General features: G+C 37.9%; 4 protein-coding genes, 1 long non-coding RNA gene and 1 pseudogene across 5 annotated transcripts in view; 5 read left to right on the top strand and 1 right to left on the bottom strand.

Annotated features, from left to right (window-relative positions):
• Positions 1 to 1,929, top strand: part of LOC147856586 (uncharacterized) — a 2,310-nt gene extending 381 nt beyond the window's left edge. The window contains exons 2-3 of the mRNA XM_087329575.1: positions 695 to 951; positions 1,127 to 1,929. Of these exons, the coding sequence (XP_087185701.1) occupies positions 695 to 951; positions 1,127 to 1,501 (632 nt within the window). The 3' untranslated portion in view covers positions 1,502 to 1,929. The remainder of the gene's footprint in view (positions 1 to 694; positions 952 to 1,126) is intronic.
• A 9,930-nt stretch (positions 1,930 to 11,859) lies between these two features.
• On the top strand, positions 11,860 to 20,352 carry LOC147856587 (uncharacterized). Its single transcript, XR_015530699.1, has 8 exons — positions 11,860 to 12,478; positions 12,959 to 13,734; positions 15,387 to 15,589; positions 16,137 to 16,216; positions 16,509 to 17,668; positions 17,734 to 18,537; positions 18,623 to 18,690; positions 18,797 to 20,352. It is a non-coding gene; the product is annotated as an uncharacterized LOC147856587 (long non-coding RNA).
• A 1,932-nt stretch (positions 20,353 to 22,284) lies between these two features.
• On the top strand, positions 22,285 to 23,347 carry LOC147856588 (uncharacterized). Its single transcript, XM_087329644.1, has 2 exons — positions 22,285 to 22,430; positions 22,552 to 23,347. Exon 2 carries the CDS (start codon positions 22,572 to 22,574, stop codon positions 23,052 to 23,054), a length of 483 nt encoding a protein of 160 aa, XP_087185770.1. The 5' UTR covers positions 22,285 to 22,430; positions 22,552 to 22,571; the 3' UTR covers positions 23,055 to 23,347.
• A 3,762-nt stretch (positions 23,348 to 27,109) lies between these two features.
• On the top strand, positions 27,110 to 31,965 carry LOC147856589 ((R)-mandelonitrile beta-glucosyltransferase-like). The gene is made up of 2 exons (XM_087329056.1): positions 27,110 to 27,755; positions 30,931 to 31,965. The coding sequence occupies exons 1-2, from the start codon at positions 27,165 to 27,167 to the stop codon at positions 31,948 to 31,950; spliced, it is 1,611 nt and encodes a 536-aa protein (XP_087185182.1). The 5' UTR covers positions 27,110 to 27,164; the 3' UTR covers positions 31,951 to 31,965.
• Positions 31,966 to 34,592: 2,627 nt separating this feature from the next.
• Positions 34,593 to 36,173, top strand: LOC147856590 (7-deoxyloganetin glucosyltransferase-like; annotated as a pseudogene).
• A 5,766-nt stretch (positions 36,174 to 41,939) lies between these two features.
• On the bottom strand, positions 41,940 to 46,383 carry LOC147856591 (early nodulin-like protein). The gene is made up of 4 exons (XM_087329679.1): positions 46,145 to 46,383; positions 42,594 to 42,655; positions 42,379 to 42,454; positions 41,940 to 42,272 (listed from the first exon to the last, which is right to left on the bottom strand). The coding sequence occupies exons 1-4, from the start codon at positions 46,251 to 46,253 to the stop codon at positions 42,160 to 42,162; spliced, it is 360 nt and encodes a 119-aa protein (XP_087185805.1). The 5' UTR covers positions 46,254 to 46,383; the 3' UTR covers positions 41,940 to 42,159.
• Positions 46,384 to 60,948: the final 14,565 nt, after the last annotated feature.

Below are 60,948 nucleotides of genomic sequence, written 5' to 3' on the forward strand. Positions count from 1 at the left end.
TTACTCGTGCAAGGCTCTTCCACTAGTTTAAGGGATATTAGGAAGAAAGGTAATTACTAATAATGTTGGTTTATACAAGAACCTAAGTGGTAGTATGCCTATGGGTGTATGTACACCCTATGTATGTTCTGATGTTTGTCTGTATTACGATATAATCATATATGTATGTATGTATGTATGTATGTGTATTACGATATGAATCAAATTGCTGGATGTCCACACGTATGTATGCATGCGTATATGTGTGAATTTTAAGTATCTATATAGTGTGTATGTATGCATCATGCATGTTTGTTCCGGTGTGTGGAGGAATGTATGTATGTGTATACGCATATTATGTGAGTATATGTTTGTTTGAGTTCGTAGACATACACATATCTACAAAGACAAACATATACACACGCACACAACACACATATATGTTTATGCATGGATACATACATACAAACACAAACATATACACACGCACACAACACACATATATGTTCATACATACATACATACATACATACATACATACATACATACATACATACATACATACATACATACATACATACTTACATACATACATACATACTTACATACATACATACATACATACATACATACATACATACATACATACATACATACATACATACATACATACATACATACATACATACATGATGACGATGACAATATCAATGACAATATGAACCCATTATAGTTGTATGGTGGCTTGCAGGTGTGCCGTGGAGTGAGGATGAGCATAGGATGTTCTTGATTGGGCTTGAGAAGCTTGGTAAAGGAGACTGGCGTGGTATCTCACGCAATTTTGTAATTACTCGGACTCCCACCCAAGTGGCAAGCCATGCTCAGAAGTATTTTCTCAGACAATCCAACCTCAATAAAAAGAAGAGGAGGTCTAGCCTTTTCGACATAATCTCATCGCCGTTGCCCCATATGGTAAACACAATAACTGACACACAAAGCTCATTTGGCTATTAAACACTTTGAAGCAAACATGAGGGAAAGTGTCGAGGGAAGGGGGGATGCTCTTGTGTGTGTATATATCTATGGATGCCTTTTTAACTATTTGACTTCGAAACTTCTAACATTCCATGATGTTTGTTTGTTGAAGGACCATTGTCATCGAAGAGATTTCGACCTACCCACATCAACCAACCTTGCCAGGGACCTTCTCATTCCCCATCATCACAATGACCTACCACCCATTAAAGCCACAAATAAAAATGCTACTCCTACCTCCCCAGATCTACTCACGAGACAACCAAGCAAGACACTTAACCATGCACACCACTTCCTATTTACTGGTCTTGGTGCAAAAACGACTTTGGAGAGGAGACAAATTGTGGCTTCCTCTTCACTCTGTTCTTCGCCTTCATCTTCAACATCGTCAGTTAGTCGAACTGATGAGATGGTGGAGCTTTCAAGCCTCAATCTAAGCATCGGCCCTCCTAATAGGCCCTCTTATGTTCCACTCTTTGGGAGCTAGCCAACTATGGAAGTAATAACACTATGCTTGTAGTGAATCCCATAAGTGTGGGATAAGTAAAAAACCATGATCTCATACAAAGTACAAGCTCTTCCTTAACATGGTAATGCTTGGGGTAGTAGCCCCTTGAGAATGAATTGGGTTGCTCCACCTCACTACACTTTCTAAGAGCCATTGTAAATAGGCCTCCATCATTCATATACCTTTTGACAATGGCTTCATGGACGAATGATCATCTCATGAGTGCCAATTTTACACCCAAGAGACATTAGAGCTAGAGAAGAAACATCATGGCATCAAGAACTTAAGAGGCTTTTACTCCGTTATTGGATACTAGGAAGCTTTGTTATACACCTCCTAGTTTCCTTTAAAAAATGAGTGGGTGTAATCTTAACACTTGAACTGTGAATGCAAGTTTTCTCTTTCTACTTGGTATGTTCCATTTCTTTACGATACAATGACAAGCCATAAATGCACCTTTTGCTGAGCACCCGATTTTGTAAAATTATTACTGATTTATGGTATCACAACAATAATTGTTTGTGAAAACCACATACCTTTTATTAAATTAGATTGCAAGTAGTTAAATAATCCATGTGAATTCAAGATATCATGAATGTACACAAAATGGTTGGCATAGAAACCCGTCGTAAAAGCAAAATTTGATCTAACCTAAAGATGGGTTGCAACAAAGTGAAACAAAGCTTCACTGTTTACATGGAAGAAGAGAGTGGGTAAACATGCAAAGAAATCTTCAAAGAAAGTTTTGCTAAGGGCTAAAATAGTTAACAATGGCCTTTTAAAATAGGAAGGTTCGTCCAATGATTTCTCTCTAGTAAGCCTATACAACATGTACATAATACATATGAATAAATCTTGAATAACTAGATGATGTTCATGAATGAAAGATATATTAACATCCCCTATGGGGAAGATAATTGGTAAAAGAAGCATATGCATATCTTCCACTTAATATCCATATAGAAACAAAAAATATTGGCTCTTTTCTTAAAATTTAATATTTGCAATCCTTGGAATACATGAACACATTACACTCCTTGCCATGAAGATATTATCACAAAGCCCATGTTTACCTCTACTAAATTCACAAGCAATGGCATTTGATGAAAACATTTTTTATGCATTTGGGGGTTTTGCAATTGTTAGTGATGTTTGGGATAGTTTTACAAGTATGAAACACTCTAGTATTGGGTTATGTGGATATTCACAACTTGTCTCTTTGCCTTTCTTCAGAGTCATGGACCTAGCGAAAGGTAGTGAAAAGTGGCATGCATGACTTGGCATCGTATGTAGAAGAATTGAACTTTGACTTCAAGAAATTGAGTGACCATATCAATATGGATGTACTTAGTTCAATCCATACCACATGCAAAAATGGTCAATAGTTGCCCAGTCTTCTTCAATGACATGATAGTAAGCAATGTGAAGATTTCTTTGATGCTCAATGTAAAAGTGAAGACAAAAAAAGATGGACCATAAGCTTGTGAGGTTCTCGAGGAGTTGTATGCGGCTATCATGTTGACACATCCATGGGGGAGGTGTAGAAATTGTTATGAAGGCGCTACGGCTCTTCTGTGTGCATAACGGATCGCGGCGTGCTGGATCGTTCAATGCTCAAGATAGAAAGGGGAAGGGGAAGGAGACTTACCTTTGCACAATCCAAAACGCTTCTACTTCATTACACGCAGAGCTCAACTTGCTCTCGTTTGTTTTTTGTTTTTCTGTTCTTACTCTCTCTCTGCACTACTCTCACTCTTCTCTTTCTACTTACCACACTTTTTACCTAAGTACATAAGTGACTTATATATGCAGCTAATTAGCTGTCAGTCGCTAAATAGATGTCAGTAGCTAAATAGTTGTGCATAGCTAAATAGTTGTTTCACCTTTATGTCCACTAGTAGCTAATTAGCTAATAACTACTATAACTTATTTCTGAATAAGCATCACATACGTTTGTTGAGCTTGCTTCTCAACACTCCCCCTCAAGCTCAACTTATGCTTTCTTGAGGTCATCTTCAATCTTCTTTTCTTCATGCTTTTCAGCTACCATGCCGATGGTTATAACTCCCATCATGTCTCTAAACTGTGTATGTTTTTCCATGCTCAATCCCTTCGTAAGAATATCAGCCACTTGCTGATTTGTACTTACATACAACAGATCCACTTCTCCATCAATCACTTTTTCTCTAACAAAGTGATAATGCACTTCAATGTTCTTTGTTCTTGCATGAAACATTGGGTTTTTTGCCAGCTGAATGCTGCTCATATTGTCACACCAAATTGTCACAACACCATCTATATACTCTCCCAAATCAGAAAGCAATCTTTTGATCCATACCTCTTCACAGGTAGCTATTGCAACTCCTCTATATTCAGCTTCAGTACTTGATAATGCAACAATAGCTTGTTTCTTGCTACTCCATGAAATAGTTGCACTTCCCAATGTAAACATATATCCACTTGTGGATCTTCTGTCGGTTTGGCTTCCAACCCAATCAACATCTGTATATCCTTCCAGCTTTATGTCCAAATCAGCCCTGTAAAATAGTCCATAATTTTGAGTAGCTTTTACATACCTCAAAATTCTTCTTATGTAGTCCAAATGTGGCTTTGTTGGCTGCTGCATAAACTGGCTGACTAATCCAACAACATAACTCAAATAAAGTCTTGTTATGGTCAAATATATGAGGCTACCCACCATAGACTTGTACATGTTTACATCTTCAATTTTGGCTCCCAAATCAGCCCTCAATTTGCAGTTCTTATCTAGTGGTATACCAATAGGTTTGCATCCAAGCATACCATACTTCTTCGACATAGTTGTTGCATACTATTTTTGCAACATATATATACCACTCTTAGATCTTATCATCTCAATGCCAAGAAAGTATCTCAGCTCTCCCAAATCCTTCATCTGAATTGCATTTCCAGATTTTTCTTCAACTTACTTATCTCTTCCATAGAGTCACCTCCAATGATTAGATCATCAACATATATCAAGATCACAACAATGCAATCATTTATATTCTTTACATATAATGATGGATCAACCTTTGACATTTTGAAAGCAATTTTTTTCCAGAGAATCTGAATGTTCCTTGTGCCATGCTCTTGGGGCTTGTTTCAGTCCATAAAGAGCCTTTTTCAGCCTACATACATATTCTTGATGCTTCTTGTCTTCAAAACCTAGTGGTTGACACATATACACTTCTTCTTCCAAGTTACCATGTAAAAAAGCATTTTTTACATCCATATGGTGCAAAACCCAACTTCTGGCTGCACTCACAGCAAGTAATGTTCTCAAGGTTGCCATCTTTGCAACTGGTGCAAATGTTTCATCATAATCAATTCCTTGCATTTGGGCATATCCCTTTGCCACAAGTCTTGCTTTATGTCTACTAACATTTCCATTGGAATCATGCTTTGTCTTGTAGACCCATTTGCACCCTACCGCATTTTTTCCTTTTGGTAACTTTACCAAATCCCATGTTTTGTTTTCAACCAATGCATCTATTTCTTCTTGCATTGCATTCACCCATTTTTTCTTAGCTTTTGCTTCATCAAAGCTATTTGGATCAGGGATTTGTACCACTTTAGACATGTATGCATAATGCATAGCCATATATGTGTCATAACCAAATCTTTCAACAATCTTTTTCTCTCTATTTGATCTTCTCAGTTTTTGATTTGCATCCTTCATTGCCCTTTCCATACTAGGGATTTTCAGGGATCCTATACCAAGCTCATCATCCAATGATGTATCTGAATCTACATCTTCCATGTTTCTAGGTCCATCATCAAACATTTCATACTCTGGCATTTTCTGTTTCCCTTTTTATCATCATATTCTGTCTTGCATTTTTTCCACTCCATGCATTTGATTCAGATTTACTACCTGAGCTTCCATGTGGTCCAGTACATTCCATTGATGTTGAACTTTGTTGTCCAACATTGCTTCCATCTCTGTGGTTATCTCTTACATTTTTAGATTTTTCTCTGTCTTCATTTTCACAGCCTTCATCAGTTTCTACATTTTGTTTTGGGTTGTACCAGTTGCCCAACTCATCAAATATTACATCCCGACTTACTGCAATCTTTTTTGTCAAAGGGTTATAGCATCTATACCCTTTTTGCTCCTTTGAATATCCAAGAAAAATACATTTTTCAGCTTTTGGATCAAGCTTACTTCTCACTTCAGCATGTACATGTACATATGCAAGGCATCCAAACACTTTCAAGTGTCCTAAGCTAGGTTTCCTTCCATAGAAACATTCTTCAAGAGTTACCTCATGTACTCCAGATGTTATACATCTATTTAGAATGTAGTTTGTTGTGTTTACAACTTTTGCCCAATAATACAATGGCATATTTTTCTCTGTCATTAATGCCCTTGCTATGTTCACCAAAGTTCTGTTTTTTCACTCAGCAACTCCATTTTGCTGTGGAGTATATCTACATGTGAACTGTGTTGGGAGACAGGTCCCTCCGGATGGGAAGGGAGAAGAACAGTGCTGATGGGAACCGGATGAGGAGTACCCGGCTACGGAGAGCCGGATGGTGAAGATCCGATGAGGAGTGCTCTCCGGATGAAGAGAATATGTCTCTAAGAGTCCATCGTGGCTATATTTGTAAATAGCCGAAAAGTCATATTAGTATAAATATGACTTAGGGCAAACTTTTAATTTTTTTTTGGTTGTCATTCTTGTTGGTGCAAGAAAAAGTGAGAGCGCGTAACTGTGTACAGAGAGAGAGAGAGAGAGATAGAGAAAGAGGTCGTTGCCTCTGTTGTAACCGCCGCCTGTGGCGAAGATCGTGAGCACAAGGTCGTTGCCTCTGTGAACTCACTGTTGTACATTCTAACATAGTGATAGTTTGCAGCCTGTGGGCTGCCGTGGTTTTTTTTCCCCTTAGTTTGGGTTTTTTCCACGTAAACATCTTGTGTCCTCTTCTCTCCATTGTGTCGTGCTTGCATTTCCCGTTTTCTGTGTATGATTCTAAGCTCGGTTGTGGCCGAGCGTTGCGCATAAGGAGCATCTAGTTCCCGTCAAACTGTCTCCTTATTCCTTGATTACATAGAAAATCAGAAAATTCATTTGAGAAGTACTCTCCTCCATCAGATCTTAAGCATTTTATTCTAGTTCCAGCCTGTTTTTCTACCATACATTTGAACTTACGGAAGCAATCAAATACTTCACTTTTTTCTTTCATGAAGTACACCCATGTTTTCCTTGAGCAATCATCAATGAAAGTTACATAAAACTTACATCCACTAATTGATGCATTTTTTGTTGGTCCCCATACATCTGTATGTACCAAATCCAACAAATTTTTGCTTACATGTCTTTCATGAGGGAAAGGCAACCTGTTTTGCTTTGCATATTGACATGCTTCACATATTTTTCCCATCTCACAGTCTTTAAGCTTAGGCAGTCCAGCCACTGCATCTTTCCTCAACATATTTTTCAATGTTTGCATACTTATGTGACCGATTCTTTTATGCCACATTTCCACTTCTGAGATTACACTCATACCTTCTGTAAACATGGCTGTAATCTTCCTAGGCATATCCACATCTAACACAAACATCCTTCCTTGTCGTTTTCCTTTTGCAATGAGCTTTCCATTTTTCTCTATGAAGCATCCACTTTGCTTAAACTTAACCTGCATTCCATGCTCTACTATCTGTCCAACAGAAATCAGATTTTTTGCAAGGTTTGGAACATGCATAACATTCAACATATACTTTGTTTTTTGCAAGGTTTGGAACATTGTTGTTGTTTCATGTTGCACCACAAATGCACCATCTTTATCACAATCTTCACTAGTTGAGGCATAATTATTTTGCTATCTCTTCTCTCTTTTATCATCATTTTGCTTTTTGTAGCATTCAGCCTGTTTATGGCCTGGTTTTCCACAATACCAGCAACCATCATCATTCAAATAGGTTTGTTTACCTCTTCCTCGATTGCTCCCCTTGCCTCTGATGTTGTTTCTTCCATTAATGGCTTTTTGTCCTCTTCCTTGATAACTGTTGTTGTTGGTTCTAGCTGAACCAAATCGTCCATGGCCTCTTCCTCGGCCTCTTCCAGCACTATTGTAGAGGGCTTGCCCCTCATTCTCTAAGTTTCCTTTGTTTACATCATCCATTTGATTTCTTTCTTCTACTACAAGCATTGAAACCAAATCTGGAAAACTTGGGATACTATCCCTTGTGAGAATAGATGTTTTGAAACTCTTGTATTGAGGTCCCAAGCCTCTTAAGAATATTTCCACCTTGTCATCATCTTCTATCTTCACATTAACAGAAGCAAGTGATTAACATATGCTCTTTATTTTAAAAGCATACTCATTCACTAACATCTTACCTTTTTCCAAGGTATTTAGCTTAGTCTTCAACTGAAGCTTTCTTGCCTTTGTATTCACTGCAAACAGTTGTACTAAACTGTCCCAAGCTTCTTTTGGAAGCATAGCATCCTGTGTGTGTCCAAGCATCGAATCTGAGATGCTAAGTGACAACCAATGCAATACCTTTCTTGCCCCTTGGTTCCATTCCTTAAATGCCTTAATCTGTGCAGCAGATGCATTTTCTTCAAGGATCTCTGGAGCCTCTTCTAGGTCTCCTTCAATATAATCCCAGTATCCTTTCCCCATAAGGAAGTTTGTCATTTTGAATTTCCACGCAGGGAATTTGTTTTTATCCAGTTTTTCTGTGACTATTTGGCTTGCATTCTCTGTAGCCATTTTCTCTTTCAACTAGGGTTAACTTCACAAACAACGTCTCCGATTCAGATCAGCAAGCAGAGAAACAACCTTTCTCAGATCTATACTGTTCTAATCTTCTTTATGAGCAACTCTGCTCTGATACCATGTTACGAAGGCGCCATGGCTCTTCTGTGTGCACAACGGATCGTGGTGTGCTGGATCGTTCAGTGCTCAAGACAGAAAGGGGAAGGGGAAGGAGACTTACCTTTGCACAGTCCAAAAAGCTTCTACTTCATTACACGCAGAGCTCAACTTGCTCTTGTTTGTTTTTTGTTTTTCTGTTCTTACTCTCTCTCTGCACTACTCTCACTCTTCTCTTTCTACTTACTACACTTTTTACCTAAGTACATAAGTGACTTATATATGCAGCTAACTAGCTGCCAGTAGCTAATTAGTTGTCAGTAGCTAAATAACTGTATATAGCTAAATAGCTGTTTCACCTTTATGTCCACTAGTATCTAATTAGCTAATAGCTACTATAGCTTATTTCTGAATAAGCATCACATACGTTTGTTGAGCTTGCTTCTCAACAGAAATGGTGTCCATGATAAGACTATCAATTTCCCTACATTTGAGGGAGAAGATAGGGATCATAACAAGAATATGATGAATATGTTTCGCAGTAAATAACATTATTTACAGATGTTGCATCACATATAGCACATTATCACCATTATCAAAGTGGGTCTCTCTTTGGTGGAGAAAGATTATATATTACGGATTGAACTAATGTTGCACAAAAGAATAAGGGATTAAGGAAAAGAAAGGATTAAATGTGCTTAACCACCTACCTCAATTGTGTGATGAACATATGCGAAACAGGAAATATCATCATCGTCTCATGCCACCAAATATTATTGTATGCTATACCTTGGATGTTGAATAGTGCATTGAAAGAAGAGAGCTTATCCTCATCAAGTATATTCTTGATAGTGTCTCAAGATGTTGTATTTAGGGGGATAGCTAGTCCCTTTAAAGCTCAAGACCTAATAGTCTTAGACCACCAGATGTTCCCACGTGTATAGGTCCTTATGTCTTTGTCCCAATTCCTAAAGAAAACTGATTTCTTGAATATCCAACCCATTAACCCATTGAAACTAGCTATAGAATTGCTCCACAAGGTTATGCTTGTAACATTATATGTAGTGGTTGACTCGTAATTGAGCAACACGACATCAATAGATTATGGTTGGTTTGTTGTTGAATGGTTATCTCACCATATTGCACTAACCTTGGAAGATTGAGATTGCACATAACTTCGAAGGTCTTGATTGCTAGTTATGTTTTAATAGTTGATAAAGGAAATATGTGTAGACAAGTACTATCAATCATATATAAGTGTCTTGTTATATCTCACAATTATATGTTTTAAGTGATAAGGAAGATTGAGACTATTGGTAGATGAATACATATATTGTAGGATTGTGAAAGTTACAGAATAGCTCAGGGTTAATTTAACTCACTTACTCGTAGATAAAGTTTTGGAATTTGGAAGTTCATTTTGACTTTAATAATGTACTCGCCAACTTTTTGATGCCCGTGAGCTCAATCAGAAGAGATATGGTTTCAAGAAGTAAGAGCATGCACATTGTTTATATATTTGAAATGAAGAAACTTCACAAGGAAAGTATATTCGAACATTTTCAAACTCTTTCCAATTGCATTTAGGTATGCCATTGCCCCATACTTCAACCCTATAAAGAAGCACAAGTGCATCGAAGTGCCAATTTGGTATTTTTGAGAGCGAGAGGAAAGAGCTTACCGAGTAATTGGTTTCAATGCATGTGCTATTTGAAGATCGTAAGGTCGTTGCCTTTGTACACTGATGTTGCATGTAGTTTAAGAGAAGTAACAAAAAAAAGGGTTAACAAAAATGTGTGAAAGTAAAAGAACTCCAAACTCATGGCCTACAATGTTGATACATGCATGGTATTGGGCTTGTGCCATTGCAACAACAATATTACGATAAAAATCAAGAGTGGTACAAATAAGGAAAACATGAGGGGCATCAAGTAATGTGGAAAATAAATAGAATAAGAGTCTAAGGCCTTTTGTGCATGGTATTGGGCTTGTGCCATTGCAACAACAATATTACGATAAAAATCAAGAGTGGTACGAATAAGGAAAACATGAGGGGTATCAAGTAATGTGGGAAATAAATAGAATAACAGTCTAAGGCCTTGGGTTCAAGGCTCGACTAACGACAATCTACATTAGAAGTGGCTCCTAGAGAGAGAATTAGATATAAAAAAGGGAAAAGTACTAGGATACCCCTGGAAGTTCTTCTATTTATTAGAGTGCCCCTGGAAATTCCAAATTTACCAAACTACCCCTATGTCCAAAAAATTACACTTTATAAAGTAATTATACACTCAAATCTACAAGCCCTATTTATCAAAGATGGAAGAAATGGACCCGAACTAGCCCTATTTACCAAAGATTTGAGTGTATACTTTATAAAGTGTATTTTTTTGGATATAGGGGTAGTTTGGTAAATTTGGAAATTCCAGGGGCATTCTGATAAATAGACGAACTTCGAGGGGTATCCTGGTACTTTTACCTATAAATAAAATCCCTCCCTCTCTCTCTCTGGCATATACTTCTGCATGTTACGCTTTTTTGATCAAAACATGGTCCCCTTCATAAAATCGTCATCGCTCTTCCTCTTTGCAATCGCGCTTCTACTCATTTCCCGCACTGTTCACGCCGATTTATTCGAATGTTCTTCAACACTTATCAAATCCACTGCAACTAGGTATGCAAAATTTACCACATCTTTTCCACCAAATTTCTGCTCCTTTTTCAATGTAGATCAGTTTCTTATGATTCAATCTGCTGGACATTGGCTACCTTTATTGTTTATCTCACTTAAAGAGAAGTTTCTATGAAAAGAACTGGTTTCAGTCTGTGGTATCTCAAAATACCACTGCTTGCTATGATGTGGGACCATTTTGTAGCCTTTTTCTTCTTCACTGATGCGAGGAGGATAATAAGTCCAAGTTCTTCTAATAAATTTCACTTTCTACATCCAATGGACATATAATTTTTGAATGATGCTTTTCATTACGTTTCACCTAATCAAAAGGCCCATAATTGATGACTGAGGATATTTCTCACGTGAAAGCTTGAAACTGTCTAAATGATGTGGATGGATATAATAAAAATATATTAGTCGAATGATGAAGCTCAAATGGCTATTTCTTGCCAGTTTGATGTGAATTGTTATATTAACAATATATTATTTGAATGGTGAACCTTAAATGGCTATTTCTTTCCAGTTTGATGTGAATCGATATCTTAACATTAGATTATTTGCATGATGAAACTCAAATGACTGGTTCTTGCCATACAAAGCTCAAATGACTATTTCTTGCCAGTTTTCTTTACTATCTGATGTCTGATATACTAGCCTAGTCATACTTTCTGATGATTGATATATTAGATTACATGGTTTGATGGATGATACTAGTGTACATTATTTGACTGGTGATATTCCCTACACAAACCTTTTCTTGAGAATCTTTTTGATTTTTGCATTATATGCACTAATGTGTTGGCCATTATTTTTATGAATGTTGATATTTCTTGCATGAAAACCTACACTTTATGGATTATAAAAAATTGCATCATTCAGTTGACTTTGATCTGGATAATTGACTATAATACGCTTAATATGAGAAGGAAATCAATGAGTCACTTATGCAGAAAATATCCTTTACAATTTGGCCGAGTTTCTTTTGCGTGCATGAGTTTTCTAGAAAATTATGCGAAAATACTAAGAAATTATGGTTAGTAGATAAGTGTATATATATCTATCTAATTCCACTCCCTTTATAAATATTTCCAGCTGGACAATTTTAAATTTGACTTTAGTGAATGAGGTTACCGTTGTCCCTAATACTGCCTACGCTTTTAGCGATTGGATGTATACCCTATGATGATAATATATTCACATTGTAACCTATAACTCAATGTATGGAAATACACTTATAACATGCTTGTTTTGAAATATTATTGTTTTTCTTGCAACATTTTAATTGAATGATCTTTGCCATGGGGCATGTTTAGTATCAAAGAGGCTTTATTGTTTCTCATTCCAGGTACTAGGAAGCAATGTGCCCTATAGAGAAACTTCTAGGGGAGAATATTATCTTGCGATCTTCAGAATGCACTCCAATGCCACTAAATGTTATGGTAGTGTTTTTACTGTGGACTGTGAAACTGTGTTATTCCAATATTCATTGATTAGATGTTTAGCTTGGGATTTTACTTAGAGCAAAGAGTTTCATCTTTTCTATCTCCATGTTCACTGACTAGTATTTGTTTTCAGATATAGCAAAGATTCTATCCCAACGTTCATTGAATAGATGTTTGTTTTCATACTGGCTGTCTCTCGGATTTTAGATACAGCAAAGACTGTAATACTATGTTCATTGACTAGGTGGGTGTTTTCATACTGATTGTCTATTTGCATCTAGATACAGGAAAGTCTGTATTCCAATACTCATTAATTAGGTGTTCGTTTCATACTGACGATCTCTAAGATTTTAGAGATAACAAATATTTTCGTCTTTTTCTTGCTGGTATCTTGTCGCAACCTCAGCAAGTCATTGAAGCATGATTCACCATATAGGTATAACTGCTTATGATTCACATTTCTTCACGATGCATCAGGTCAGACTTGGGACACACACCAACAAAGAAGCAAATAAGTCAGATAAATCATTATGCAGAATGAGTAAACTTCTTGGAAAATTCTTCGTCACAATCTCCTGAATGGATGGAAGATTGGGAGTCCCTTTGGAGTGGAAGAATAATAGGGGGAGAAATAATAGATGAAGGCGAGGAAGATTATTTTGAACTGCACAAAATTTCCATGAAATCTTAGAAGAGGCCAATCATCCAAGTCAGGTTTTGATGTTATAATTTCTATTGAAGTAACTAAAGCATTACTAAACATAAAAGGAGGAAAGCGACTAAAGGAAAGATAACATCAGGTTTAACATTTGAAATAAGAAACTAGTAGTTTCTGTTTTTCAGACATTGTTTTCTTGTATTAAAAAGAACTACTCCCACCACAGAAATCAAGGAAAAACAAGCTAGATATGTTTTCTGATTTTCTCTTCTTCAACATGGTATCAGAGCGGTCCATGCATTTGATATTGCTCTGCTTGCTTCTGCAGCCTTTATAGTTGAAAGCTTCCTTCATAGCTCACGGCCTTTAATGCTGGAAGCTTCCTTCTCAGCCTGCAGCCTTTAGCCCTCGTTTCGTAATTCCCCCTTCTGCTTCTCCATCTGCATATTATATAATATTCAGCAGTCATCGCTGATTCAGTTTTTTCATGTCTGGTGCCCTTCATTGCCAACTCTTACTGGTTCAGCCCTTATTGCTAAGTCACATATGTTTAGGTTGTATAGCCAAACCCTGTATGTTTTATCTTGTCATCGTAGTTGCTCTCAGACTTCATAGCCTATAATATTAAGCTCTTGATTGCTGATTCTTTTTCTTTAATCTGAGGCCTTCATTTCCATTCTGACTTCCTTTTAGTAAGTTTTTCACGTTCTTTCCATCTTCAAATGTCAGAAACAACTGGAGTGAGCAATATTCCTATAGTGCAACTTGTTGAGACAGCTAACATTTCAGATTGGTGTAGAAGATCTACCAAATATACCAGCTGCTAATTCATTGAATGGAAAAAATTATTTTAGATGGTCACATGTTATTCACACACTCTTTGAAGGGAAAGGCATATAAAGCCACACAATTGAGAATGGACCAGAGGAAGGTGACCCGAGATTTGTTGCATGGGACAAGAAGAATTTGATGACCATGATGTTGCTTTGGAACTCAATGATACATGAAATCAGTGAGACATGTTTGCTTTCCCAGTGCAAAAGAGAGATGGGATGCAGTCATGCAGACCTATTAAAACGCCCATGATGCAGCCCAGGTATATGAAATAAGGGTGAGAACCCTGTCTATAAAACAGGATACTTGAACTATCACTGAGTATGTTAATGAGAAAAAGAGCTTGTGGCAAGACCTTGACTATTATAGGAAAATAAAAACAGAATTGTGTGAAAGACACAACCATCTTCAAGACACTTCCAGAATATATGACTTTCTTGCTGGTACTAAAAAGGAATTAATTCAAGTCCAGTTGCAGATATTGGATAATGCAGTCATATACATTAATTGATACGATATCTAAAAGGAAGTTCAGAACAGGGTACCAGGCTTGGAATAAATGCATATATAACTGCAGAGTATGCAGGTTCAGTTCTAGATGGGAGATTAACATTAGGTTATCGTACTTCCATTGGAGGAAATCGAGTGACATGAAGCAAAACGAAAAATGTGGAAACAAGGTCAAGTGCTGAAGCTGAATTTCTAGCAATGGCACTAGGAATATGTGAACTTTTGTGGAAAAAAATGATCTTGCAAGACTTGAAAATAAAATCGGAAGGAACTATGTGGCTTTACTGGGACAACAAATCAGCAATCAACATAGTGCACAATCCAGCACAGAATGCCAGAACGAAACACATAGAGGTGGACAGCTATTCTATCAAGGAGAAGGTGGATAATGTTCTGATTTGCATATCTTATGTTCTCACAACTACTAGCAGATATTCTTACTAAAAGATTAAGCAGTCCAATATTCCAAACAATTCTATCCAAGCTGGGAATGCCAAACATACATTCACTAGCTTGAGGGGGAGCATTGAAGTAACTAAAATGTTACCTAAAAATAGATGGGAAGTAATTAAAAGAGACATAATGTCAGATTTAAAATTTGAAATAAAAAACTAATGGTTTTTATTTTTAGACATTGTTTTCTTTTATAAAAAAGAACTGCTCCCACCACAGAAATTAAGGAAAAATGAGCTTGATATATTTTCTGATGCTCTGTTCTTCCACAATTTCAATTATTGCTGTATGAAAAAGGGACACTTTGTTGTTTTTAGAAGATCAATCAGCTTGAGTAATGGCAATGTTATTCAATTAATATAGACTTACTGTTTTTAATTATAATGGTAGCGAATTTTCGTATTTAGCTACCATGTAGACTTGCATCATCGAATCTCAGAAGCAATGTAGGATGATTGAATGTAGAACCATAAATTTTCAGGTTGTTTTTGACACTGCTCGATCTCATCCTATCAGTACCTTTTCTCATGGTGGCTTTGGCAATATAGGACTTTCATATTTTGCTAAGCTATATCTACCTCGATTTTATTGTATTTCGAAAACATTTAAGAGTGTAGAGATGTTGGTAACTATGAGTTACAAAAGCTTTGGTTGTAAGTGACAATCAAATTTATTTTAAAGATTATAATTTCTATTAGATGCATCATGCAATGCTCAAATATTTTATTTTTGATTTTATTTTTGTTTAAATTGTAGTCTACAGTATTTGATTCCAAAATTAGCCCTTATTTTAACTAGGTGCCATGATGTAGCAGTGATTTGGCGTTTGGAATGAGTTTTCCTGCTGGACAATGAGCCCTCGGTGTGGTCAACATAAAACAGTCTCTATCATAAGTGAAACTTGGATATATAATACACATTTACGATTATATGAAAACTGTCAAGTATATTAATTATGTTTTTCTTGTCCTTCTCTTAATGGCTATACTGGTTTTATGATTTATATGTTAAAATTTTTAACTAATCTTTTGTATGATTGAGGCACATTTAACTTCTTGATATTGCTGGAAACCATTTTATCAATTTTAATAAAATATACATTTTCTATATATATATTTCAGTTTTTTCATGCCCTATTGTCATAATTTCTACATCAGCCTTTTCTTACTGATATAATGCACAGTTTATGGATCTGAACAGGAAGTCCATCCTTTGTTACATCATTCCATGTGTACTTATCATATATCAACTTAGTATCACAACCAATGAGCTAATCCAAGGTATGTTTGTTGGATGTGGAAAACCACTTGATTAGTGATTTTAACACATGTCAACTATTGATTTCAAAGTGGGATGGAATTCAATGTATTGATATATTTAGTTTGATCAACCCATGTGTTCTCATACGCAGTCACATGCTATAGATCTATCATACTGTGGATCTTATTCTTTAAATTGAGAAACCATTGTTGAAAAACCTTTTGCAGTGTTTATGAATGTCATACTTGAGCTATATATGTCTTAAAAAACATATTAAATTCTACCAAGCCTCTATCCTATGTGACCTATCAGAAGTCTCAGTAGGCTGGCATCAGTTGGAGTGTGTCAGAGATAGGTGACATACTGCATAGATAAGTAGGAACAGAAAAGACAGAACTACCACCACTTGAAATATGCGGTGATGAGCTCTGCCTAGAGCATGGAAGGGTGAATGTAGGAGACAAGGAAAAGGCAAGAGGCAAGATGAGAGGAAGGTAAATACGCCAAGTGCTTGATCAAAATGCTCAGATAAAGGGGCAAGATCTATTTATTGGGTGATCTGATTATGGGTGACCTTTAATTAATTAATGAGATCTGGGCGGCACTTGAGAGATGACATTCATTTGCCTTTAAAGCTTGAAGACGTTGGTACCTTCTTATGATGGGTTACCCTACACAGTCACTATCCAACCATCTAGTGTGAACGTGTGGGTGACTTTGCTGCCTGATTGTGGTATGACTTTGTTTGTGACTAATTATTCCTCTGGTTCAAAACTAGACTATCTAGCTTACCGGTTGATTCTAAACCTCAGCTTTACCTGGCTACCCATCCTTAATTGGTGGCCTTGGTTGGGTTAGATGCCCAGGGCTGCTCTGCTGTGATCATTGCACCCTTGCTTGAAGGTGTGATGGTTGTTGCTTAGTTGCTGACAGGAAAGTGTTTGATGCCAGGAGACCATCTATAGCTGCAGCCAAAAATCATTTATTAGCTGCATCTTAATCTGACATCAAGTGTGGTGACTTGGATTATATTGTCAATGATTTAGTGAGTGATCAAATACAGATCAGGTCATCGTAGTTGCAATTTGTTGGGCATTAAGTCAGACTGGTGTACCTTTGAGGAATTGAGCCTCGTGAGGCCCAGCAAGATATTCTCAAAGCATAGCAGGGCACCATGGAAGGTCGTCAGCTCAAATATTTTCTGGTCAAATCTTCTCTCCCTTAATTTTTTGTTTGCTAGATTGATGTGGCTGCAGAAAGATGAAATTCGGGAACTCAAGTTAGCACTTAATAGGCATTTGAACGGTGGCCATCAAATCCAAAGCAGCTTTCCAGTGCTGTCATTCCTCCAGCTACAACGTGCTTCAAATACGCCCTAAAGTCACAAGAAGTGGCAGGGCTGAATTACCGGCTGTCCTCCACTGCTGAGCTCAAATTAAAAATAAAGCTAAGACCATGGTGGCACCACTGAGGTAAGGTTATGCCCACAGCTATCTGTGATCTCCATTAGGCTTAGGCTGATCACTTTGAAGTGCAGGTGGTCATTTGCAATGGAAAGGCGTGAGACTTGGCCTTGCAGTTGGATGCATCATTGAGTATTATACGTCCAGTCACAGCATGCATCAAATTCACCCAGAAGATGCTAATACCGAAGCTGTGACTACTGTGGTAAGGTTATGCCCACAGCTATCTGTGAGCCCCATTAAGCTTACCAGAAGGCTGATCAGTTTCAAGTGCAGGTGGCTATTGCTATGGGCAAGGCCTGAGACTTGGCTTTGCAGTTGGATTCGTCATTTAGGCACACATCAATGAGTGTTATACCCCCAACCACAGCATGTCTCAGATACACCCAGAAAACATAAAATGCGGCAAATTTGTTGGCTGAATTATGGGCTTGTAGTATCTTGACAAACTAAGAAGTGCTTTCTCTGCTGAATACCATATATGAACGTCATGGAAATAATTTATGTTTTTTCAACATCTGGGAAATAGAAAGAAATATAAAATAATATCTTGTATCATTGATTGGGATCAGGCACTCATAAAGCATCCTATTTGTCTTATTTCACAGGTGGTGTTACTAGAATGGCTTGATGAGGTAGAAGTTAACAGGATGAAAAGTTATGGATAGTCAAGAAACTATAGACTTAGCATACCACTTCTTTCAAATATTCTTGAATGTATGGAATGTGCAATCACAGCAAATGAAGGTATAGGACAATGGAGATCTAAAACTTAAGGCTTATATTGTTCATTCCGGGCTGGCCGTAATTTGTTCGTCTATTGGTTTCGCATTTTCGTTTTACACATGCAGAAACACTTATTCTTCTTACTAGTGCAGGTGTGGATTCCAATAACTTTATCTGTATATATATAGTCTTTGCTGAGATTACTTTATCATCTATGACTTCGTTTGGCATAGGCAGGGGGTCAGCAAGCTCGATGATCATGGAAGAGGTTCGCGGTTGTGCTGCTGGTTTGTTAATTTCCAGAGGTATGAGGGGAACAATGTCTAGGAGTAGAAGTGGGAGTGGGAGTGGGAGCATCTGTCTTAGGAGGGTGTCTGTCTGCCAAGTGTTGTCTTGCTCCCACCTGGCCAGAAAACGATGGACCTCACTTGTCACGTCCATTGCCATTTCATGAGGTGCACGTGTTATGTCCTCTCACCTCTCTGCTGCTACAACCACATCCAGGAAGTAGGTTTCCTTACCTTATTGGAGTTGGATGATTGATCTGCCTGGAGGAGATGAAGCTCAACGTCATCAGTGTAGTGTGTTTGCAATGAGGTTAATTGAACCCACTAGCTCAAGACAAGTGCAAGATAATTACTACAATGCCCAACTATCAATTACTAAGAGGAGGTTAGCCAATGCTTCACCGAAACACACAAGCAGACATTAATATTGAAATAATTAGGTGGAATTTACTCTAAGGGAAGTGGTAGGAATAGCAAAAAAGAAGTTTCATGAAGAGACAATTGCTGGCATAAAAAAATAGACAATGTATCATTGATCTTCTATTGTTCATGGGTGGATGAGGATGTATATAGGACACACTAGAGAACAAGGTCAATTTGGCCAGTGTAGTGGATTCTCCAAGCCCAGGTACACATATTAGGAGCTTAAGGTTTGGAAGGGAACTGATCCTTTTTTGGGTACTTGTCATCTACATGAGTGCCATCTACTAGAGTGCATTGTACATGGCCTTGTACGTACTATTGTGAATAGTACAGTACTCATCTCTGATGCTGTGTTGAGTCCGTCCTGTATCAATCTCAGTGTCGTGTCATTGTCCTAATCTGGCCATTGCTTATCATTTTTTCTGTAGTCATTATCTCGTATCTTTAGGTCTTGAGGGATTAGGTCAACCCTTCAGTTTTCAAACTCCAATGAATCTCACTGAGATGGAAGACAATGAAGCTGAATTTGTGTCCATTTTCTTCAGTAGCACCAAAAAGGCTAGAACTCGAATGCAAATATGCAATACAAGCCTAGAAAGAGGTGAGATACTAAAGAAGACATTATATAGAAAAATATTGGGCAAGGACTAGCCTTGCGACGCAGTAAGGATATGAGCATGAAGGATCCAGTGGTATTAGTGAACCATGGGCCTGAAATGAGCATAATGTTGGTTGAATTGTACAATTGAGGGTAACAATGGTGGTTGGGTCAATGCATGCACACCAAGAACCAATGGTCCATATTTAACCCACTTATCATAGAAGCAAATATGGAGGCTAAAGTCATTGTCAATAGGTGGAACTACGCTCAAATTAGAAGCAAGGATATGAAAAAGACTATTCAACTCTTGATAGTGAAGACCAACCATCATTGAGGCAAGGGTCGGCTTTGTAATTGACCTCTTGCTTCAAACACAAACTTACACAGATCTTTGGAACAAACCATGATATTAAGAGGATATGATAGTGTCAAGTTTGTTAACACCTTGCTGAGGCAATTGAATGAAAGAAAAAAAGAGCTCTAGTAGAATATTGTGAGGGTATGATGGTGCCAAGCATGTTGAGACCTCATTGCGATAATTGAATGAAATAAAAAAAGACAATGGTTTCTATGGCTTTCTATAGAGGATGGTTTTCTTGGATTATAAGAAAGAAACAACTTTAGATAGGTGATAAGCAACACTTGTAATGTGTAGAGAAAGATGTTTGCTTGAGGTGATGAAAAATTTATAGGTATAATGGAATAATGACTATACAATTGTCCATGATAGTGTACGAAGGTGATGCATTTAAGACTCTTGGGGGAATGGAATTAGTTTGCTAGGTTTTTGGAACTAATCAGTTACTATAAACATCAATAAGATTTGTCGAAGAAAAATGAAGTGGTTGTCCTCATTAGTGTTACTAATGTAGTGTCTAAAATATAGTTTTTTTGCAATTATTGGATTAATGAATTAGATCAAAGTATGTATAGCTATTTTCATTTTGCATGATTTTGAGTGAGGAAGTGAGTATCTAGCTCCATATTAACAAAATGCAACATAAAAAGGTCTCTTCTAATGATCTCCATCTACCATTGTCACTTCATTGCTGTTCTCACTTCAATTGTGTCCATCAGTTCATTGTTCTCATTATTTTGGCCCTCAACAATCACAATGTCTCACAAAGAGATGGTTAGGCAAGATGTAGCCATGAAAGTGAGCCAAAGCTAGAATATTGTGAGTCAAAGCACTTTCTATTGTTCATCACTTGATCCTCAAAACCATTTAAACTACTTGATGCCATTTCTTTGGTGTTTTTTCTTCTCGGTCATCTTTACCTTAAGTTGAAAAACCAAACCAAACGTTTAGGGAAAAGTTGAAACCAAACAGAACCATTTAATAAAAAATTTAAACCTAACCATTTAAATCAAACTAATTAAACATCTAAATAAACAAAAATACATTAAATTAAATAAGCATTTAAGTTAAATTTATTAAATCAATAAAAGAAACTTTATTCAACCATTAAATTAAATAAATATTTAAGTTAAATTAATTAAATTAATAAACTATTAAGGTAAAAAAAAAGTTAACCAAAAACCTATAAACCCAAGTTTTAGAACCAAACTAAACCGTTTATCAAAAATCCAAACCATTAAAAATTTTTGGGACCAATAAATCATTAAATCATGGCTTAACGATTTAGTTTGGTTTGAGCTGAAACCATGCCCATTGCTAATTCACGAGATAGGTTTTCCTTGTTTTCCCTAATCTTATGATGTGTATGTGTAGGTTAATTTTGAAATGATTGATGGTATGAATTGAATTAGAATCCTATAGTGTAATGTAACTATTAAGTGTGTCTTATCACTTGGTTAACTTGGGCATAGGGTTTTTGCCTATGTAAGGAGGCTTGACTTATGTTGAGACTATGTTAGTGGAATATCAAGGAGGGTTGTGTTTGTTTCACATCGTCACTAATACTTTGGCGTCTCTCTCTTGCAAAGATGACACTTTTGTTTACTTATGTGTGAACATGCGCGAGGATATGTTACATTCCATTCCCCGATGGACTCAAAAGGCGTCACAAGGTTATATAGAGCTATGTGAGACATTTGTTTTCATATCATCATCAACCATAGTGAAAAGTGCACTTGCCCAAAACTAAGGACATTATTTGTACTTCCCAAGAGATTTTTATCATCATAAAACTTGCATTTTTCTTTATTTGAGTCATTCTCTTGCTGTTTGTCATAGATGTCGGAGAGGCACTATTTAAATTAGTTTGGGTGTGTGTGTGAGTATTGGGGCAAGCTTCACCAATACGCAAACAAAGGTATTCACAAACAACGATTGTTTTATGTGTGGATTGGGGCATGCTTCCCAAGGTGGTTGACATAAAAGTAGGAAACACTTCCTTGGGAGATTGAAGCAATGCATTCTTATCTACATCTTGGAGACACAAAGAAGAAGAAGAAGAAGAAGATGTGGTGCATGTAGGAAACATTAGTTTTTGGCTTGGGATGTCCTCCTCCTCAAGGGCCTTGTACATTTTTTTTATTTGATTGAATCAGAGAGATCACCGACCAAAGTGAACGGAGTCACATTTATACATACATACTACATATGCACGCACGCGTATATACATACATACACACGTACAGAGTGAACAGAGAGAGGGCGAGAGAAAGCGAGATAGATCTACATTTTCCTTCTATCTGCATCTTTAGTGCTTCTGCTTCAGATATTATCACAGGAAAAATCTTCGATCTCCTACTTCGGATACTTTCACAGGTAAATTCTCCCCCTCCTCTCATACTCCTCTCTCTCTCTCTCTCTCTCTCTCTCTCTTTCACACGCTCATTGTCTTCGTCTTCTTCTCCTTTACAACTTTCTCTCTGTTTCGTTGATACAGATTCCTCCATTTCTGCAACCATGTCTAATGTTTTAGAGAAAATCGAAGATAAAATCAAAGATGTCCTTCACATCGATGGTGGTGATAAGAAGAAAGAGAAAGAGAAAGAGAAAGCTGAGGGTGTGAAAGATGGAAAGATCAAAGATAAAGAAGGTGAAGAAGAAGAAAAGAAGAAGAAGAAAGATAAGGGTGGCGTCGAGGAAGAGAAGGAGAAGAAAGATAAGAAAAGTAAGGAAGACGAATGTGAGAAATTAGAGAAGAAGAAGAAGGATAAGAAGAAAGATGATGAGGAGGAAGGCGAAGAGAAAGAGAAGAAGAAGAAGAAGGACAAGAAGAAAGATGGTGATGATGAAGATGAAGAGAAAGAGAAGAAGAAAAAAGATAAACATAAGAATGATGATGATGATGAAGGTGAAGAGAAAGAAAAGAAACACAAAGATGAAGATAAGGAAAAGAAGAAGAAGAAGAAAGAAAAGAAAGAACACGATTCAGATGATGAATAAAAGATCAGATCTGTTTTTTGGTGCATTTGCAGAATACAGTTTACAGGTTTAACCTTCAAATAAATGGTTTTATCCTTCATGATAGCTTATGTAATCTTCTGAAGGTGGTTATAATCTTCACATTAATCCTAAAGCTTATGGTTTTCTGTAATCTTCACATTAATCATAAAGCTTATGGTTTTCTGCAATGTTCACCTTTATCCTAAAGCTTATGGGTTCCGGTAATTTTTTATTAATCGTAAAGTATTGTAGTTTCTGTAATCTTCTATCAACATGATGTGAATCTTCTTCAACAGGTCTTATATTAGAGAAGTGATTTAATAAATTTTAATTGTGGATTGCGGTAATGTCCTTTTTCAACTTTGGCCATGGTATGTGTTACGAGTATGAGATCTGATCATTGTGGATTGCGGTAATGTCCTTTTTCAACCTTGTCCATGGTATGTGTATGGAAAGCAATTAAAAAGCTTCTTGTTTTCCTCTTCTTAATAGTTTTTCAAATGTTTCAGAGAATCAAAGAAACAAAAGATTGTCGTAGCTTTCTTCTACAAGATGTCTATGTAGATCTTAATAAATTGCATAATTCTGAAATGTATATTGCGTATACCAATTTATGCACAGCTTCTATAACGAACATTACAATGCCATACCAAGACTAATTAATAGCTCCAATATGTTATGATGGTAAAATTCTAAGTTGGGGAAAAGATGGGTTTCTACGAAATCTGAGTTGGAGAAAAGACAAGGGAAGTTGGATTTGAGTTTGCCATTTTCGAAATCATTTTTCTGGGAGTAGGCTCGAGTAGCTTATTTTATGACAGGAAAGAGAGCTTATTATATGAAGCAAGAGGAAGAAGTCAATTTTATACTGCACAAAAACGCTTCTTGAATCGAAAAATCTGGATTGAAACTTGGTTTATTATGCTCCTTCACTGTATTTATCAGACTTGTGCTTTAAAATGACCTGTTTAGCCCTCTACAAGGCCATATACATCAATAACGCGTCCATGTTATACATTTCACCTCTTCTGAATTAGTTTTTTTAAATGTTGAGTTTTGGGTTTGTTATTGGTTAATCTGGCTAGCAATAAAGAGATTTACAATGTCTACATATTTTAGAATGGTTCTTTTGGCATTCTAATGTTTACAATTAATGCTTTGATGCAATAAATGTTCTTCTCACTGACTTCTTATTGCCAATGGCTTTTCTCTACATAATCAATCCATGAATTTAATTTTCATGGTTGAGCCAAAAACATTTCTTTTGAAATGTTATCATAGAGATGGAACATTCTTCATTGTTCGTGGGGTAAAGCGACCCTACTGGGTAATAGGTGATTAAATCTTTCAATTCAAGTCACATTCCTCCGCCTTGAATCAAGAGTTCTCCAACAAATAATAACAGATCTTATGTAGGATTGAAATTTCATAAAATGATCATTCATCACAAATATTCCACATCCAATCTTTGATCAGTTTGCATCCAATCCCTGATCATTTTTAGGCTCCTGGAGAGTTTGAAAAGGAAGTATATTGGTCATATTTGTTAGCTTACGTAAAAGTTTATGCTCACTTTATATCACTATACTTTTGTACTCACAATTATGACTCTCATATGGCTTGGGAGTTATATATAATATACATAAACATGCACTAGTGTAGGGCCTATTATGCACATTTATGCCACCATGTGGTGTGCACGTTGAAGTCAATTATTTCAGTTATATTTCTATGAGAACTTTGGCTGTTGGAATAATGTGTTTGCCACATGTCACAATGTGGCAGAAGTGATTAACCCTTGTAAAGCCAATACTACCCATTGTGATGATTGAAATCACATTAAAGTGCAAAGGAAGCATAATTAAAGGGGATCCCACATTCACATACAGTTTAAGAAAGATAACGACGTGCCAAATGTAATGAGGATGTATACACATCATCAAATACGAGGATTAACAGACCAAAATATAATATCCATGAACTAATAGTTCATGACTCACATGCTTTATGGCATGTTGATATTGTCCAAGCTAATATGCAAGCTAGTGGAAAGAGGTATTGTTTGTACTATAATGGAAATATAACCATTCTATGGCCAATACTTCCCAATCAACCCCCAAAAAGTGAAAATTGCTTTTACCCATTTTAATGAAAATCTTGGCAAGGATGTTACAAATAATCCTATACAATTTTCAATGACGAAATGGTGGAGCAAGGAACTATGAATTATGTAGATACACTAAACCCTTATTAGAGGAACATAAACACACATGTGGTGATATGCTACACAGATGATGATATGTTATGTATACTTGGTATGCCTCTTTCTCAAAGCATGTGAGGGTGTCCCTCGACATCTTGAAGGTTTTTACCTTCATGACTGCACTTATACTTTTGCATTTGTTCGAGTTTTATCATTTAAAATTCAACAATATGTGGTTTTAAAGATTCATTACATAGAAAATCAAATTTGCTTCATGACAAGGCTTGAGGAGTTTTAATATTGACATGAGCAAAATACTTGGTTGCTAATATTATTTTACCAAAAACACAGTACTTCACATTAGTTAGCAAAGTTGGTTGCTAATATTAGCAACCAAATAGTCGATAACACAAGAACTCGACAAAAGAACACTTGCGTTCTCATAAACACGACAACCATGATCTGCAAGAATATGAAAGAAACTTGAGTATCAATTACAAATCTGTAAAGAATAGAAATTACATGGGCAATCCAAGTAAAAAAGACAAATTGATCATAAACATGTAGTGCTTTTGTTACTCGTATTTGTAGAGGTTATAGATGATGTGGTAAGCTGCCCATCTTGACCATGTGGGGTCTCTGCCTTTATTGTATCATACAATTTAATCCTTTAAATATCTTGCCAAAACAATACCATGACTAAAATGTCATCTTAACAAAGAATGTGTAGAAAATATCTCACCAATCAATCATTCTATCTTAACTTTTTCCATGATCAAATCCTTGATCATTGACCTAGTAATTCTATGTACACTAAAGAAGTTGTATTTTCAAAGTCAATTGTGTGAAATTTGAATTTATTTTTGGTATCTTTTTACCATTTCGAGTCATTCGTTTGTTTGGAAGAATTTCATTATCAATAAGTTGATATTTAAAGGTTAACAAAGAAATTCCACGTTTACATTAACAAATAATTGTTTCAAGAGGTGCATTGATAACAAATTAGAGTTGTAACCCACTTACACACATATATGAGTACATTGAATTTCAATTTCCCTTTGGAAGAAGAATATTCACATATAGCAAACATGCCCACATACGCATACACATACATTCGGAATTGATCTCCATGAAGAATGTTAAAAAGATGACTATCTAATTCTCTCTCTCTCTCTCTCTCTCTCTCTCTCTCTCTCTCTCTCTCTCTCTCTCTCTCTCTCAAACCCCGTCTATGTACTCAAACACACACACACACATTATGCATGCATATAAACATACATACATACAAATTTACAATATAATATAACGTGCATATTACTCCTAGTTTGTGCTAATGAAAATGGATAAAATAAAGCAATGGAAATTCTTTCGTGTGCTGGGAAATAAGACAAATACTTGGGTCCCAAACAAACTTGGGTAGATGTTAGCGGGAAAAGAATTTTATGAAAATAGATTGATAGATTTTATTGTCGTCCTCGGAAAAGAAGGTGACGATTAACAATGATGCAATCCATGGTACGTAGTCAATGAGGAAGATGACAGACAATCTATGATGATGTGATGACACGTTTCAAGAACCGATGAGCTTATGAACAACTTCCTCCTCTCTCTCTCTCTCTCTCTCTCTCTTTTCAGATGGGGGTATTCTGAATGATAACTCTTCCTAATACCATAATATATCTAGATTCTACATATGTATGTATGTGTATGTGGGTATACATATATATATATATGTATGTATGTTAGCCTTTGCCATTTAACGCATCACTCAGTGGTGTTCATTTAAGGTGCCATAAGAGCCACACAACTCATATTGTTTTACTTCAAGAGTCTATACATATTATCATCCCTACATCAAGTCACTACTACTCACTCCTCCTACACTCTCTTCAAACCCTTGCAACAATATGAGTGCACACAAACACAACATGTCCCTCGCCTCCCCTCGCCCGCATGCTTTGGTCGTCCCATTCCCCGCCCAAGGCCACATCGGACCCATGATGCATCTCTCCATCAAGCTCGCAATGGACGCCGGGTTCGTCATAACATTCGTCAACACACACCACCACCACGCATCACTGAAGCATCACCTCGAGCCGCGTTTCCGTGAACACGGCCTCCATCATATCCACCTCGCCGAAGTCGTGAATGCCGGGCGTGACAGTGGCAACACCACCGGCTCGCAAGGCCTCATCGAGCTCTGCGAGTCCTTCTACAAATTAGGGCCCGCCTTTGAAGAGATGGTCGAATCGCTTCTCCCGATCGGCCATGATCCAGATGAGTCGGCCGCCCCCGGTACGAATCCTTCTTCCCTCCCACCTCTCACTTGTATTATATCGGATTTGTACAACTACTTCATGCAAGACATAGCCAACAAATTCGGGCTCAAATACCTGGCATTTTGGACGGCCTCCGCCGGCATGCTAGCTACGGCTATGTCGGTGGTGGCACACGGCCATCGGGCCCCACCTCCAGATCACGAGCACGTGCAGGAGCCTCTGATCACGTGGATCCCCGGCGTGCCACCATTGAAGAGGAGCGAGTTCAACGGATTCCTGCTCAATCCGGATCCAGAAGATCTCATGTACGGAATCTACCACACCTCCTACAAGCGTCTGCGGGAGGCAACGTGCATCGTCATCAACACATTCGAGGAGCTGGAGGCAGAATCGCTGGCGGCGTTACGGAAAGACAACGAGCCGGTGGAGGTATACTCAGTAGGCCCGCTGTTGCCCGATTCCTACTTGAATCATGCGTCGGAAAGGACAGAGAAGACAGGCGATGGTGGCCACCACCACACAGTCGTCGCGGGGCTTCAGTCCTACCCAATGGCGGCACTGTGGAAGGAAGACGACAAGTGCTTACAATGGTTGAACAGGCAAGTTGTGGGGTCTGTCCTGTATGTGTCTTTCGGGAGCATTGCCATAATGAGCGGGGAGCAGTTCCAGGAACTGGCCATTGGATTGGAAGAGAGCGGGAGCCCTGTAGTGTGGGTCATCCGTCCGGACCTCATGGCCGGGGCCGGCGGCCGGGCCAGTTTCCCCGACGGCTTCTTGGAGAGGACCAAAGACCGCGTGTTCATCATAGAATGGGCGCCCCAGCTGCAAGTGCTTGCCCACCCCTCGGTCGGCGGATTCCTTACACACTGCGGTTGGAACTCGACCCTAGAGAGCATCTCCGCGGGTGTCCCCACACTTGGCTGGCCGTATTTCTCCGACCAAATGCTCAACAACCGTTGCCTCATCGACAAATGGGGGCTCGGTCTCGAATTCGAACGGCATCAAGATGATACCGATAATGTCATCGTGCGACGTGACGAGGTGGCTCGTAAGGTTCGCACACTTATGAGGAGAAGTGGTGATGGGGGGGATGCCCCGGCTCGACATGTGGCATCGGCGACTCGTTGGCAGGACACTGCCCGAGAGGCCATTCAAAACCCCAATGGGTCTTCCAATGTGGCCTTCGCGCGTCTTCTCAAGTCAATTCGTGGCTAGACAACCTTCACTCCTATGATTATTGTTTTAACTTATTTATCAAAATAGATAAAGAAATAAGGTCACCAATGATGTGCACATTCATATAGTTTAATAATGGATTCAGGTAGTGTACCCAATGCTGAAGTTGATATAATTGGCATATATATATTTGGCTTTATTATAAAAGAAGGAAATACATTACGTGAGGAGCTTCCTTGGATTCAGTGTTCAAATTTGATCCCGATAACTCCCTTGTACACCATTTTGCCTATCATGGAAAGTTTTACTAGTCTCATGTCTTGCTTGAAGACCATTTCCAATTGCTTTAACATATAGTGAAACGTTATACTTTTTTGTCTTTCTCGAAGACCATTTCCAATTGTTTAACATATAATGACATTTTGTTTTTGTCTTTCCAACTACATTTTTGTCTTCCTTTAGAGATTTTTGTTGCTTGCCTATTTGTTGATTCCAATAGTTTAATTTGGCTTAAGCTCAATGTTGGTTTCATTCTCCAATTAGTGAAAAGCAATGTCAGTTTCTATATACGAGGAGGAGAGTAGGGAGGAAGAGAGAGGTTCATAGATACGAGGCCGAGTGAAGAAAGCTCAGCAGATTTAAGTTGGCTATGGTGGCAAGGCCTAGGGCAAGCCATGTCCATGTGCTAGCAAGCAAGGTGTCTAGTAGAAGCAAGGAAATTGGCATGCATGTCTCCGTAGCCATCATATATTTGTATCTGAGATGGTGATGGTGGTAGTGGTGCTGATGACGATGATGTTATTAGAGGTTGAGGGGACTAAAAATAATGGTGAGGTTGCCAAACCGGTTTAGGGATAAGTTTGGTTTGGTTTGGTTTGGTTCAGGTTTGAGAACCCCAAAAAGGTTTAGGCTTAACCGGTTTGGCTTGGATAATGCCAAACTGGTTAAGCCTAGACCGAACCGTTGCCGATCCCTACATTGAGCCATACGATGATTTATTGATAACCATTCCAAAACTCCTCTTCTACCGACACCATCACCAACAACACTTACTATGGCATTCCAACACCTATTCGAACATGTTATCTTGCATCGACAAAGGAGGTGTCTTAATTATCAATTATCATTTTCTTTCCTTACATGGGATTGTAATATGACATGCCAACTTTATTTACATCTTGAAAAAAGAATAAAGTTAATGATAGGTCGATGAATTGAAGTTTGAACTACTATACCCAATCCCCAACAATGTTTGGTATATACTTCAAGAGCAAAAGAATATCAAAAGGAGATTTATTGTCCTACGGAATGTGACGACAATAAACAAGGTGACCGTCACTAATGATGCAATGCCATGTGTCATGGCTTTAGGTATGAGCTTATGAACTACATACTTCACACACACACTCTCTCACTATAGGGAAAAAGGTGTTTTGAATGATAAGTGTCTCTCTATGTTCAATATATATATGTGTATATAGACATTGTAGCCTTTGCCGTTGACACATCAATTAGTATTCATCTAGAATTGGACTACTAAAGAAGAATACAACTCTTTGTTTCATCCAAACTCAATATTAATAATTCCACTAGCTCCTCCATTCAACCAAGATTTTGCAACCATATGAGTGCAAAAACACACGAGATGTCCACACACACCCTAGGCTCCCGGCCACATGCCATGGTCATCCCATTTCCGGCACAAGGCCACATCGGCCCCATGATGCATCTCTCCATCAAGCTCGCAAAGGAGGCCGGATTCGTAATAACTTTCGTGAACACACACCACCACCACACATTACTCGAAAAGCTCCTCGAGCCGCGTTTCCGTGAACAGGGTCTCGATGATATCCACCTGGCCGAAGTTGTGAATGCCGGACGCGACAGTGGAGACACCACCGGTGCCCAGAGCATTGTGGAGCTCTGCGAAGCCTTCTTTAAATTAACACCTGCCTTTGAGTCTCTGGTCGAATCGCTTCTCCCACGCCCAACGGGCCATCGAGAGGATTATGTCTCCACTACCTGGCATCCTTCTCGTAAGTCTTCTTCCCTCCCACCTCTCACTTGTATTATATCCGATTTATTCCTCTACTTCACGCAAGACATAGCCAAGAAATATGGCCTCAAATACGTGGCATTCTGGACGGCCTCTGCCGGTATGCTGGCGACCACCATGTCGGTGGTGGCACACGACCATCGTGCACCGCCTCCAGATCACGAACACGTGCAGGAGCCTCTCATCACGTGGATCCCCGGCGTGCCACCGTTGAAGAGGAGCGAGATCAACGAATTCCTTCTCAATCCGGATCCAGAAGATCTCATGTACGACATCTACCACACGTCCTACAAGCGTCTGCGGGAGGCAACGTGCATCGTGATCAACACATTGGAGGAGCTGGAGGCAGAGCCATTGGCAGCCCTGCGGAAAGACAACGAGCCGGTGGAGATCTGCTCGGTGGGGCCGCTGTTGCCCGATCCCTACTTTAAGACGGGAGATCGTGGCGGGCAGTACATAGCGGAGCTCAAGGCCTACCCAATGGCGGCACTGTGGAAGGAGGACGACAAGTGCGTGGAATGGTTGAACAGGCAAGATCCGGGGTCTGTGCTGTATGTGTCGTTTGGGAGCATCACGATCATGAGCGGGGAGCAGTTCGAGGAGCTGGCCATGGGATTAGAAGGGAGCGGGAGCCCTGTACTGTGGGTCATCCGGCCAGACCTCATGGCCGGGTCCGGCGGCCGGGCCAATTTCCCAGACGGCTTTTTGGAGAGGACCAAAGACCGCGTGTTCATCGTAGAATGGGCGCCCCAACTGCAAGTGCTTGCCCACCCCTCAGTCGGTGGATTCCTTACACACTGCGGTTGGAACTCGACCCTAGAGAGCATCTCCGCAGGTGTCCCCACACTGGGCTGGCCGTATTTCGCGGACCAAATGCTCAACAACCGTTGCCTCATGGACAAATGGGGGCTAGGTCTTGAATTCAAACGAGGAGACCACGTTATCGTCCGACGTGATGAGGTTGCGCGTAAGGTTCGTACGCTCATGATTAGAAATGATGGTGAGGATCCGCCGGCACAACACAAGGCATCGGCGATTGGTTGGCAGGACTCAGGAGGCCGCCCAAGTGGCAGTTCATACCCTCAATGGGTCTTCCAATGTAGGCTTTGCTCATCTTATCAAGTTAATTATTGGCTAGACACCTATTGGCCCTTGTTATCATTACTTTACTTATTTATATAAAGAAATAAAAAAAAGAAAACACATTTCGTTAGAACTAAAGTTGCTATGGGAACTATTCGAATCTGATTATCCCATAACGCTCTTATAGTCAACGTATGTAAGTAGAGTATTTTATATATACATAGTGCGTGGCAAAGAAAGTCTTACTTGTCTTGTATCTCTCTTGAAGACCATTTCCAATTGTTTAACATATAATGAAACCTTTTAGTTACACATCGATCAATATATTTCCATTTTGACAAAAACTCAAATTTGGTTTCATACTTTAGTTAGCAAAAAGCAATTATTGGTTTTAGTTTTCTTTCGAGATCACATTCATCTAGGATCTTGATCTATTACTAAACTTGATGTCTAAGTGTCACGACATCAATATTAGTTGTGTCAAAATGTAATTAATATATGCATAGGTATTGTGATTTGTATGAATTGAGTGATTAGCTAAGTAGCGAGCTTCATACTAATGAGGTATAATGTCAAATGGATCTTGTTGGGATTTAAGATGATTCTTACATCCTTTTAACTTGTTATTGCAAATGGTTTATCTCTAAATAATCAATCCATGTATTTAATTCTTATGTTTGAGCCAATGTGTCATAATGCCCCTTTGAAAGAAATCACTATCCATTGCATAGTAAAGAACATGCCACATTGCCAAGGTCACATAGTTTAAGGATGATAACAATAGTACAAACATAATGAGGACATATACACTTCATAGAATACGAGCTTTTAAAGATAGGAATGTAATGTCCGTAATTAACAGTTGATGAGCAAAACACTTTATAACATCTCAACCACGTCCAAGATAATGTGTGAGCTATTCGTAACATAAATATTCTATAGTGTCCTAGGTTCCCAACTAACCCCCAAGGAAAGCAACATCAAAGTAATAATTGGTTTTACCCATTTTCTTGAAAAGCTTTGCAACTTTCTATGACAAAGTGATGGGGTTAGGAACCACAAATTATGTACAAATGCCATGATATGGTTATGTCATTTACATCTTACACCTAATGATATGGTATGTATAGGTAGCATACACAGTGATAAAACACAAAGCTGTTATGTTATTAAATCTTACATAGATTATGACATTTTATTAATAGGTGGTATGCCTCTTTAAGATGAAGATGGTTTCATATACTTCGCAAATATATTTGTTGAAGAACCTTCTAAATATCTTCCTTGAAGCATATGGGGATGTACCTCGACATCTTGAAGGTTTTTATTGTCAACCATGCACTCATATTCTTGCATTGGTTAGATTTTGGTTTTAAAACGTTATTATTATTCTGAAAATCACTCTGGGTACATGACAAAATTTTGAATGATTTGTTTTTGTCTCCCCTCGTCAATTTCAACTCATGCATTTATTTCACGGAAACTAGAGTATCAATAACTGTGTTAACAATTCAAAGCTAAGAAACTATAGTTGTTCATGATGGCATATTAGAATGATCTCTATCATTCTATGTAATCTATACATATATTTATAATCAAAGAAAGTTGTGTATCTATATATATTTATAATAATAATAACTAGTGTGTTAACCTTCAAAAATTAACAAATAAATATCTTGTTTATCTTAAACATAGAGGGCATATCTTGTGTTGTTTTGTGAGGTACATGGATGGCAAATTAGAATTGTGTGTACATATGTTAGAGGAATATTGCCATCAACCCAAATAAAAGAAGATTGGTATACATCATATGAACAATACTCATTGAAACCACAAGTACAAATTTGATCTAGGAAGGCTTTGCTTCCTCTACATTGACATGTTATTGATCTTATCATAGAGATTTGGTCTCCAAAATAACAATGACAACGATTAATCTTGATGCTCTTGTGGAGAAATGTGTCATGGTACAAATCCATTTGTGTGATGATGGTTTATTAATTATCCATTGAGTATTGCCTTACATGAAACCAAGGCAAGTCATAATCCTATCAAAAATCATTTGAAAGTCCAATGTACACCTTGGCTTAATATAATCTCCATATCACATCAATTCTAACATGATAGTTCCATGTAAACCCTACTCATAAACAAACCCGACATGAAATTTCCATGTAATGGTCTCGAACTCACATGAACAACATAATATGAGATTTCATTTGTCTTTCTTTTTGTATCTAATAAAAATAGAAGACACAAACATAAATGCGTCTTACCTTGAATTGAATAATATCCTAATCATGATATACGGTATCATTAAACTTTATAGATTGCATATGCAAAACAAATGTTGAAACACAAGTGATTTAAATTTGAAATTTCCTTCATATGCATATAACCATCATGACCCAATGACATGACCATCATTAACCAAACCACATCACCCTTGTTGAACTCCAACCTAATATGCGTGTAGTATTTCGGGTTCATAAAGGAAGGCTTTTTGCTTGAACCACCAATATAATGAAATGTTGTCATAAAATTTAAAATACCATTTAGATATACATACAAATACAACATACGTATACAAATGCATTCAACTCTCACACAATCATGCCCCAATAATGGAGATCAATAATAATAGTGCGTATTTTTGTGTGAGCGACCTTGTGTGTTATCCAAAAGTAGATATATGTACTCCACCCAAAATTTTGAGTGGAGGGAAGGAAACACGAGACGAGATGGTGCCCAGCTGCAGCCTCGGCCCAAAGAAGCCACATGCCTTGGTCATCCCATTCCCAGTACAAGGCCACATCGGCCCAATGATGCATCTCTCCATCAAGCTCGCAACTGAAGCCGGATTCGTCATAACTTTCGTCAACACACACCACCACCACGCATTCCTCAAGGAGCTCCTCGAGCCGCGTTTCCGTGAACACGGTCTCCATCATATCCACCTCGCCCAAGTCGTGAATGCCGGCTGTGCGAGTGGCGACTCCACCGGCGCCAAGAGCATCCCTGAGCTCTGCGCTTCCTTCTTCAAATTAACCCCGGCCTTCGAAGACTTGTGGTCGAATCGCTACTCCTGGCCGGCCATCATCAAATTGGTACAAATGCGTCCTCTAACTCCGCTTCTTCCCTCCCGCCTCTCACTTGTATTATATCCGATTTATACATCTACTTCATGCACGACATCGCCGCCAAATATGGGCTCAAACACATGGCATTTTGGACGGCCTCCACCGGGATGCTAGCTACCACTATGTCCGTGGTAGCGCATGGTCATCGGGCCCCACCTCCAGATCACGAACATGTGCACGAGCGTCTCATCACGTGGGTCCCCGGTGTGCCACCATTGAAGAGGAGCGAGGTCAACGGATTCCTGCTTAATCCGGATCCAGAAGATCTCATGTACTACATCAACATGACATCTTACGAGCGCCTGCGTGAGGCGACATGCATTGTGATCAACACATTCGAGGAGCTCGACGCAGAATCGCTAGCAGCCCTACGGAAAGACAATGAGCCAGTGGAGATATACTCCGTTGGTCCTCTATTGCCCGACTCCTACTTCACTACATTGGAAACTACAGAGAAGGCAGGCAATGGTAGCATCACAGTTGGGCTCGAGTCCTACCCAATGGCGGCACTGTGGAAGGAGGACGACAAGTGCGTGGAATGGTTGAACAGGCAAGATCCAGGGTCTGTGCTGTATGTGTCTTTTGGGAGCATCACGATCATGAGCGGGGAGCAGTTCGAGGAGCTGGCCATGGGATTAGACGGGAGCGGGAGCCCTGTACTGTGGGTCATCCGGCCGGATCTCATGGCCGGGTCCGGCGGCCAGGCCAATTTCCCGGACGGCTTTTTGGAGAGGACCAAAGACCGTGTGTTCATCGTACAATGGGCACCCCAACTGCAAGTGCTTACACACCCCTCTGTGGGGGGATTCCTTACACATTGCGGTTGGAACTCGACCCTAGAGAGCATCTCCGCAGGTGTCCCCACACTGGGCTGGCCATATTTCGCGGACCAAATGCTCAACAACCGTTGCCTCGTAGACAAATGGGGGCTAGGTCTCGAATTCGAACGAGACCTTGATGAAAAGAATAACATCATCGTGCGAGGTGATGAGGTGGCACGGAAGGTTGGTGCACTTATGAGGAGACATGCTTATGGAGATCCCCTTACACCACACAAGAAACAGGCGGCTCGTTGGTGGGATGCAGCCCGAGAAGCAGTTCAAACTCCAAATGGGTCTTCAAGTCTTGCATTTTCTCGGGTTGTCAAGTCAATGCTTGGCTAGATACCACTCACTCTTATTGATATCATTATTATTGTTTAATTATTTATTGAAATAAGGCCAATTAGTGCGCAAATTCATGGACCGTGTTTGACAGTGGGTTCAAATATTTGAAGCAAATTTTATTAGTGGTCAAATATATATATCTGTCTAATGGCTTTATTACAAAAGAAGGAAAAACATTTTGTGAGGAGCTAATCATGCAACTCAAAGTGTTCAAAATTGATCTAATCTAATATAGGTTATAGTTTACACAACTCTATAGGAGAACTCGTACACCCAATAATCAATAAATACACTCACTCTCCCATCTCCAATGATCCTAAGTGTACCTTTCTTATTAGCAATCTAAGATGTCTCTCACATCCTTTAAATATTGTGGACCACTTTCTTACTGGGAATCCTATAGAAATGGACAAGTTTGTTCAACCCCCATAATTCAGTTGAAATAGGTTAAACTTTCATCAGTTATATGCAAGCTCAAGCAATGGCAAATAACTGCCTAATTAACTAACACATAAGACCTTCGTATATGATCATGGGTCTTAAGATCTTCTCTACTACTATTAATCTTCTATTTAATGCTTAATCTTGCAAATAAATTGGTTTGGAATGGTCCATTAAACTATGAGGTGTTGCCCATTAAACTCACTAGAAAGTATGGACATAAACAAATAAGCAAATCATGCTTCAATTAGAGAAGATATAACACCTACAAGAAGAATAGTGTTTGGCTTAGAGTTAAGCACTAAGCACTAATCTTAAAGAGAGAGAGAGAGAGAGAGAGAGAGAGAGAGAGAGAGAGAGAGATTATATTATTGTCTTTAAAGGTCAAATATGACATGTGAGACCAAAAATATTATATTTCATGTGATACGTGTGAAAGTGAGTAGCGACTCTCAATTTTCATGAACTTTACCAATGAATGTTGTAATCGAGAGTGCACATTGCGATTGTGAGAGAAATTCGTGCAAGGATTGGGCTTGGTCAAAGATGTGTGGAAAGTATGGTCAAATATGATCAAAGACAGAGCATTGTATCAAATTGTGATACTCAGACTCTCGAACTTGTTTAGGGCAAAGTGTGCATAGTCGACCACTCTCATCACTTGTGCCCCAACACTCCATCTCACATCACAATGCATGTGAGCTAAGTCGCATGGAAACAATGGTTTGAATGGAAGACAACAGCATGGACTCTAACATGTATCAATGTGTATGGTTTATGTGTTCCACGAAGAATATGGTTTAAATTTGTAGTTATGTGTAGCAATGGGCATGGTTTCGGCTCAAAACGAACCGAACCATTAAGCCATGGTTTAACGGTTTATTGGTTCCAAAATATTTCAATGGTTTGGTTTGGTTTCTATTTTCGATAAACGGTTCGGTTTCACTTCTAAAACTCGGGTTTATAGGTTTAAAGGTTTAAAGGTTTTTGTTTAACTTTTTTTTACCTTAATAGTTTATTGATTTAGTGGTTTAATAAATGGTTTTTTATTGATTTAATTAATTTAACTTAAATGTTTATTTAATTTAATGTATTTTTGTTTAGTTAGATGTTTAATTAGTTTGATTTAAGTGGTTAGGTTTAAATTTTTTATTAAATGGTTTGGTTTGGTTTTAACTTTTCCCTAAACAGTTTGATTTTAAATGGTTTGGTTTCAACTTTTTCTTAAATGGTTTGGTTTAAATACTGAGGTTTCATAAACAATTTGGTTTGGTTTTTGTTTTAAATAAACGGTTTGGTTTCTTTGCCTTGAAACCGAATCGAACCGAAACTGAACCGCGCCCACCGCTAGTTATGTGCAACATGTGTAGTATAATATGTGAAGCGTGAGCCTCTACATTTTTCCCATGTCTGATACATTAGCATTGCAAAAATGCCTCATTTACAGAGGAATCTAGTGATGCATCATGAAGCAAATGTGTTGCATCCCATCTACCAAACCACTTTTTCATCTTGTATCCAACCGGAACACAAAATTTTGCTTTTATGCATCGTTTGTATCTTTTTGCTTGTTTCCCATGCAAATCTAGGAAGTCGATGTGAGGGACTCTTTTGAACCTTAAGCATGTATTCAACAACCCTTTCCATGGCCATGATCTCAATGGGAAGTAATCCCATCTCAAGGAGGAGGGGGATTTATTGTGTTTGTTTCTTAACTTGTAGAAACTTTGTATGAAATGTTTTTGGACATTTTAAAACTCTTTCCAAGTAGATTTAGGGATGCTACCACCCTCTAGAGAAGCATGTGTCACCAAAGTGTCGAAAAGGTATTTTTTGAAGACCCTCTCCACGATTGCATGTATTCTCAAATGCATATAATATGCTCGCTTTCCCGCCTCTAAGTGGCATGTAGCACATTCATTCCATCTATGATTTGAAGGAACTTAAAGGCCAAGATATTTGAAGCTTTCCACACATTCAAATGGCTCATTATTATACATGATGCATGACTTATCTTTTTTTTCACTCTTCACAAGCATAATATTTGTTTTAGAGCTATTGACACTTAATTTAATATGCATGCAAAATTTTTCCAATGTCTTCATATGCTTTTGCGCATCTCCTAAAGTATTTGTGAAAAGCATTTGCATATAGCAAAAGCATGGTGACAACAGTCGCAATTGCAACTTCTTCAACACTTTCATTTACAAACTTCGCAACCATTTCTTCCAATTCATCAATGCATAAGCCAAATAGAGTTGGTGAGAGTGGACATCCTTACTTAACACCAATAATGCTATTGAAAAATTCTGAAAGTTTATCACTCATATGCACACAACATATAACCCCCATATAACCTTATCATATATTCTGGAGATTGCAAGCATATATTCACTTGGCACCTCAAGTTCTTCCATTTGCCTCCAAAGAGGCTCACGAGGTACCATATCAAAAGCTTTTTTATAAAGTCTACAAAGCAACAATATAAAGCTTTACCTCCAAGCCAACTTTCCTCCATTAATACTCAAAGGGTGACAAGGTGATCAATGGTTCTATGGTGTTTTCGAAAGTCAACTTGTCCATAAGCTCTCTTACCATTTTTTCTCAGCCCATGCACTTATCTTTGATTCAATTATACGTCTAAATAGTTTTGCCATTAGCAAGCCAATCATGATGATTTGTTAGTTGTTAAGATTATTGATATCTCCACCTTTATGTAAAGGTTAGATTCAATTTGTAGTCCAATCATATGGCATACCATGTTACAATGCATGATTAAGTTACATATCACTTATCCATCATGTGCTTCCTTTCCCGTCCATTTGAGCATTTTAGCCTTTATACGTTGAAGATCACTTGCCTTTCGAAAGACCAACTTATTAAGTCCTATGCATATATCTTCGATTGTAAAGACAAGAGACCTATGTGAAAGTGAACCATAACACATCATCTTTCCGGCAAGAGATAGCTCATATAAATTCTTACAATGCATTGACAAGTCAAGAAGAGTTAAGTCACCATAACTCTCAACACATTTCCCCTTTAGATTTCCCCAAAATGAAGTATATGCATGTGTTTTTTCTTGTGTTTGGAGAAATTATTGAGTAACTTCCCATATTCTTCTCTTTTTTTGAATAAGTCTTTTGTACTCATGCAAATGCTTTTGGTAATTTTCTTTATCCTTAACTACATCCAAAATTATAAGGAGCTTTCGAGCTTCATGAAATTCTTTATCAAACCATGTTTTCTTTGAACTACATTTCTTGATTCATTTCCAAGATGTGTGCTTGGTTGAAAAACATTTGTTTGTGCATGAGAGTGTGTTTTCTACATGTAAAACCCCAGAGAGAGAGAGAAAGAGAGAGAGTGAGAGAGAGAGAGAGAGAGAGACTAGGCTAAATCTGAAGGTTCAAGAAGTATGACTAAAAATGCACAAATTTGACCTTAATAGTCTTAATTATTGACGCGCTTCATACTTGTGTGGCCCCAAGTCTTTAACTCTCTAGGCATCCCTCTTGTGTGCTCTTCTCTTATACCTAAAGGTACATCCTTGGTACCAATCTAAATAACTTTGTTGATTTGTCAAAAGGTATGACACATACTTAACATCCCTCAAACCTAATGAGTGTGCATTGTTGGGTACATTGTGTCAAATATTGTTACACAAATCTTCATTCAAGATGTGAGGAAGGGTCCAGAAGAAAGGGAGTGGTTAACGTAGAACTGGATGTCATTTACATGAATGAGGATAAACTGAAGTATATGGAAGGTGTTGTAAGTGGGATGGGGAATTTGGGCGTTAGGATGGTTAGCTGCATTTAGAGACTGGTCATTTGGCGCTCAATAAGACCTCATTTAGGTCATAAGTGAGGCCATAACTATAGTGGATATACTTGTGGAAGCGTGAAGCTCAAATGGGACTCGAGATAAATTGAGGTTTGGATGTTAGATTCATAGATATGAATGTATTTATCTACAAAGTTCTTCATGACCTAGAGCATCCTAGCTTCCCAATGTTTATTTTCATGAGGACAAGGGAAGATTGGCAAATGAAAGAGGAGCGTATGACATGTTTGGCTCAAGATGAGATAATTGGTCAATATCAATCCTCTGAACAAGGAATTAAATGTTTGATGGATCCTTGTAGGATAGCGGGAAGTAATATTACCTATCAATCAAGTGACCTAGGTTAAATCCTCCATAACAATGCCAAAATATCTCAAGAGAGTACATGTCTTCTTTTCGGTCCAAATTATCTCTCCTTGCCAAAATCATATCTTGGGGCCGAGACTTGGAACAATTGGCAAGTGCATCCAACCTGTTTTCATTCATGGAAATTTGAAGGTATAGAAAGTATTTATGACATTTATCACCAAGTGCTCTTGGCCATCATGGATCATTAGAAATTACGAGCATTTGCAAAACGTAATGGAATATTCTCTCCACCATATCAATCTCTTTGATCACAAGAAATTGAGATACGTGTGTGCATGCACAACTTATCTTGCCTAAATACCTTGCTTCCATTGCTTAATTCAATGGTGTTGTCTAGCCTATTTATCTAGCTAGATGGATGAAAATATAATGGTGTTTCTAGTAAGGTTCTATGTCAATACTCTCTAGGACCAAGAGCATTCTTGTACCATCAATAATTGTTAAGACCTACCTACAAAAGAATCACATCCTCTCCATAAAGCATTGTGAGCAACCATTTGTTGCTGAATCCCTTCACCTTTACTGTCTCTCATAACACTAAAAAATAGTGTCCAAAGAAGGTTGGGGACAGCAAATGCCCTTTTTCACTCCAGTAGTTATATCAAGGTTATATGATAATCCATACATACATTGCAGATGGAGAGATTATGTGTTGGGTGTGAGAAAAAAATGAAGTGAGATGTTCAACGTGCTATACTGACCCACAAGACCAAAGTCACATCCATCTGAACCTCATAGAAGTCTCAAAAAGAAAGTAAAAATAAACCATACTTGAACTAAGTTAGGTTCCAAATGTGAATTTGATGTTCATTGGTATAGAAACCATGGGTACACGTAATGCGAAATGAAATTGACAACAAGAATGTAAGTGCATTAGAGTGTCCCATGCATGGAAACATGCACATAGAGAACCTTCAAGCATAGTAGTTGGTCTGCATGTATATAAATGCACATCTCGTCTATACATCTTTATTTTACCCCTCCCTTTCTACTTAAACTTTCTCCTTTTCCATTCTATTTGGCATGTTTACATTAATGTTCCCCTTAGGCAAATTAAAAAGTACATTAAATATGTAATAGGGGCTTCAATATTCTTAACTACATTTATAATCATGGTAGAATGCACGATTGATTAAGAGATATTTAGATATTAAATCAACGAAAAAGCTGGTACAGTAACTCAATACATGTAAACGTTTAGGCAGCATACAAACTTTCGCACGAAGATTTATTCGAGATTATTTATGAGCGTTACAGAAAACATAGACATAGATGCTCAAGGTTCTCTTTTATCTGCAGCAGGGTTGGCCCAAATCTTCTATCCGTATATAATTGATATAGAAAGTTCAAGGTTCTCTTTTTGCTGCAGCACGCTCAGCCCGAATTTTCTCATACGATGTTGTTCGTGCACATTCCAAAATAGTCTGATCGGATACAATGAAATATGTAGCAACAGTTGCTGTTGAGTAAAGAATAAAGAATCAAGGCAAAGCATTAAACCAACTCATTGAACAAAATACTAATAAATATCAACATAAACACATAAACCTTGAATCCTGAACTACCTGCAGAAATTATCAAAGCTTGCGCAGTGTAGTTAAGGTGGGCTTTTGCCCATGGTATTGTTCTTACCCCAATCAGCTGCATGCCATCAACATGATGAATTATTATCTCATTACATAAAGAAATTGTGCACCCACGCATTCATTTAAACCTCACATCACAGAGGTGATTGATTTTTTCAATAAACGAATTAAGAGTTTTAATATAAGGTTATTACCGTTGGAATAGCAGATGCGACAAACGCAATTGATGCTGCCTTAGCACCAGCCCGTACACCTTCTACATTGTCTCACAAATAAGAATATATTTTAGAGTTATAACTTATACTACGCCTAACAACCAAAGATAATTGATCACTTAAACAAATATCAAGAATTGAAACAATGGGGTGTACGAGGAAAGAAGGACAATTTTGATATAACTACCACTTTCTTATCACTAATGCATGAATGAAAGAAACAATCTGGACGGCATATCCATGCTTTGTAGGCTTTTTTTACAGCCTCTTTGCGGATTTTAAGAAAGCACTTGATACAACACCAAAAATCAACCTATAGGACAAAACAAAGAATATTTCCGCACCAAGTTACAACCAACACATTGTGATTCATACGCCAATCGTGACTCACTCATACAGCATGATACATTCATGTTGACCTAAGTACAAAAGTTTTCTTGATGTGTGTCTCCTTCCTAAGAAGGGATATTCATACTTTGAAGCACCAAGTCTCAATGTGTTGTGGATAAGGAAGATATTATCTAGAGAAATCTGAGGTAAAAGAATGTTATCAGTTGAAGAGAGCTTGGTTTATGAATTGTTCAGTTATAAAATGTTGGTGTGGAATCTGGAAGACATTTATGATCTTGCTTCTCATATATGATACAATATCATGCATGGTCATAATAATTTATATCTAATCTTTCTGAGTTCAAAATATTTTTGGATCATACATCTGCTGAATCACAGTTAACCTTGACTTTGAGGAGGCACTATGACTTGCCATTCCAAACAGTTTCTACACACCAGCATAATTTGTGCTGCTTTTCTCGTAGATCATGAGCTTCTATAGCCTCAAGCTCAGACCAATTAAATACCCAACTCTAAAGCTCTCTTCTTCTTACCTCACTGAATTGAGCTTGAGCCTCATTAAATTGCCACATTAGCACCAGGTAGAAGTGAAAATTATACATGTAACCATTTGGAAAAGACTGTCAACGATGCTTCTCTTTCATGCAAGTCATTTTGCAACCATGTCCCATATATATATATATATATATATATATATATATATATATATATATCAAAACTTGAAAGTTGAGTTGAACAAAACAAGATGCCATAAGTCACTCATGGATGACGGAGGCACATACTGAGCTACAGCATTGAGTTTTTACGTCTTATAAAGGCCCTGTTCTATATCTCTTCTCAAAGCTAACTTCCCCGCACTCTTTTCCCATATCCAGAAATCCTCATCAAAAACCTTCACTTGCATAGCTCTTGCTGAGAGTAAATGAAAACCCAAGTCAAGATCATAAAGAACCTCCATCCCACGTTTTCCATAAGTAATGAGACCAAGGCCACCAACACCAGAAAATGCCAAAGTTGTCACGACTGGAAACCTTTATAGTTGGAGTTATGATTCTTAAAACCTGAGACATGTGTTTGGAAGCACTATTGTCCACTTCTTGGGCGGAGTTGCAAGTAGTGTACTCCATAACAGCATTAGAACAAGTGCCATCAAATTTGGCATACCAAGACTTTTCTGCAGTCAAAGTATCAGCGTATTAACTGACTGTCAGTCGACGTATCTTTGATCAAAAACTTGGTCCCCAAATCTTTGAACATCAGATGGTATAAGTGAACACAGCCTACCTAGACAAAAGAGGAGAATGAGAAGACATTCAAATCAAAGATGGTCCTGCTGCGATCTCAATAATGTATAGGGTACAATCCGAGAAACCACTTCCTAAGTGGGTGAAGATACTTCAAGATGAACGGTTCCCACCAATCACCATAGAGACATAAAAATAATGCTAATATGAAATTTGCAATGCACTGAAAGAGCCACCCAAGGTGTGAATCATTCATTGTTTTCTGATCAAAATCACCAATGGAGGCTCCAATATCACGCATGAGTAATCAAACTTGAGACCTAGTTGATCAGTGGTCGGCCTCAAGAATGGAAGTTGATGGCAACCAGATGAGTCAGGGAACCTGCACAAGGTGGATATGTCCCTCAAAAGGTCCAAAGCACAAGGTTGCACCCAAAGGAAGTGAGTGGGCTACGAGGAAACATCGAGTGGAAACTCGGGGGTAAAGCATCTGTGCAGTACTGAGGACTCCAATACCAGAAAAATATACAATATGGTATGACATTTGTGTTCCTAAATGGACACCCCAAGGAGACTGGTTCACAAATTCCTTGCTTGCAACATTTCTGACGCCCTTCTCTAAGCAGTGTGCCACAAAGGACACGTTCATGGCCAATTGACGTGGTAGATATTTCCAAATTGTCAGTTTACTGAGTTCCTTTGCTGTGCAGCTTCATGTGCGCCTATCCACTCCCTACATATGGTATTTTATACATATCGTGTGATCCTGGGTGCACTCTCACTGGGTGATGCAAATCTGATTAGGCCAGAAATCCTGACACACCACCCAACTATTGGCATAGGTTTTCACCTCAGTTCATGGACTCTATCATGGCACATTGAGACAACATAGATCATATATTCTCTTTCTCTGCTCAATATTCACCAAACTCACAATTTCTATGGTCCATGTGTGATCATTGGAAAGGCAATTTCGAGGCATTTCCTTTTCTTTCAATATGTATTTGTAAATTCTTTGAAGGGAACAAAACTCTACTGGTAATCCTCGAGTTTCTAGAACCCTAACAAAGGATAGAGCGAGTACTCACCTTGAAATGGTGCAAGAAGAACTACATGGAAAATATAAATGTGAATATAATATTCTATTTATAATAAAGATTAAGGGAAAAAATTAATTAAATTGCTCACTATTGCTATCAGAGGTAAAGTGAGAAGAAAAAGCATTGCTTGCCATCTTCTACTTCATCATGGCTTTTTCTATTTTACAAAACCTTTCCAGTTATCACATAATAAAATTTCTTGATCCAAAAATGCATTAGACATATAGGGGCTCAGGACACAGCATCAAAAATGACAAATTTTAGCGATTAAATCTGTTTTGCTAATTCATCACTCTTAGAGATTTCAGAACACTGTGAGTTCATAAAGAGTATGCAATGCACCATCCACATCCATCGCATGAAAGCAGAATACATACACATCCATATACATAAATACACAATAGTGTGCATATAAACATACTGACGTCCATATTTATCCATCTGTCTACATACGCATACACGTACACGTACACATGCATGTGCATGTGCATATCTAGATAGATAGATATAAATATATTGTGTGTGTATCATATCTATTTGCCTATCTAGACACATACATAAATATAGAAATACATAGGAACAGATATATAGAGCAAGCTGTTCATCTGTAAAGTGTAGATCTTAAAAGATCATATTAATATTGAGCAGAACCACTACATGCACCACCGTTAAACAACAACAAAATCATGAGGTGATATTTTCTCCCCCACAACAAAGACAACATAGAAGTCGAAACATAAAAATAAGAAACAGAACAAAAATAAGACATAATTCTCCCATACATATATAGAGAGAAATGCATGAATGTATATACATATACATATATAGCGCTAACCTTGTGTACAGTTTCTTGACGAAATTTCTTTGGTGGATTCACTGGGGGAAGAGATTAGGACAGTTTTCTGTGTCTGTTCATTCCAGCGATCTCTTGCGTTGGTCACCATATCCTCTTGACAGAAGCAGGATTCAGAACACCGTCGTCCAAAAAAACAAATGTTGGGGAGGGAGAAAGCACGTTGGCTTTTTTCCGCTTAGGAAATGCAAAATTGTTGGCGGCTCTGTGGCAGTGCTATCTTGTCCACCTTTCTTTCTTTGACTCGGCCAAAAGACCCAAAGAGGAGAGGAACTTTGCTTGATACCAACTCCCCCCATCACTTGTTGGACATTTTGTCACAAATCTATTAGTACCACACTAATCATACAATTAAGAGAGCTCTTTTGATACCAACTCCCTCCATCACTTGTTGGACATTTTGTCACAAATCTATTAGTACCACACTAATCATACAATTAAGAGAGCTCTTCCGACCGTGCAACATTTTCTTGATCTATATTCACCGAGCTCCTTGACATAATTCTTGGTATTCTAAATTGACGTTTCATCGTCACGGGATCGTTAGCACAACTGTTTTTTAAACCACCTAGAGCTCAACATTGTGCAAAGTTCAAACCATTGAAGCTCTTTCCTTTCTTTTTGTCGAGGAACTATTTAGAACCAAATACACGCAAGTAATCGACATGCATCGACTACATACTTTCTCTCTTGGTTGCGTCGCTTGTTGCTCATACCAATTGAGCATAGTCTGGTGAAGCTTTTAGTGAGCATTTCAACGCGGCCTAATAATAAGTCATACTCATGCAACACCTTAAAAGGTTGAATGGAACTTTAGATTGTCTATTTGCATGACATAATTTGTAATTTGTGGAATTACTATCCCGATTTGTATTTAGTTGCAATTATACCTTGTTATCTTATTTTCTCTTTCGAATAATACATGGAATGAGAATCATTGTTGGTTTCTAAAGTAATAACACATATGTTCTCAAAATTTTCTCTTGATATAAATGAGATTTACGTACAATGCCACCTCGAAAGAGCATTTTGTGACACCCAACACTTAATAGATGTTGGATTTGTAGGCCATAATTAGTTTTTTCAAATGACATTCAATATTCAACAAAAATAATTGTGTATCAATAAAATATATTTGGTCATCCAATGGCTTCCTACTTTGTGAGCTAAATATGTGATACACAATAGGAATTTCTCTTGCACTCTAGATTTTGCAATTTGAAGCATGAAAAACACAACTATGGTCATGAATATAGTTGAGACATTATATATCATGACATAATCTTCACTTTCTCAACTTTATTTGAACTTTTTGGTTGAAGAATTGTGTTTCTTCCCATATTTATCAATGAATTTTTTAAATATTATTAGCATTGATAACATTACGATTCCAATTCTAGCATGCAACAATAGGTAAAGGAAAAGAAATGAGGACATCATTTGGGTGTTTGGTTACATTGGGAAGGAGACACACACATGCATACATACACACATAGAGCTCTCGTCTAGTTGTTTAAGTTAAGTAGGACTACAAAGGCTTTGACATGTTTCTACAATGCTTTAGTCCTTTTCATAGTAGAGTGACCACAAAAACCTTACATTCTCAACCTTTTGTCTCTTACGCCCCTCTTTTCCTTCTATACAAATATGCATCCTTGGTAAGAATTCAATGTGAACAGTGTGAGACATTAACATGATATGCTAGATCACAAGGGAAAAGTGCTCAAACTCATTAGTATGGAGATAAAGTCTAAGGAAAGAACAAATAGCAAGTTGGAAAATGAACAAAAGCATGAGGGTGTGAAAGTTCAAAATCCAACACAAAGAGAAATCAAGTTCTTTTGTAGATTTTTGTGCGCTAAGAGACCTAGGGAGTAAGGGAATAAGGAAAACAAACGCCTCATTTCTAGTAATTATAATTTCGATTAATGAAGAATTATATTTGAAGTAATTGGGTCTCAACCTAAGTTGGTGATGAGAGGAGTGCTAGGAGTGAAAGGGGAGCATAAAGTAAAAAGGCTATGAAAAACCAAACTAATGGGCAAGATGTCTCTCTTGGTTGATAATCCATGTGGTTTCCTCACACTATCACGTGCATATACATGTTTTCATGACAGCATGAAGCGTACAACAAGCACTTAACAACATGCTCACATTGTCATATCATTATTACCTCACAACCAAGTTTGGGTGCTTAGTGTAAGAGATGTAGATGTTGTTCAAAGACTTGCAAGTCTAAGCGAGTGTCAAAATATGCCTAGAAAGACAATGAGCTATCTCAATGAGTTCAACGACGAAAAATAGATCTATTATATTTGCAACAAGAAGTGTCGAGAACAAACTCTCCAAAGAAACCAAAGATCAATCTTCCAAAGGTCAATGGTATGTGGTTTTAGATCCAACCATTATTGAAAAAACTGCATCTAGTTATCCCGATACATCTTATCAATACCCAGCCAATGTTGCTCAATTTGAGTTAGTCAAAAATTTGCTAACCTCCGTGACATTAACATGGTTTACATCATTACTTGATAAGGGTCATTCATTGCTAGAAAATTTTAATGGTTTTATTAGAAAATTTAAAGCAAACCTTGAAGTTATTGCTACAATGACGATGATGACAAACAAGATCGGAAAATTATAACAAGTAGATTGCACTACTTCAACGTACATGATAGACTCATCTTATTGCATGTGATATTCAGTGGGACAAAGAAGCATGAATGGATCAAGCCCGTCGTTGGTTATTTCCTTCTTACCTTTCGTGAAGATCTCAAGTTGTTTCCAAAAGCAAGTAGTCAAGTTATGAAGTGTGATAATCACTTATTCGCGCAACATTTTAAGCGCCCAAAAATGTTACAACTAGCTGGAAGCAAATATATGCTTTTATGGCATATGCATAGCAATGGGTCCGATTCGGTTCGGTTTTTTGGCCTTGAAACCAAACCAAACCAAACCACTTATTAATGAAAAAACCAAACCAAACCGGTTTAGGATTTATTATTATTTAGGGTTAGAGGGAAATTTTAGGATTATTATTTTTAAACCTTTAAACCGAAACGATAAACTTATAAGCCTTTAAACCGTTAAACCGAGCCGAACCGAATAGTATACTTTGAAATCAAACCAAACTAATTATATTAACTTTGAACCGATAAACCATTAAGCCACGACTTAGCGGTTTGGTTCGGTTCGAGTTGAAACCGGGCCTATTGCTACATATGCATCAACTTTGACGCATGTGCGAGAAACAAAATCTGTGTTGATAGATGTCCCCACTCTGATAGAGATCATAACAACACATTATCAAGGGCCCTTGTCTAGTGTTGATAAGCAACAGGTCTTGCGAACCTTTAAAACGCGGCAAGTCTAGGAGTACATAACCTAGTTGTTATTAGTTGTGGAGATTGAACCACTACAATTGTATGACATCCATCATCTTCTATTGCTACATAAAGTGCCATTCCTTTACGGTCATCAAGTGTTGTTTGTCCTGGTTTTGAACAATGTAAATTGTAAACAATTGTTACCTAGAGGCTAGAACCAAGATATTGAGGTATCTATGGGAGATTATCCTTTAAACACAATTTGTAATATTACAACAAAGGACATGTACTTACTCAGTAATGCAAAACCAATCATACCACATAATATTGATCACACACATTAATATATCACAATTGATCTCCCATGGACATTTAAAATATATGTCTCTCCGCTTTTATAACCAACTAAAGAAGTGGACCTCAAACAAAAGTGTATCATTATTCCTAACTTGCCCTGTTTATTATTTGCTATGTTTGATGTCCTTGAGGCGTTGCTTTTTTAATATACACTCTCTATTTATCATTAAGGATGCCATTATGTTCATATTTACAGCCATAGATTGACACATGCATGATATTCATCATATTCTCCATGCGTGGTATTCTCAATATTCGAGAATACAAAATGGCCCTAAGAATATTTAAAAACCATTCGTTTTGTAAAATAAATATACAAAAAAATAAATAATTAATTAATTTAAAAATAAATCAATTTAATTCACTAAAAAAAGAACAATTATTCATTAATAAATTATAAAAATATGATTAGTATAAACTCTCCTTTCTAGTGTCAAAAAAAAAGAGAGGAGAGTTTATGAACCTTTATTTTATTTAAATAATTGATTTTTTTATTTGAAAAAAACGAATATTTTTATTTTTACTATGAAAACATGATTAATGTGAAGTCTCAATTTTAATGTCAGGTAAAAATATCCATAAATTTTGGGAAAAGAAAAGGTGAAGAATTAATGAACCTTTATTTTATTTTATTTATTTATTAAAAATAAAACGAAAAATTATTTTATTTTATTTATTTATTTAGTAAAGAATCAAGATCTCCAATGAAAATTTATTACCGTCAAGTCTCTCTCAACTCTCTATTTTATTATCCCCTTTTTATTGTCAAGTACCACTTTTTTTCCTAAGAAACTAAAAGGAGGGAGTTCATCTCCTTTTTTTATCTTTGTTTTTTAAAACGAATACTTGACCACACAAATGTATGCGTATTCGTTTGCATTCGAATGGAAAATCCCACGAATGTGAATATGTTGATCTATGTTTACAGCAATGGCCTTTAGACAAATGATAATATGCATTCTTGTTGGATGGCTAGCATAATGATAAAACATATTTAAATTGTTGGAATTTCTCTAGTAATCAACATAACTCATGTTAGACATTGCTTAAAAAATTAACACGAACGCAATACATTTTGGAAGTGCTTATTATTTTTTGATCCATGCAAACTCCAAATTTTGTAATAAAAATGTCATACTTGTCAGAACTTGATGGAATGGAGTATGTGAACTCCCATCATCATGATTCATGAACCTTGTTCTTTTCATGCAAATGACCTTAAATGGCTTCTATTTTACCTTGCCACATCCCTATAGTAAGGTTGATATTTACCTCTTTAGCTCTTATGAGCTCATTTCCTAGTCATCGATGTTGCTTTTCAACTAAATCTCCCGCAAACAATGTGCCTACATCCACATTTCATGTTTCTTTGTTGGATCCATTTACAAGTAATCCTTCCCCAATTGAGGTTGATATTTCATGACCAATTTTGGGTTAAGGAGTTTTTTAGTTTATTGGCTTTCTTTCCCCCGATCGACATCTATATTACTTCACCTAATGGAAAGATATTATCCAATTGATAGTATATGGGAACCTTTTGAGAATTTGGTTAATGCTCCTGATCCAAAATGTCATTGACTACAATGATCATTGATTGGACATCTAGAACACTCTAACTACCTACAATTTGATTGATCTTAGGCCAAAAGTAGACCTTTGTTGTTGGTCATTCAATAGACGTTGTATATCATAATTATTGGTTTAAGAAGGCAAAGTTAATGGACCCGTCAAGGGTAATGAGGGGTAGTGAAAATGCCCCGAGCCAACATCCAATCATTGGGTGCTACAACATCGAAGTAACCCACGCCACACTCCTAAGAAAAGTGTGAATGACTTTTGACAAGTGGGTACCTGTACCCGAAACTGACACAAGTGGGTAGGTAGAAAATACCTAGAGGCGTTATTTCTGCTTGCAAGGAAGGTCAACGAATAACGACGCGGAACTTTTAAAATACCTGGAAGTCCAAAGTTTTTGTTAAAGACGATAGGTAAACATCTATGGGTAGACGCTAAAAATGCTTGTTTCATGGCCTTAGAGATAAGGATTCTTTCTTGAGTTATGATGTTTTACAAGATGGACAATTAGTGTTGATCCCCCCTAAAAGATGAATGTCTCATTGAGGCTACAATAAAACCCATTAGAATTCTAGCCAAGGTAGATAAGATTTGGATCCTAGACCTTGATCCTAATGTTGTTCATCCATGGTGGGATCTATGGATAGTGGGCAAAAAACCATTATGTGAATTGGAATGGGATCCAGGCGAATGGAAGTGGTTACCTACATCATATTTTGGGGAGGATGTTAGGCCGAAGCTGTTTTTTCAATATTCGGTTCGATTGGGAAGGGAGATGTTACGACGTAGGATACCTCATTGGCTGACAGCAGCTACAACATGGTTGAGTTATAATGTTGATTCTACTCATATGACAACATTTTGGAAATGGCTATGGGCTATGCAAATTCCAAAGAAGATTATTTTATTTAGATGGTTGATTGTTCATTATGCGGTTCCTGTTAGGGTTTGGATGCATTGTAAGGATGTCGATCAAATGTGTGATTTTTGTGGATTAGAGATGGAGTCTCTTCATCACCTATTATGGTCATGTATGGCAGCTAAATTGGTTTGGAAAAGGATATTACGTTTATTGCATGAAGTATATGGCTCTAGAGTATATAAATGGGGAGCAATGATGTGGGCTGCTATTAAGGGTAAGGTACAAGATTATGAACAAGAAAAGGTTACATTTGCATTGCATACAAGAGGTCGATATGTTGAGGAAGTGTTACCGTGTATGCATAGTAATTCAATACAAATTGGGGTGGTTTGGAAGACTATTAGTTCCATAACATTGTGGGTTTTGTAGACTAGTAGATGTCGAAAGATATTTCAGCAAATTCAATGGAATGTTGTGGATGTAGTCAAGGAGATTTGGTTTACCTTGGTGCATACACTAAAAGGAGAGTATGACGCTATCAAGAGTGATTCAGATGTAGTCCTTCGAAAGAAAGAGGTTTTTAAGAAGACATGGGAAAGGATGAATGTATTTTACATGGTTAATTCTTGTTTACGTTGGAGATATCTATTAGAGATCTAAGTACTAAAGTAAGCTTAAGATAAGGATAAAGTAATGATAGATAGAAAGGAGAAAGAGAAAGAAGGGTGCCGATCCACCCGACCACCCCCGAGCGAAGGGATAGAGACGGACTCGAGCCTCGATTGGCGTCCCATACCACCGTCGTGGCGTCGAGTCGTACCTGGTGCTGGCGTGCTTGCTACAAGAGTTCACCCACCACAAGAGCAGAGTCACGATGTAGTAAAAAAGATCCTCAAATGAGGGTAGCTAGGCCTCTTATTTATAGCGATACCCAAGGCCCCCAGGCAAGTTCACACTTGACCTAATGGGTTGTCTCAATCCCGAGGATTAAAAGTAATCCTCCCCTTCTTTACACTCTCGTTTAACCCTCACACTTATCCACGTGTATAGAATACTACGGTAAATTCTCACCACGGGATATTAAATGGTCATGCCCGTAACAGTATCAACCACCTCTCTGGGTATTTCCTCCACCGATATGAGACATGGGGATATGTTAACTGTTATTGGTACTGTCTTAGGAGTTATGTATGTCAATGGCAGTCTATGAGTAGTTGAAAAGAAAGAAATAATTGAGATTTTGTGCAATCTCATTCGAGACTTATTTTCTGGTTTGGTGATATCAAAAGAAATTATGGCAAGGAAAAGGATAAGAAGTGAAATCTGAAAACGGGATTTGGAACATACTCTTGTAATCGCTAAAATACTAAATGGTATGTATGCATAATCCCATTTCTTATTATAAGATGAATGGAGTCATTGAAATAGGTGGAGAGGGATGCTCTTATGTGTGCATTCGGAAGAAGTCCGTTTCTTTTTATGTGATGGATGGTGTCATGACGCACTGTTGATGTGCAAGCAACATGTGGAAGGTTATTAGATGCATATAAATTGTTCGAAGGGCTGAGATCCCTTAAAGTGGGTGTTGATCACATGGTTGTACATGACAACATGTTCATATATGTTGGAATCATGGATCGAAGCATACAAAATGACCTCTATACCATAATGATTTGATTGAGTTTTACGTTGAATATGGAAAATAGAGGATGTTTGGTCATTGTAAATGTGGGGGTATATTGGATGCATGTGATGACCCAAAGGTGGTATCGGGAGATGTTGAATATGAACATGATGAGGAAGATTGATTTGGTTTGAACATATGCAAATTCATGGTATGTTTCAACTATTGAGGAAGTGTTCAATCAAATCTATCAAACGAAGGATTCATGGCTAGCTATTGTCTTACACAAGACGGTTTGGGGAAGGATAATCATCTCCTTTCCATTATTTTGTATTTTGTAGCTGACATGGTTATTTTAAACTAATGGAAGGATATGTTTTAAAAAAAATAGAAGTTTGTTTCATTGTCACCACCAATAATTATAAAGGGGCCAAATAGAATAGGATCAAATAATATAATAGGTGAGTATCATCATATTATGCAAGGAATTAAGTTATAGTCAACCTCATCAAGTATGAGGATATGTAGAAGGATATGAAACATGGCTTGAGGGTGGGTGATGTTGTAAAAGCACGAAAAATATGTTGCAACAAAGAGAACAAATTAGCGGATAGACAACACATTGTATGACCACAACCAACATTTGTGGATACAAGTACTCCAACTCTAGCTCCATATCATTGTCCTAAAGGGAGGATGTTGCGACCTTACAAATACCATTTTGTCAAATTATCTCCAATGCCAATGGATCCGTAGGAAAGCAACGGTGCATCTAATATAACATAGAATTATCTCATATGGATATGGATTTAATTTAGCATGGTGATCTCCATACTATACATAGGAACCAACTCAAACATTGGTTTACAAGCTCAATTTGACAATAGTTGCGAATCATTATTGTTGAGTTTCCATCATTATGTTTAACAATCAACAACGATTCGGTTCAGTTTGAGAGGTTCAAAACCGAACCATTTAATTTTTTTGAATCCTGAACCAAACCGAACCACAAAACCATTTAACCGAACCGTTAAACATTTTCAAACTGTTAAACCATTAAAACCGCGGTTTCGTGGTTCGGTTTCGGTTTTCAACTTAGGTCAAATTTAAATTATTAAATTTTAAAGATGTTCCTAAAATGCGAGAATAAGGTCTAAAAATGAAATAACTGTTTAAAACAATTTTTTTAATTTTAAAAAATAAAAAATAAAAAACCGTTTAAACCGTGATTTTTGACTGTTGAAACCGAACCGAACCGTTTTAAAAAAACCTAAACCTAAAACGAACCGGTTGAACCGTTAAGCCGCGGTTTCGGAGTTCGGTTCGGTTCAAACCGAACTGTTGCCTATTGGTAATTATGTTGCACCATATGTGGCATTGTACATGTCATGAATATATTTGTTGATTCCTTTGGAGTATATCATGTTCATTTATTTATTACAAATTGATAGTTTGATGACAAATTCATTATGCCTTGCACATGTAAAAACATTCTCAAATAACGCTATAAGTTAGCATCAATTATATGAAATCAATAACAAGTATTTGAAGGAATTACTCAAATGAATGAAAATTACATATACATATATCTCAAAAATGCATTAAAGGTCAAAGTCAAAAGTGCTTGTTATTGCATCCTTAGAATAATAGATACATAGTTCATCATGTACATCACGTAGAGTTCTCCAAAATGTATGATTGATCCCACTATCATCGCTAAAATGTGGGTTCAAATTTTTTAATCTTAGCTTGAATCAAATATAGTCCACATTGCAGGACCTCTATATGATACTCCATGTTAACTAGGAACCTTTTAAATATGAATATTCCTTAAATAATGTCGTCCTAAATGTAAAAGCATAAAAAATAGCAATATATTGAATTCTCACACTATATTTATATGTATCCGTAGTTGCCCTCAAAGGTTCGAAGTCTCGCTATAGACATAGCCAACAAATTTGCTTTTCAATTAGTTTGACAAGATTTTGCTAATCACTTTATCATTAAGTTAATCCATTGTTAAATAGAAAATAATTGGAATAATGTACAAGTTTATTATGTTTATAAATAAAAATACATTGTTTGGTATAACTGAGTTGAGAATTTGTAGAAAATCAAATTGAGTTTATTATGTTTATAAATAAAAATACATTGTTTGGTATAATTGAGTTGAGAATTTGTAGACAATCAATGGTTAATTGTACCATCATTATTTCATTGTCGATTTCATGATGAGTAATCATTTACTATCCTTTAATTGATGGATATAGTATCCTTAAATTTGGATGGAGTAGGTCAAAATTATCAAGCAACAAGCTTGCAACTAAATGCTATATTAAAACTTAATAAACAACTCAAAGGTGAGCTCAATTTTGGATATCCAAAGTTAGTTGATAAAACATGCAGCAAATGAAGCTTTTATGTTCAATTTGCTGACGTCACAATCATATACATAGGGAGGACTTATTCTAGGAGATTGTCCTTGATTAAACAGTGCACACTAATCATTCAACAAGTATCTATGGATTCTTCATTTAAATATTTAATATTGAAACACTTAATCCATGTAATTGTAATCGCAATTGCTGTTTGATTAATCAAATCTCATGGGTGTCCATGTCCCCTTCCTCACATGCACACACAATTGAACAAATTTTAATATGGAAGATTTTAATTTGACACTTAGTTGAGAAACTAGCATGCGCGAAGCTTAATAAGAAATTAAGCTATAAATTGTAATGTTGATATACTCTTATCAGCCCATCATAACTATCTTGTTTGTTTAGATAATAACACAGTCACAAACTCATGCCAAAAACATGGTATAAGTCACAAAGTATGTTGTACAATAAGTCAGGAGCTTGGATGTCTTATAGAAGTCTTGTCCCCACCACAATCTATGAGGGTTGATTTGAAGATTTTACTAGACTAGAAACACGCATCATACAAAAGTCAAATGAACATGTCCATAAATTAGAACTAATAATGACCAAAATTCATGCAAATGAGAAATGAATGGTAAAGAAAGGGCATGTCAAAAGCTTAATTGTAAAGATATATTGTGCACTTTTGACTATATCCTAGAATAATAGATGCATGGAGTAAAAATGGAGGTAATGGGACATCCATGATATTTTCTCTTGAATGTTTAGTCTAAGAAATCGATAAGTAAATCAAAGATATCACATTTGGCATTAATGAGATGTTGAGACTTTCCATATATTTTTATAGAGATAAACCAACCTCATTCTTGTTCAATGTCCAACATGAAAAATGTGTATACAAAATGAGATGCATCTATGTTGGAAACAAGAACACGAAGATTATACAATGGGGTTGGTGAGTAGGTATGAATATAATAAACGAAAGATGTGTTCACAAATAAAATGGTCCTTGTTAGGTCTTACTTATATAACCATTTACGAAGCTAATGAAAAAGAAAGGACGTGGGAAAAGATTATGTATGCCTTTTATAAGTCGATTTTCATTGATTTAGAGAAAATATATTGCTATCAACAAAAGCCAAAGTTTGAAAAAGTGAAAAGGCAATAATATTTGTATGGCCAACTATAGATTTGTTACAAAGAGATGGAAAAAATTTCGGTCAATCTAGAGTGAGAAATAAGGCATAACATGCAAGATATTAATAATGTAAAAGAGATTGAACGATTGATACAGAGCAGATGCAATATCAAATATGAAAACTACAACTAACATGCACATTTGGCTGCGTAGTGATGAACACAACATCTTATTTGGTTCAGAAAAGTATACCTTAGTTAATGGTTACCACCAACACATGTGCTTAGATTTTTGTTGTGTCCAACGATGGCTTGGTAATTACCATATCAATGGCAACAAATCACACTTTTTTCTATCTGCAAAAATAGGAATTTGTCCAATCACTTCCAAAAAACGTAGGTGTGAAAAATAATACCCCCATTTAGGGAAAGCGTAGGAGACTAAAAAACAAACAAACAAAAAAGCAACAATGGTGAAAGAGAGGGGCAATTTAGAATTCATGGATGGGGATGAGGGGTCAATAGAAATGATGAAGACTACTTACACAATATACCCATACACAAAAAAAATGATGAAGACTACTTACACAATACCCATACAATAATATAGAAATTTGGAGATGAGGTAGAAGTTTTTTAATGGAGATAGGAGGGTATATAAGAAAGTGTTGGGATGAAGGTAAGATCACCCAAGGCACCAAAAGCCAATTAAGACTCCTCTAATTTCAAGGTCATACTAGAATATGTATACATATATCTAGTCTATGTGTGAAATAATTAGAAGTGCTAGTGTGAACAAGCAAAACAGTCTATACCTAAAAGAATCTAGTTCTAAGTTTTGGTATTAGGACTGTGGAGTGACCTTTCCTATTACTTTGTTGTGTAAGTAGTTGTTCTCATAATGGAGGAAAGAAAAATGAAGGTCCTCATGGGGTCACTGGTCATTTTGGTAAGGTTCTTCTTTCAACTAATGCATGGGGTGAGTGCACAAACCCCGGGTGTGCCAGACTTCTGCAGCTCGCGGCTGATGACGACGCCCCGCACGTGTCCCACTCCTCGCACCGCCGACACATTGGAGCTGAGCAACCTCGTGGGCTCCTACTACGAGATCGGGTCGACGGCCCGGTACAAGCTAAGGAACGAGCTCGGGATGGCGTGCGCACGCACCAACTTCTCCATCGACAATGCGGGGGGGAGCAGCAGCGGTCGTGGCGGAGACTTCGATAATGGGTCCGACGGTGGCTCCTCGGGTGCGGGATCCGATGCCCCCCCTAATTCATCCGGGACCGATTCCGCGACCATCAACGTGCTGGCCTCTGGCGTGCCCGTCGTGTTCGGGCATCAGACCCTGCTCGCTGTGTCACGCATCGCCTCGGCCGCGGCCAACGTGTGCTCCAACGCGGCGCACATGTGCACGATGCTCGCCCCCGAGAGCCGGCTGTCGGAGGCGGTGCTACGCATCTCGGCGGTTTTGGACCAGATGCCGCCATCAAGCCTAGGGGACGCGTCCACGCTCAACCAAGCAATGTACACGATCAACGCGTCGGTCGGGTCCATCCACGCACGCCTCGACAGACTGTCGCGTGCCATCGGGGTGGTGGCGGGGATCAATGCGGCGCTGAGTCAGAATGCCGGGGGATCGCCGGCCGTGGATCCTCTGCTACGGACTCTGCGCGCTGGTGTCATGGGGGCCATTGAGGAAGCTCGGGAAGTCGGAGCTTTTGCAATCAATAACTTGACCTACGTCGGGAACCTTCTCGACCTCGTTGCTGGACACGTGTCACAATCTGACTCGGCACCGGCCGCTGCCGCCGACCTTCTTCAGGAGGCCTCCGCGCTCATTGACCAGGAAATGGATCAAGTCTCGAATCAGGTCATAACTATATATTTATTTTCTACATAGCTCAGCACTGATCATTGTTTAGTATCTCTTTTGATGGACATACACATACACATACATATCCTGATCCTAACGCTCCTATGTCTAGTTGTTGCAAATCTAGCCAAGGAGCGTGCGTATGTCATGTCCCCCACACCATTAGCATGGTATCCTAGGCCGATGCTGCCTACTCATTGCTTGCAGTAGCCACATAATTAACATCCCCGAGATATTGTTTGGTAGAGGTGTAGTCATTCCAGACAACAACAACGATCGTCCTTGCATAGATCATGTTTGAACTTGCAACCAAGGTTTATTATTATTTAGCAGAGTCTTACCGATTTAAGTGATTTAAACTACTTCCCCCTCCATTATGCTTATTTTGATTCGTCTTACTATGTATTATTCGCTTACCCACAGTGACATGACATATATGTATCTTTATGCATGTTGTGTGTGTGTGTCAAGGATATCTTCCTAATTATTATACTCGTAGATTATTAATATTATTAATGGACTCCCCATCCCATATTCCCATTCAGCTAAAGCGAACAATGTACTTGGTATGATAAGACGCTTGCAGACTGGATTGGGATATTCCAATATTCAAACACTAGCTGCTAGTGGCCTTAAGTTAATTAAGTAATGTCGTAGTAACCAACCATCGATGTACGTCTCTTTACATCTAGCATGGTCAAATCAAATCATTCTCAGTTAGTTTTGTAGGTAGATCAATATCGATGAGTCATCAAAAGGCCAAGTACTTTTTTGCTTAACCTTTGAATCTGTAATTTAATGTTATGCTTTTTCGAGAGCGAATGAATTTAGTAAGAAACAAAGAGACTTTTTAACAAATTTAGACACTTTTTTTAAGTAAGTAGTGATTTGGAAAGAGGAGAACTTGTTGTGGTGGTGGTGGCAGGTGACGTCTATCCAAGGGCTCCTGAACAGCATCGAGGGGCCATTGGCGGACATGGTGGGGGCGGAGCACCGGAGCAGCATGGCGGTGGGGGCGGCGACGATGGTGAACACGAGCCGCGTGGTGCTGTCGGAGGGGCAGGCCATTCAGAACCCGGACGAGCGAGGCAACATGATGCTGCGCAGGTCGTCGGGCGGCCACGAGTCGAGCAGCAGCACGACGACGACGACGCCCTTCCGCATCATCGCGGTGGAAGGGGGTGTGTCCCCTGGCATGGGGGAGTACCCCGTCCTCCTCATCTTCACCTGCGACATCGACGCCAACGGGGAGCCACTGTCGGAGCTCCTCCTGCTCTCGCGCACGCCCACCGTCGCACCCCAGACTGTCTTCTTGCTCCTCAGCGGTGCCAACCTGCAGGGCATCTTCCCCGACTGCGACAGCCCTTTCGTTCCGTCTGTCCAACGCCCTGACAACTGCGCCACCGCCTGACTCAAGGTTTTTTGTTCTGCCCCTCCCATCACCCATGCATGCATACACGCTTTGCTAAAATTGTATCCATATATGTACATATTTGTTTGTATACATGAAAAACTGTTTGTTTAGGCCATGTGTGTATGTATGTACATAATTAGGTTATTAATATTTATTTGTATGCATGTAAATGTATGTATGTATGTATGTATGTATGTATGTATTCATGTGTACGTGAAAAATCTAAATGCG

The sequence above is a fragment of the Azolla caroliniana genome, unplaced genomic scaffold (assembly GCF_043228905.1).
Source record: "Azolla caroliniana isolate FFs.n. ecotype wild unplaced genomic scaffold, voAzoCaro1.0.p SCAF_13, whole genome shotgun sequence".
NCBI lineage: Eukaryota > Viridiplantae > Streptophyta > Polypodiopsida > Salviniales > Salviniaceae > Azolla > Azolla caroliniana.

Bases quoted from the DNA above. Each gene is read 5' to 3' on its own strand.
- LOC147856588 (XM_087329644.1), top strand. From the start codon at position 22,572: ATGTCTAATGTTTTAGAGAAAATCGAAGATAAAATCAAAGATGTCCTT.
- LOC147856589 (XM_087329056.1), top strand. From the start codon at position 27,165: ATGAGTGCACACAAACACAACATGTCCCTCGCCTCCCCTCGCCCGCAT. The intron at 27,756-30,930 runs CTGATCACGTGG...CCTCCAGATCAC, and splicing joins ACGAGCACGTGCAGGAGCCT to GAACACGTGCAGGAGCCTCT.
- LOC147856591 (XM_087329679.1), bottom strand. From the start codon at position 46,253: ATGGTGACCAACGCAAGAGATCGCTGGAATGAACAGACACAGAAAACT. The intron at 42,455-42,593 runs GTAATAACCTTA...GATGGCATGCAG, and splicing joins TCGCATCTGCTATTCCAACG to CTGATTGGGGTAAGAACAAT. The intron at 42,273-42,378 runs GTAGTTCAGGAT...TTTACTCAACAG, and splicing joins AGCTTTGATAATTTCTGCAG to CAACTGTTGCTACATATTTC.